At 38.3% G+C, this 66,514-nt stretch overlaps 2 protein-coding genes across 2 annotated transcripts in view; both read left to right on the top strand.

The window, feature by feature from the left end:
- The first annotated feature begins 5,931 nt into the window (after positions 1-5,931).
- Positions 5,932-39,908, top strand: Vps39 (vacuolar protein sorting 39). The gene is made up of 19 exons (XM_076196508.1): positions 5,932-6,091; positions 9,077-9,250; positions 9,484-9,584; positions 9,778-9,981; positions 14,121-14,298; positions 15,607-15,736; positions 18,184-18,307; positions 18,707-18,836; positions 20,454-20,596; positions 21,420-21,560; positions 21,667-21,895; positions 23,323-23,504; positions 26,373-26,504; positions 28,664-28,766; positions 29,213-29,358; positions 31,151-31,315; positions 31,438-31,572; positions 34,050-34,144; positions 34,534-39,908. The coding sequence occupies exons 1-19, from the start codon at positions 6,019-6,021 to the stop codon at positions 34,598-34,600; spliced, it is 2,652 nt and encodes an 883-aa protein (XP_076052623.1). The 5' UTR covers positions 5,932-6,018; the 3' UTR covers positions 34,601-39,908.
- Positions 39,909-61,613: 21,705 nt separating this feature from the next.
- The window catches only part of LOC143032022 (uncharacterized), a 78,189-nt gene continuing 73,288 nt past the window's right edge, over positions 61,614-66,514 (top strand). The window contains exon 1 of the mRNA XM_076196495.1: positions 61,614-62,032. Coding sequence (XP_076052610.1) covers positions 61,818-62,032 — 215 coding nt within the window. The 5' untranslated portion in view covers positions 61,614-61,817. The remainder of the gene's footprint in view (positions 62,033-66,514) is intronic.

Genomic DNA, 66,514 nt, shown 5'->3' with positions numbered 1-66,514 from the left:
TCATTATTATCATCATTATTATCATCATTATCATCATCATTATCATCATCATTATCATCATCATCATCATCATCATCATCATCATCATCATCATCATCATCATCATCATCATCATCATCATCATCATCATCATCATCATCATCATCATCATCATCATCATCATCATCATCATCATCATTATCATCATCATTATCATTATCATCATCATTATCATTATCATTATTATTATCAATATTATTATTATTATTATTATTATTATTATTATTATTATTATTATCATTATCAATAGTATTATTATTATTATCATTATTATTATTGTGTATACATTGTGACGAATGTGGATAGGAGGTAAGGGAACACGGGCTGAGGGAAATACTTTTATTCCTGACTAGTTTCGCCTGAGTGGCTTCTTCAGAGGAACATAGTTTGAAGTAGTTAGTTAGTAGTTTATTATTTAACATTAGTACATGAATATATACACAATCACATACACGTATGTATATATACTCGTGCATACATATACTTATAACTATATACATATACATATAAAAATGCGCGGGCCACAAGCCCGCCGCTGGGGCTTACGCCCCGATATTTTGCTACCATGTTTCAGCGAGGGGGCGGAATGTCTCGCATGATGGTTAGCAATTTGCTAGGTGTGTTAAGAGCCCGCCTGACCAAATGGGCGGCCAAAGCTTCCTCATCCTGTGGGCCCTCGATGGGTTGCTGTCTTAGTTGAGCTGTGGCGGGGCAGTGAACCAGGTAGTGTATCAGCGGTCGACGGCTCTGGAGGCCGCAGTGTTCGCACTCCTGACCACTGAACTCGGGCCGTAGCTGCTCCAGCGTGCCGTACCCGAGCCGGAGCCTGTGCAACCGAACTTGGTCGGCTCTAGTTAGCGGACGGCCGCATTGTAGCGGCTGGTAATTTGTGGTGGCAGCGTACCATGCTGCCTGCCGCGAGGTTCTCTCCATGGTGCGATGGTGGTGATGAGCGGAGTGCCAGGTGCTCCGCTTAGCCTGCGTCTTGATCTGCTGCAGGCTGGGGAGGACGTAGCAGGATACTGCGGGCATGGTGCTAGCTGCTCGGGCTGCTGCATCCGCCAACTCGTTCCCTCGGAGCCCCACGTGACTGGGTACCCAGTTCATCCGTAGGTGCCGGCCTTCACCGGCAAGTCTCTGCGCGCTGAGGTGAATGGATGTTACCAGCTGGATGTTGTCGGTGGGGCTGGCTTGCTGGAGTGTCTGGAGGGAAGATTTGGAGTCTGTGTGTATAATTACCGCACCTTCACGATGGTGAAGGGCGTGCTCCAGGGCTTGCTGTATGGCAACTAACTCCGTCTGCAGGGTAGAACAGTGGTCGGGGGTCCTCCATGACAGCGTCTCCCCGCCGGTGACTGCCGCCGCTCCGGTCGTGCCTCGAACAGGGTCCACAGATCCGTCTGTGTAGTACACGGCTCCCCCTGGGATGCTGGCCTGTGTCACAGATGCCAGCGCGTGTAACCGCAGCTCGTGTTGTGTGCACTGTGCCTTCCTTGCTGGCGGGTTGTTGATGATGATTTCGACGGGTGGGGGCTGCCATGGGGCCGGTACAAAGTAGTTTGCTACGGCCAGATCCGGACTCAACATGGCTATTTGACCGTCGTAGAACAGTGCAATGGAGGCGTCAGCTATCCTCCCAAGCCATGTCTTTGTGCGGAAGAGGTCCCGTCGCTGCGGTAGGGTCCTTTTGATTTTTGTTCGTGCTATGGTCTCCCTGTCTTGTCGGAGGATCTTAGCCACCCGGCAAGTCGCAATATGTTGAACCCTGGAGGCCAGAGGTACCAGTCGAGTCTCACTTTGCATTATGGACATACTGGTCCAGCGAGGTGCCCCGAGCATGGTCCTCATGGCCTGGTTCTGGATGCACTCGATCCTCCTTTGTTGGGTGGGTGACAGGGAAACCAGCACGACAGCGCTGTAGTCAATCAACGAGCGGACGGCCTGTATGTAGTACAGGCGCAGCACGGCATGTGAGGCTCCAGAGTGTGTCCTTGTCATCGCCCTCATGACATTGATTCTCGTCCTCGTCCTCTCCCTTAGGTAGGTGACCTGGGTGTTGAAGGATAAGCCTTGGTCAACCCATACTCCCAGGTACTGGTACGAGCTGGTCCAAGCCAGCTGGATACCCTGAATGTGGAGGTGGGTGTCCGGGGTGGTGGCCTTAAGCATCAAGGCCTTGGACTTCTCAGCTGAGATCTTGAGGCCCAGTTCTTCACACTTGTTAGAGATAAGATCAAGGCCCTCTTGTGCTCTGGTGATCCTATTGCCTCGGGTTTTGCCCGAGACGACAAGAACCAGGTCGTCGGCATAGCTGAGAAGCGCCGTGCCACCCCGGAAGGGTAGGCTCACCAACTGTTCCATTAGGAGGTTGAAGAGGACGGGGCTGAGAACCCCACCCTGCGGAGTGCCGTTCTCTAGGTCCCGGTAGGCTGAAAGGTGGCCTTGGAACCTGACCCGGGCGCGTCGGTGTAGCAGGTAGTCCTCTATCCAGGAGAGGAGTCGTCCCTGGACACCCCGCTGTACCAGCGCATCTAGGATGGCGTGAGCACTGGCTAGCTCGAACGCTTTTTCCAGGTCGAGGAAAACGGCCACGGCAGGGCGGTTGTCTATGTGACTCAGGAGAGTCATGATGCTGTCGGCCGTCCCTACGCCCTTGGAGAATCCGAAGATGTGTGGGTGGAGGGGGCCCAGACGCCACATGAGTCGGGTGAGTACCATGCGCTCCGCTGTCTTGGCCGTGCAGCTCAGCAAGGAGATGGGACGTGGCTTGGAGGGCTCCCTGGGCTTAGGGATGGGCTGGATGTCCGCTCGTTTCCAGGTGGTTGGGAGACGTCCTACCAGCCACGAATGGTTCATCAGGGCCAGTAGTGCTGCCTCCCCGGCAGGCCCCGCGTGAGCTAGCATAGACAAAATCTTATCGTCCTCCAACATTCGTCTTGCAACTTCCACAGGTACGAAAATAAAGGACCTTTTAATCAAGAAAAAAGACCCAACCACAAATACAAACAGCGTAGTTTACGAAATCCCGTGTGGTGGATGTGACAGAAAATACATCGGTGAAACCGGCAGAGGCTTAGACACCAGATTGAAAGAACACCGAGCAGACGTAAGGCACCACAGGTTTAGTAGTGCATTAGTTAACCATGTCGATGAAAGAGGCCATCTACCAAAATGGGACCAGGCAAGAATTCTCATGGATAACATTACACGGCAGGAAAGAAAGGCGATGGAGTCCGTTTTTATCAACATCCATGATAACATCAATAAGAGAACTGGGGATTTAATATGGGCTAAAGCAGCAGCACACTTTATCATAATGAATAATAAACACAGAGCCCCTGATCCAGACGGACGTTTCAGCCATGCGAACTACGTGAGGTTACTTGGTCCACCCGCTGTGACAATCCGCCACACCGACAGATGAGGTCGAGTGGGGGACCAACCTGACACTTTGCCACGTTCCTTCTTTTGCCATATATATTGACCAGCTTGACTTCAAACTATGTTCCTCTGAAGAAGCCACTCAGGCGAAACTAGTCAGGAATAAAATTATTTCCCTCAGCCCGTGTTCCCTTACCTCCTATCCACATTGTTATTATTATTATTATTATTATTATTATTATAATTATTATTATTATTATAATTATTATTATTACTATTATGATTATTATTATTATCATTATTATTATTATTATTATGATTATTATGATTATTATGATTATTATGATTATTATGATTATTATGATTATTATGATTGATTATTATGATTATTATGATTATTATGATTATTATGATTATTATGATTATTATGATTATTATGATTATTATGATTATCATGATTATTATGATTATTATGATTATTATGATTATTATGACTATTATGGTTATTATGATTATTATGGTTATTATGGTTATTATGATTATTATGATTGATTATTATGATTGATTATTATGATTGATTATTATGATTATTATGATTATTATGATTATTATGATTATTATGATTATTATGATTATTATGATTATTATGATTATTATGATTGATTATTATGATTATTATGATTATTATGATTATTATGATTGATTATTATGATTATTATGATTATTATGATTGATTATTATGATTGATTATTATGATTGATTATTATGATTGATTATTATGATTGATTATTATGATTGATTATTATGATTGATTATTATGATTGATTATTATGATTATTATTATTATTATCACTGTTGCTATTATTGTTACTATACTATTATTGTTACTATTATTGTTACTATTATTATTACTATTATTATTACTATTACTATTATTATTACTATTATTATTACTATTATTATTACTATTATTATTACTATTATTATTACTATTATTATTACTATTACTATTACTATTACTATTATTATTACTATTATTATTACTATTATTATTACTATTATTATTACTATTATTATTACTATTATTATTACTATTATTATTACTATTATTATTACTATTATTATTACTATTATTATTACTATTATTATTACTATTATTATTACTATTATTATTACTATTATTATTACTATTATTATTACTATTATTATTACTATTATTATTACTATTATTATTACTATTATTATTACTATTATTATTACTATTATTATTACTATTATTATTACTATTATTATTACTATTATTATTACTATTATTATTACTATTATTATTACTATTATTATTACTATTATTATTACTATTATTATTACTATTATTATTACTATTATTATTACTATTATTATTACTATTATTATTACTAGTATTATTACTATTATTATTACTATTATTATTACTTATTATTACTATTATTATTACTATTATTATTACTATTATTATTACTATTATTATTACTATTATTATTACTATTATTATTACTATTACTATTACTATTACTACTACCATTACTACTACTATTACTACTACTATTACTACTACTATTACTACTACTATTACTACTACTATTACTACTACTATTACTACTACTACTACTATTACTACTACTACTATTACTACTACTACTACTATTACTACTACTATTATTACATTACTACTTTTACTACTATTATTACTACTACTACTACTGCTGTTACTACTGTTATTATTACTATTATATTACTATTAATTATTACTTTTATTTTATCATTATTTTATTATTATTTCATTATTATTATCATTATTATTATTAATTTATTAATAATGATAATGATAATGATAATAATGATGATAATGATAATAATGATAATAATAATGATAATGATGATAATGATGATGATAATGATAATAATGATAATGATAATAATGCTAATAATGATAGTAATGATGATAATGATGATAATAATAATGATACTAATAATGATAATAATAATAATGGTGATAATGATAATAATAATCATAATAATTATGATAATAATTATGATAATTTTGATAATAATAATGATTGATAATAATAATAATAATAATAATAATAATAATAATGATAATAATAATAATGATAATAATGATAATAATGATAATAATGATAATGATAATTAATAATAACAATTACAATAATAGTAATAATGCTACTACTACTATTGTTACTATCATTGTTTTTATTCATATTAGTTTTAAGTATAAGATCTTATATATGACATAAAAGCCCTATACCTAACTTAATGTGAGTCATTTTCAGTCAGTTTTGGATTAATAAATAAGTATGAGGAATTCCAATTATTTTGAAAATATCTATGTGTTTCACAAAACGAAATTCTTTGGAAAAGATCAGTTTGTTAGTTAATTCGAATGAGGTATCTATGACGTCACAATATGTCACGTGACCGTGCCTCACCGTCTCATCAGCTGTGGATGTAAACAAATCAAGGAAGGAGGTGGGGCGCTGAAAGCCCAAGAGTCGTAACTATTTTTAATGATTATGCGTGTGATTCCAAGTTCCAGGGAGCATGCATGATGCGTACGAAGCCATCCCTATCCTGGAAAAGTTACCCCTACAGATAGAAGCCATCACAGCCTACGGTAAGTTAAGTTAAATAGGTAGGAAAGGAAGGACTGCCCCACATTTGGTTTTATCGTTGGAAATGTTTCGCCCATACAGTTTTGGAGATCAACTAAGAAAAATATTAATACATTGAAAGTTCCTTTTTGTATTACTGAATTTCACTTATGCTTGATATAATTCGATTCATTTATCCATCTGCAAAGTAATATATGGCCATACTCTCCTTCCACAACAGTTGCAGTTTATAGACAATAGTATGAACTTTAATTTGTGTATTCTTAATGAGATTCTGTGTTTGTACTCACATTTCAAACATCATGAACAAAAACTAAAGTTCAATTTAAGAAGAAAGAAATTGAACAACTGTAATTGTGATTATTATGTAACAGGAAGTGCAGCCATACATGAAGGAGTGAATATTAAAATTTTGTATATATGTAACTTGAAGAGAAAGTTTATTAAGTACATTATTTGTTCACTGGTTGGCTAAAGAAGGAAGAAAGAAGAAATGGAGTCTGTGAATTGGTACTTTCCACCTTTACATTCCTAGGTGTCGGTAGTGGATGATGTTGAGAAGTGATTCATTCATGGATATTTATTTGAAAATGTTGGTAAATTTGTACCTTCTCTCATGCAAGGCATGCAATTACTGTAGATTATTAAGAGACTGTAAGTTAGTTAAACTGCATAAGTAGGGAAGTTATACGCCCGTAAGGTTACATTTTCAGTAAGGTCTTGTTAATCAAGCAAGTTTGACCTACTTATATTCAGATCTCCATCAAGAGCCTCTACTCCACCTTTCATACCAAATTCTTTGTGTTATGCAGTGAACATTAGGACTATCATTATTGTTCTCAGTCATACTATAGTGAGAAAGAATTTCGTGCAAAAAAAAAAAAATTGTAAAAGCAAAAAGAGAAAATAAGTGAAAATCTGTATATGTGTATTAGGAAAGACAAAACAAATATTCTTCAGAGAAATGAGAACCTAAAGGAGAAATCTATACAAACTTATATTAAGGCCACGTGTCCTCTGTAAAAAAAAATTACGAGTAATCAATTTACTGATCAAATGTGCTATATTTTTAGGTGTTGATTTGATAGTAAAGAACTTTCAAGTTATTGCAATATTAGCATTATCTGGATATTTCAATTTTAGAAATTTGTGGTGTATAGTGTATTAATATCAGAATGACTGAAAATGATGGATACTGCTTTTCATATAAGTGTTTTATAAGAAATTAATTATTCATTATATGTAAAGATGGCTAAGAATTGAATTGGAACACAATGAGACCTCTCATTAATGGATGTTAATTAGCTGTGTTTGCGCTGTTTTCGGTGTTTTGGAGTGGTTTTTGGGTGGCATAGTGATTGCACGCACTAAACAACAGCACCAAAGACAGCAAAAACACTGCAAACACAGCTAATTAACGTCCGTTAATGAGAGGTCTCACTGTACTCAGATTTACATAAGTTATCAGTTTTGGGACACATACATGGAATACAGCCATTTTAGAGATATGGTAAGGTGACTTAGTATGCCAATATATGTTTATATATTATCCTGATTTATTTCATATATAATGCTTTGATATATTAATCTATTGCCAAGAATCTTCCCAAAGCTCCATGGTCTTGAGGTAATCCTAGCCATGGTTTTCGTCAACATTGGTCAATAGTGATCAACCCTTCCATGGATCTTACTTGGAAATAACCATTGGAACCATTGGACTATTGCATGTGTTGTATTGATATAGTTCTGTTTCGTTGTCACCAGCTGGTAGGAGGAGGAGGAGGGGAGTAATCATCAGTTGTCTGTTTTCGTAGTATGAAAAGTGAAGAAAATGTAACTAAGAATTGATGAGTTAAAGAACAAGCTTGAGTCTGGTCCAAAGACTAAGTGTCAACCCCTCAAAGCCACACTTACAGATGGAGGTAATGTTGATGAGATTTAAAAATGAACAATGGGGAGATTATTTTCTTTGGCATCAATTTGACAACACTGCCATCAACAAACTTCCATCATTTATCCTACAGTCATGTATTTATTATTAGATAATGATGATACTAGCAGCAGGAGGATGGGAACAGTTACCAGTTGTCAGTTCCTTACCGTATATGTATAAAGGTGGAGGGAACAGTTGAGGTTGATAGAAAGAGATCTTTGACTCAGTACATAGATCTATTGTCAGCCTCTCAGGGCTGCATCTTAAGATGGACCTAAGGGTGTTGATGAGTTTTGAAGATAGACGTCAGCGAGATGATTCTCTCTTATGCCTCTCGTTGTTTCTATTCACTATCAACATTATGAAATATTTTGTCAGAATATTTGAAGAAAAAAAATCTAATACTTTTTTCAACAAGAATGGTTGCCTAATGAATTTAGCAGTTAACTAAAGTGTAGATTTATGTGCAGCCAGTGATGGGTACCAGCTGGTGGTACTCCAGTGTGATAGATGGCCCAGAAAATCATCTTCCTGACACCCATTTTCAAAACCCACCAATACTGCCGTTTTGAGGTGCAGCCCTGAGGAGGTAACACTTGGTCGCTAGATCGACTTCAAGATCTCTCTTCAACTTAACTGTATTTCCTTCACATAAGTAGAGCTGAGAACTAGCAACTGCTCCCCTCCTACTATTAATAGCAGTGATATAAAAACAGTCCCACACAAGTGCAGCAAACACAACAGTCCAAAGTTTCTTCCCAGAGATATCTATGGAAGGGCCTCAGCAGGGGTGGACAATTTGGTCGCCACGTGCCCAGGACACCCAGATTTCGTCTGCGGGCAAGCATGAGTTGTTGCTCCAAAGGATCCCGCCCACTGGGCAACTACCATAAAACTTGAATTGTCCACCCCTGCTCAGGATCATCGCCAACCACTGTGGGTTTCCAGTTAGTGAGACTCCAGACAACAGTTGTTGTTATAACTATTATTGCTTTTACTCTTATTATTATTATTATTATTATATTCAGGTACTGACTGATATTTTGTTGTTCAGATGGCAACCTGGTTGTTGGAACAAAGCAAGGACATCTGCTTATGTACAGTGTAACTCGGGGCACCACACAAAGATGGCAGGTCACGCTTCTAAGGTCAAACAAAAACTTTTCAAGGAAACCTGTCACAAAGGTGGCAGTAGTACCAGAACACCAGATTCTTATTTCACTCTCAGGTTTGTAAATAGTTTCTTATGTTTAGTCAATGTTTTAGTGTGTACATAAACAGTATTTCAGTACTGTTCAATAAAAAGGGCAGATGTACTATATACTGGAGATTATATAATACAGTGGAGATTTATTTACTTACTTCATCCTATGATTTTTTCAAAGTTTACATAAATGACCTTTTTACTGACAAAATTTATCACCAGTAATATTATATTGACTAAACCATTTCAATTCACAGATAACATAGTTAGTGTGCATGATCTGACTGTGTTTAACTTCCCACTCCTAAGAACCATGACTAAAACCAAAGGAGCTAATGTCTTTGAGCTTGATGTCAAGGTAATTAGTAAGAGTTTTTAGGTATTTGAATTCCCAACAAGAATTTCTTATTCCTTGATTATATATTACTGATATTGTTAATATATCAGCAAAGAAACTATTTGCTATATATAGAAAAAGGATTCCTTGAATGTAAATCATAATGATTAAAGTCTAGTTTCCTCATAAAATGTATTTGTCCTCTCTTATCTAGCATCACATATCACGCACTGGAGAGACTGTGGTGATAGTACGACTTGTGGTGTCAGTGCGTAGAAAATTGCAGCTCTACTACTGGAAGTCAAGGCAGTTCCAGGAGCTACGTGAAGAACTCACCCTTCCGGATACACCAAGGGCTTTATCATGGTGCAAGGAAGCTATAGCTGTTGCATTTAAGCATGAATATTGGTTGGTGAAGGTAATGCAAATGATAGACTTTAATTTTAAGTTTTAAGTTCCTTCATTTAGACTATGTTTATTTGTTTTCACAATATACTCTTTGGAGTATTTTGTGACACATTGTTTCTATACATACCTTTAGAATATTATAGAAATTTTAATGGAATCAGCAATAGGTACAAGCTAGTGGTGGTTGTACAAGGTGGATATCAGAGATAATTATCCTTCTACCAGCCATCATCAAAACTCATCAACACCCTCACTTCCATCTAGTGCGGCCAAAGGTGCTGACATCTGGTCTTCAGTTTGGGCCTAAATCTCGTTTCATCACCTTTGACTGTAGTTCCTCCACCTTTTCATTTAAGGAGAGCTGACAACTAGCAACTGTTCTCTTTCTACTTCCATAAGCCAATGACTTAGAAACAGTCACATACTAATATAACACAAACCACAGTCTGAAATTACTTCCCAGATAGATATAGGACAGGGCCTGAGAACCATTGCTAGTTACTGTGAGCCAAAGGGTTTTCAGTCAGTAAAACCTGAGGCAACAAATATCATTAGGTCTTCAATATACTTTTTGGGATATTTAATGATACCTCGCTTCTGTATATAATTGATTCAGCTTAATATCACAAAGTCTCCCTCTCAGAGAGGGTGAGGATGGTGCCTTAGAAGCAGGGAATTTTAACATATGCAGCATCAGCCCAATGTATAGCTCTAATACGTGTTGGTGTCAGCTGATTTTAGATTTTTCATTATTTGCATAATTTGTCTGAAGATAACATAAGATTAAGGTATAGCATGAAAAAAGTACTCACAGTTGAATATATCTTGCATCCATGACCACTGTCAGCATGAGATCAGGGAGATGTATAGGCCTATGGTAAGTGAATTGACTGGTTAAGGTGGTAAATTTAGCATATTCTTTCCCTCTCATTCATGTTTTCCATGCATATTATGAAAGATATAGGCCATAACTATAATTATTATGCACATATATACCATCTTACTGGATTTATATACCTCGTGAATGTCATGTAACTGAAAAAGTAGTTGATGGGAGAAACAGAGTTAAAATCACCAAATTTTTACCCAAAATGTGAAAACAATGTGTTGCCAGTTCTCCCCCCCAGCACACTGCAGTGTTACAATGTTAGGAAAGGGTGTGGAGGAGAACTTTAAAATCAATTCAAGACAGCAAAACTGTAATGTACAGCGGGACATTTACAACTCCTCAAAATTCTATATAACTGGATCCACAAAGGCTCCAACCACAGTACATGCAGCTCATCCAAGCCAATTTGTTAGAAAGTAGCTGTTATGGCAACTATTGTGGTATTAGATTAATGTTGTTGGTGATCAAGCTAGTTGAATGTTGCGGTGTTAAATTAATGCCATTGATGCTGTATGGGTTAATGGAATATAAGTACGCCCTTACGATGAACTCACTTGCTGCCAGACAGCTTCAGTCCACTTTCACTGCAATCTTGCATCCAAGTAGTAATACTCTAAACCACTCGCTTAGTAAGCATCCCACTTATATATACCTTTGACATACTGTAGAAATTTGCTTGAACTGAACAAATGATGGACACCTGCAAATGGTGCTTCTTAGAGATGCACGTCAGAGAGAATCATTGCCGAGTTGCCAATCTTCCATATCTGATAATAGCTTTGCTTCCATCTGGAGGTGCTGTCCCAAGGGGATGACACTCAGTCCCCTGACTTGTTTTATATATATAAACAATTACTACAGTGAACCCCCACATACCTGTGACTCACCATTCTTACATATACCAAAGGCTTTTCACCCCTTACACGGGGAGGTTAGCCAAAAAGAAAAAGGCATAGAAACCACTCCCACCCATTCCATTTCCTATATATCCCTCCCTCTTATCTTGGCACCTCCTGGATGACGGGTCATCCTTGCATCTTGTCCACTGCCCTGGGTCAGAAGCAGTGTCGCAAGACACCACATCCACAGCAAGGAGAAAAAGGGGAGAAATCCCTTTGGGCTGCGTCAAATTTTTCTCACACATACTACCTCACTCCCCATCCCCCCGCCCATTCCACCTCATGCATTGAGGAAGGACGGGAGAGGACAGAAGACAGGGGTCTGATTTATAAATATATATATTAATTAAAAATGAGCAAAAAAGCAATATACAGTGCATAAACTAATATTAAGTTTGATATACACAAGATTTATTCAGTCTTTCATTATTAGTGAGTACAGTTCTATTTTACTATTATTTTATTAAAATGTATCATCACATTTAAAAAGTAACTTTGAAAATGGAGTATTAACATTTATTTACACCATAAAATCATGAAAACAAGATTTTACTATTTAAAAGGACATTCTAAGTCATTTAATTGGGTGTATCCACTATCCACAATTTTTCGCTATTAGTGAGGGGTCTTGGACTCTGACCCTCGTGAATACCAGGGGATCACTGTATATTGCTTGTACATTTTTGCTGAACAACTAACAATTGGCAACTGGTCCCTTCCTGCTATCCATTGACATAGAAACAGGGGATCACTGTATATTGCTTGTACATTTTTACTGAACAACTAACAATTGGCAACTGGTCCCTTCTTGCTATCCATTGACATAGAAACAGTACCTCACTAATATTACACAGACATCAGTCCATTTTTTCTTTCCAAGGAGATTTATGGGAAGGTCTAAGTGTTTGTCAGCCACTGTGGTACAGAATGTTTCCAGTCGGGAACACTTAAGGTGATCATTTTTAATAATTTGTTTGAATCCTTCCTCTTAGCTCTCATTTCCTCGGTTCAGGTTTCATCATCAGGAGCTATTTGCCCCTGAATTTTCTTCCTTTTTCCATTTATTATGGAATGTTGTGTCTTTACATACACACATATACATACCAGGGGCTTTTTCGCCCTTTACAATGGAGGTAGCCAAAATCAAAATGCATGATTCCACTCCCACCCATTTCATCCCCACCCACTACACTCCCATTCACCACCCCTCTCTCTCTCCCTCTTTTTTTGGCTCCCTCTGGATGACAGGTCATCCCTGCATCTCACCCATTGTCCTGGGTCAGAAACAGTGCAGCAAAATACAGTGCATCCATAGCAAGGCCTCTTCATTTAATTGGTGATCCCCTATCTACATCCCCTCCTGCAAAAAAAAAGAAAAGAAAAAAAACATAGAGAAATCCCTTTGGGCTGCATCAAAATATCATTCACACATAACCGCTCCCTAACCCCCCATCCCCCACCCACTCCCTTCCATGCATCAAAACATCATCTATACACAACAATTCTCCACTCAACCCTGTCTTCTGTCTTCTCCCTTCCTCAACAGACATCCCCCTTTTACACCATCCATCCATCTCATCCTTGGTCACCCCATCCATCAATCTCATCCTTGGTCACCCCATCCATCAATCTCATCCTTGGTCACCCCATCCATCAATCTCATCCTTGGTCACCCCATCCATCAATCTCATCCTTGGTCACCCCATCCATCAATCTCATCCTTGGTCACCCCCTCCTGTTCATTTCATCCACCTCTGCCTTTCACACTTTTTTCACTAATCTGTCCTTACTCATTCTTTCCATATGGCCTGACCATCCCAATACTCTTTCATCAACCCTATCTCCCAACTCTTTTTCTGCCTCCACTTTCCTCCCTCCTCACCTTATTTCTTACTATTGGTTCATCACCCACTCTAGCAATGACATCTCCCAATACCATTACATTGACATTTCTCCCAAATTCCTCTGAGTCATCGTTTAAATCTATCCAAAAAGCCTCCCTTTCCTCTACACTCTTCACTCTACCAGGTCCATATGCACTTACAAAGACCCACTTCTCCCTTCCCAGTTTCACCTTCATCCACATTAACCACGAAGAAACATCCTTCCACTCCACCACAGGTATGATAATTAGGTTACATGATTACAATGATTAACTACATAATGGACATCTTAAGGAAATGGAAAGAAGGTAAATGTGGACATTGAGTAGTCTTAATGTGAATTGATTGAAATTTGCAATTGCAGTAATTATGATCATTATAAGGGTAAGAATAACTACTTTATTTCAGAGAAGGGTAACCTGCTTTTTTTTTTAAGTGTTATGGAAAATTCTCAATGTGTTTTTTTTACCTTCTGTAGTTAACTGGAGAGCAGAAGGAACTCTTTTCAACTGGAAGGAATCAAGAGCCACAGATAACACGACTAGAAGATGGACATCTTGCCTTAGCTCGTGATGAGAAGACCATTTTTCTTGATGATGATGGCATTGCAACCTGTAGTTATACATTAAACTGGCCTGAACAGCCTTATATGATGGGTAATTGAATTAGATTTTTTAAAGTTTTTATATTTCTATTATACATACCAAAGGCCCTTTCCCTGTTATAGGGAAGGGGCCCAAGTTAAAGCACACATTTACTACATACACATTGAAGTTCATTTAATGTCCCTTCCATCTCAACACCTTATAGTAGGAAAATCATCCATGTCCCCCACCACACTGCTTGGGATGAAGACAGTGCAGCGAACAGTGCATCCACAGCAAGATGCAACAGCTAAAGCTGGTTTACCATCACCATTTCATTGTATACCAACACTAAGGATTACAAAGGCAGATCATGCCGACAGGAGACCTTTTGGTCCATATCTAGGTCGGATGCCAAAAAAAATCATAATAATAAATAAATAGATAAAGACTATAATAATGTAAATATCCTCATCCTTTCAAAAATTTTACAGAGCAGATGAGATAAATATTGCTTCAGACTGCATCATCTTTTGACTAGGGATGCAGTGTCAGCTTTCTAGGCTCTGGATCTCAGGAGGGTCTAACAAGAGCCTGCAATCCCAGACATGTTTCTGTATACAGAGGGGTCATTGCATGTGACATCATGATAAAGTATTTCGTGTTTACGCTCACTAAAGTATTTCATGTTCCCACTCAGTAATTGTCATAAGATAAATATAACTATCAAGCAAGTAAAAAAAAAAAGAGCAAAGTTGCCAGAGCAGCACACCAGCGACCTCCAGCAGCACTGTAACCCTGCTTTTGACCCATTTAGTCTTCCTGCATCTGAAGCACTGCTCCAGTGAGCTCTAGGTGAACTGTGCCCTTGCTTTTAACCCATTCAATCTTCCTACATTCACTGCTCTTTTTGCACTCTCTACCATGCTCCACAGACATTCCTCATTCATCCAAAGTCTCCCTATACCCCATCCATCCACCTCATTCTTGGTCCTTTTCTCTGCATCCACTTCCACAGTCTCCTTTGTAATTTTTTCACCATGACTCGCTACTATTATCAGAAAGTAGTAACTTATTACCTCAAATGTCTTGGACAGAAATTTCATATTGGTAAACATGTAGGACATGCTATTTTTGTTTGAGAAATCATGCTGTGAAGCACTGCATTTAAACCACACAGTATAGTGGAGCCAGGTGACACTTCATTCCCAAGGTTTTAAGGTAAAGGAATAGTTTGAGTGAGATTTTTGATGAGTGAGTGTGTGCTTTAACAATTATTATCTTAATGGAGAAAGATCAGCCTTTGTATATAAATTTTAGTTGTATGTATCAGTTGTATGAATGAATGTGTAATAATTCATTTGTTTCATGTTTTTGCAGTGTATGACAGGCCCTACCTCCTTGCTGTGCTGCCCAAAAGTGTAGAAATACAAACACAGGAACCCAGACTTTCAGTCCAAAGTCTGCAGTTAGACAAGCCAAGATTACTTGCTCTGTCTAAGAATAGCAAGTAAGGCTCATTCCTGCTGTTTTTCTTTCTGTCGATCCTTCATTTCTGTTTCATATAAATATTGCTTCAAGTTTCATTGCCTGGAAATGTGTAACCCCACAGCAGATGGCAACAGTCCCCACACAATGCTCTCTTGTCTACCCTGTCATAAGCCTTCTCAAAATTCATGAAGGCTCAGAAAACATCCTATCCTTTTGACGAAAACCTCTAGAAAATCTGCCTTTCCACAAAGATATGATCCATGCACCCTTTACCTTTCCTAAACCCAAATCTGTTCCTCTCCTAATCCTCTCAATTAACATACATACATACATATACCAAGGCTTTTTCCCCATTCCAAGGGAGGTAGGCAGAAAGGGAAAGGCATAAAAACACTCCCACCCATTTCATCCCTAAATACACTCCACACCCCTCCCACCCTCCTTCTCATCTGAGCACCTCCTGGATGACGGGTCATCCCTGCACCCTGCCCACCGCCCTGGGTCAGAAGCAGTGTCGCAAGACACAGTACATCCACAGTTATCTCCTTTTCTTTTGTAAAGCAGAACTATAGGTGCACTCCTTTAGCTCCTCAGGGCACTCCTCTCCTGTAGGCACACATTAAGAAACCTCACCAGCCAATCCTTTATAACTGTTCCTCCCTTTGTCTGACACAGCATGACACCCATCCAACATAGGTGTTTCACCAGCTCTCATCATTTTCAATGTTCCTTGTACCTCATCTTTTCTTCCTATATAAATGTCACTTTCCTATCCTGTCACAGTCATCTTCCGAGCTCCTCCCACTGCCAAGAAGCTAACAGAAATGTGGGAGGTAGTGAAGGATAGAGAAGAATTTGGACTAGAAGAGGAATGAATTTACTTTAAAGAGGAAGTGACAAGATGTGCAAAGATGGTATGTGGAATGAGAAGGCTGGGAGGGAATAGAAAGAAGGGTATTGAGTGATGGGATGATGAGGTGAAGATGGTAGTGGAAGAGAAGAAGCAAGTATAAGTGGATCGGTTGCAAAGTAGGACTGGGAAGCATATGAGAGGTACAAGAAAAAGAGAAGCAAAACATAAGATAAAGAAGGCAAAGAGAAGAGCAGATGTAACATGGTGTAGGAATATGAAAGAACATTTTGAAAAGATAAAAAGGAAGTTAAGAGGGTGAGAAATGAGTCAGGAAATAGGAAAAGGTAAATGATGGGTAAAGTTGTTGTTGTTCCTTAGACTGACTAGCTGAGCAGTACCATCTCCCTGAGGAACACCATGGCTAGAAGAGGGTCTTATTGTATACTGTGTTGTTGACATGTATGATTATTCACAATACATTCTTCCATAATGTGTTGTATTGTGTGGGGTGCAGTGTTGCATCCTGGACAGTTGTCCGCAATGCTGTCATCCAGTCCTCTGGTAACTTATAAGGGCTGGATGATGGCCGTACCACAGTTTGGCCAGGTGGATCCTTTCTTTTCAGGGGAGAGAGGATTCAGACGGATAGATGTCAGGGGGTCTAGCATCCAGTAATGTATTGTCTTTCAGTTTGTTGATGGAACAGTGAGCAATATGATAATGGATGTGCTTCCAGAGGTTGGTGTCTGGTGGGTGTGGAGGAAGAGAAGAAAGTATTTGTATGTGATATAGGGGCTTGGGTGTTGTTCTGATGTTTCTTGGTGTGTGTGGATGTTCTGCCATGTAGAGTAGTGGGTAGGCTGTGTTTGTGATGGCTGTGGGAAGTGTTTGTATGCCTCTCATGTCAATACATTGTATACTGTAGTAGTAGTTTCTTTGTTCTGCCCAAATGTTGTTCCTGCAATTAATTTAAGCACATTAAGTTTCATACCCACCCATTCCACTTCCAGGATGTAGCACTTCACTCATACTATTCAACACATCATGGAAGACTGCATTATACACAAACAACACAACATACACTCCATAAAGGATTTGTGGAAAAACCCTGTTTCGGCCGTTGCATTATACACAAACAACACAACATACACTCCATAAAGGATTTGTGGAAAAACCCTGTTTCGGCCGTGGCATTCTTTGGGGAGAAGGGACTGCTCGGACAGACAGTTTCAGGAACAGCAACAACAACTTAGTTACATTTTATAACTCACATGGGAATTCTGGTGACAATACCTCCCCATCACAGGGGATAAAAGTAGATAGCTGGAATTTTATTGTTCAATCAGGAGTGGTTATAAACAATTTTGCATTTATGATCCCTATACATTTTGAATAAACATGGCAACATCACAAAACCATCATATAACTCCACATTCACCTCAGAGCATTCATTCCCTCCATTCCCAACCCTCACACATGCCCTTTTACTCATGTGAAACTTTTTATCTACTTCAACAAGCTCCTCTATTCCATATATTTGTGATATCCCATAAAGCTTCTCCGTCAACCCTGTCATGTGCCTTTCCCACATATTTTTTCCTCTTTTATTGCAGAGGACCTAGTCAAGTGTTTGTTGCTTCCACTTCCCATGTTTGGTGTCTACATGCCAATCCTGTTAGTCAGCAGATTCCCCAGTTGCTCATTCAAAAAGAATTTGAACTTGCTCTGAAGCTGGTGGTATGTGATTATTACACTTACTATAGTTATGTAAGGGATGAAAAATTATTGCTCATTTCATATAGTGAAAAACTTGTTTGCTAGATTTCATATTTTGAATGAATCCGTATTGTGGTGGGTTTGTTTTAATATTGTAAAATCTGAGACCCACATTTCATATAGTGAAAAACTTGTTTATTAGATTTCATATTTTAAATGAATCAGTATTGTGGTGGGTTTGTTTTGATATTGTAAAATCTGAAACACACATTGCTTTGTATTTTAACTTATTAGAAATAGAGCCCATTAATTGATAAGTGTTTTTTGTGGCATCACTGATGCTCTTACTTCCTTATGTTCCATTATGTGATAATTTTCTTTTAGTTTTTTCAAAACCGTCAAAGTACCTTTTTTATTCAGGACCTGTGGGATGAAGCTCCAGATGCCAAACAGCAGATGAATCAGCATATTCAACGTCTTCTTGCCTTTCATCATTTTTCATGTCAGCGCTTCCAGGAAGCTATGAACCTTTTCTTTGAGCTCAATACAGGTAGAAACTAATATTTTCTTTTAACTCGGTACAGGTTGAAACTGGCCTTGTCTTTGAGTTCAGTACAAATATGCATGTAGAATTTAACTATCTTTATACCAAAAGGGAGATAACCAGCCAAGGCATGCACCTACCCCCTATCCATCCCATTCCTATCCACCTTTTCTCAGTTTTCTTTTTTTTTTTTTTTTTTTTTTTTTTTTTTATTCTTATTCTTCAAATTCTTCTTCAAATTCTTCAAATTCTTCTTCTTCTTCTTCAAATTCTTCAAATACTTCTTCAAATTTTTCAAATTCTTCAAGTTCTTTTTCTTCACTCTTCATGGATGAATTTCCTTGCTCACTTCCCAGGGCTCACAGCTAACTAGCAACAGCCCCTATATAGTCCTTGTGCTCTAAGGAGTCCATTCACGATGGAGGCAGAAGCGGAAATTCGCCCGAGTACAACATTGTCAGTTTGACCACCAATTATCAGATTGTCACTTACGTGTCTCCCAGTGATACCTCAGTGTGGTAGAATGGGAAAAAACTGCTGCCATGTGTCTTAGAATCAAATAAGGCCATTGTTATAGTCCTAAAACATTATACTCATTGTACTGTATAACTTTCTTTACTGTATACAGAATTAAATGAATAAAAAAAATAGCACATAGATGGGAAATAAGAGGGGGATTTTGAATTTTAATAGCTTCTTTATTTTTGTATGTACAGTTATGGAATTTTAACACAATATGAAGGAGATTATGGAAATTTATTTGCACAAAGTTACAAAAAAGATGAAAAATCATTCATGTATGAAAAATTACGTCTTTTAAATGACATCCATTTTCAGTTTTGAGGGTTTCCTGGTTCAGTCCCCTGATTTCCCTCGTGATGTTCTTACAAGGGATTACAAGGTTGGAGCATGCCAACAGGAGACCTTTTGGTTCATATCTAGGTCGGATGCGAGAAGAAAAAAAAACTAATAATAATAAATTAATAAATAAAAACTATAATGATATAAATAACAAATAAAATACATAAATAAATGCATAGGTATACTTGAATAAACAAACAGGTAAATAGTAAATAATAATAAATTGACATATAACTAATAATAAATGAGAATCAAACAGACAAATGATAACAAAACAAAAACTAATAATATAAAATAAATGATAATCATTACAGCATCGTCAGTTGTTCCAGGGTTTGAGGTTTTCTTACATACTCCTTCTCTTTGAGATAACCCCACAAGAAGAAGTCAGGGCTGGTTAAGTCTGAGGAACGTGATGGCCAGTTGACATCGCCATAGCGAGAGATAATCCTATCTCTAGAACATTACCTCAGCAACAGCAACTGCATTGTCTCTCTTGTGTTATGAGCAGTTGCCTCATCTTGCTGGAACCACGAATCTGGCCTGTTTTGAATCTCCAGGTGCAGGAACTTCTCAGTCATGTTCCTCAGACTTGACTAGCCCTGACTTCCTGCAGGGGTATCTCAAAGTGAAAGGTGCATGTCAACAAACATCAAACCCTGTGTGTGTGTATAGTTTATTATTCAGGTACATAATTGTTATGGTCTTTCACTGCTGTTATCAAATTGTTAACCTAGGTTCATGTCATTTTATTCTCCCCAGAGCTGCTTTATGTCATCGGTCTCTACCCAGACTTGGTGCCTGAAGAATACCGGAGCCGCCTTCAGTATCCGAGTACCCCTCCTGTCCTCTTGGGGACTGATCTTGAAAATGCCTTGCAAGCACTCATTCACTATCTGCTTCAGGTACATGTTATGTTTCACTTACTATTTAACAATGTCTTTACATTCATGTTTAGCACAACTCCAGCTAGTGATTTCATTTTAGAAATAGCCACTTTCTCTGCAAGTATAGTTTTTACCTTACACTACCCTAAGCCCAGTTTATGTACAGTTGCCTACAAAGTGAGATTGGTGGACATGGGGCAGGAAGCTTCTTCATCCCCTTTACTCCTATTACACTCATCCCTTCATATCTTCTTTAGTTATACCCTCTGTTCCCCACCAAATCCTCTCAGTTAACACCCTCCTACACACATTACAAACTACACTTTACAGACTGATCCCTTTAAACCTACTGCATTCTTATTTGGCACTTTTCCCCTTTAATAATGGCACTATGCATTTGCTTCTCCAATCCATGAGAACATTTCCTACCCATAAACACACGTTAAATAATCTCAGCACTCAGTCCACTATACTGGGTAATTACTAGTCCCTTCACCAGACATTCCTCATGACAACTATCTAACACAGGTGCATTACTATCTTTCATCTCTTTTAGTGTCATCCTCGGTCGCCCCCTCCTGTTCACTCCATACACCTCAGCCTTCCACATTTCTTTTACTAACCTGTCTTAACTCATTTTTCCATGTGTCTAAACCATCCCAATACACATTCATCAGCCCTATCTTCCATCTCCTTTTTCACCCCTGCTCTCCTCCTCACCTCCTCATTTCTCACTCTATCCAACCTTGTAACTCCTACCATACTTCTCAGACATTTCATCTCAGATACATTCTTTGCACTTGTTTATAAATGCCTTATGTTAATCTATGTTTTATTCCAGGTGCGGCATCAATTAGTTGGAGGTAGTGGAGGAGTCTCTAAAACAGGAGGACTGAGAAGTACTGAAGGATCTGTAAATATTAAGTCTCGTCATCAGATGCTGCAGATTATTGACACAACACTGCTAAAGTGTTACCTACAAGTAAGTGTACATCTTCCATACAACCTCCATGGAGAATATGATGAATTTTGTAGTACACATTCTATAATGTTTTTACTAACCCAATCACCCAAATTTTATTTCATAGACAAATGATGCTCTGATAGTACCATTACTCCGAATGCCCGATAGTCGTGTCAGTATTGAGGAGGGGGAAAGAGTCTTGCGCAAGGCCAATAAATATCAAGAGCTTGTTTTGTTGCTGCAAACCAAAGGATTACACCAAAAGGCATTAGAATTGCTCTTGCGTCATTCCAAAAGACCTGACTCACCCCTCAAAGGTCACCAGAGGATAATTTCATATCTCCAGCATCTTGGTAAGGTTTATGATGTATTGGTAAATCATTTAGCCTTTAATCAATTTGTTACCCCTGGTCTCTTATGCAGAAGACCTTTGGCCTTTAGATAACTAACAACAGCCTCTGGGCAGGACCATAAATTACTCAGGGAAGATATATTGTGTTATAGTTTAAAGAATGTTAGTGTGAGGAATTGTGGTATGAGGTATTTACATAGTTGTATGATACGGGAAGGGGAGCTATGCTCGTGGTGACCCGTTTTTGTGTCTCGCAAGATCAAGTTTGTTCTTAGATTCTTGTATTGTGTTTGCACACATTATTTTTTCATCCCATTTGTTCCATATATCTATCACTCTGTGTAGGAAGCTATTATTTATCAGGTCTCTTCTGTAGTTATCCTTTTTGAGTTTCATTGCATGTCCTCTTGTTTTTCCTCTGTGTAAAGGTTGTATCTAGGGCAGTTTGAGTATGTTGGAGGGGTTATTTTGTATTACATTCAGTGGGCTGTGCTTATGTGATAGAGCGTAAGGAATGGGAGGGTTTGAGGGCTTTTGGATAGGATCTTGTGTTTTTGGAGAAGGGTTGTGTGTGGATGATGCTGTGATGCATGAAGGGGAGTGGGTGGGGGATGGGGGGGTGAGGAAGCATATGTGGAAAATAAATTGATCCAGCCCAAAGGGATTTTTCCCCATCTTCTCCATCTCTGCATGAGGGGATTGAGAGGTGGGGGTCGTCAATTTAATGAAGCGACCTTGCTGTGGATGTGTTGTGTCTTGCAACACTGCTTCTGACCCAGGGCAGTGAGTGAGATGCAGGAATGACCCATCATCCAGGAGGAGCCAAGATAAGTGGGAGGGATGGGAGTGGAGTATGTGAGAATGGAATGGGTGGCTTTTATACCTTTGTTTTTTGGCTACCTTCCTTGTAAGGGAGAAAAAGCCTTTGGTTTTGTATGTATGTATGTATGCTGCTCCATAGGAAGGATTTTGTTTTCTGAGTATAAATGTTTTATTGAGATCAACCTGTGGCTGGACAGATGGCTGACAGACATTTGGTCGAGCAGTTATATAACTGACTGACATTTGACCAAGTGAATGTTTGACTGTGTGAACATATGGATAAATGGACATTTGGCTAAATGATTTTTTTTTTTTTTTTTTTTTTTTTTTTTTTTTTTTTTCGTCATCCATGAGGTGCTAAGATAAAGAGGGTGGAGGGGAGTGTAATATATAGAAAATGGAATGGGTGGGAGTGGTTTCCATGCCTTTTTCTTTTTGGCTACCCCCCATGTAGGGGGAAAAAGCCTTTGGTATATGTATGTATGTAGAAAAAAATAAATAAGATAATTATTTGTCTAAATTTTGCTATAATAACCTGTTCAGATTTATTCATCATAAAACAGGGTGCCCAAAACAACTATATATGTCTCCCCTTCTTTTTTGTAGGACCAAACCAAATAGATCTTATCTTTGAGTACAGTGGACACGTTATTAAAATTCACTCAGAAGATGCACTTTCAATCTTCACCGGCGATGAAGCATCTCCAGGCGAAGTGGAACATCTTCCAAGACCCAAAGTGCTCAGTTTCTTAAGAAAAAATGACAAATCACTAGTTGTACCGTACCTTGTAAGTATATCATAGTTGCATAAGCATATATGTACAAAAGGTGATCTTCAATTTCTGTGTTATGTGTGATTTGCTTAGCATATATGCTGGGATGTTGTGCCAATTTTAACCCCTTCCATACGGTGCCGCACACGTAGGCGTCATGAGGAGCAAGTGGATTCGCGACGCTGCCATATCGGCGTCTTGATTATATTTATTGTAGTCGCCCCTGTGTTTTTTACATTCTCCCAAATGCGCCCTGAATCCCATTCTCTGTGGTTTTCAAAATTCGCGGGTGAAAGAGAGAACGATCGATATAAGCGGCGACTATATTTTATGATGCGAATATTATTACGTGACGTCATACGGCTGGCATTGGCTGCTGCCCGCGAGATTTAAGTCCCGTACTGAAGTGGTTAAAAGTACCAGAGCTCTGAAAATTTGAAGTGTTAGGAAAAAAACACCACCAACCAGCGCCCACAAGCGACCCCCTCATCCTCTCCCATTTTCCCTACTCCACCGGCCACTGCCCACTTGCAGAGGTGTCAGAGTGGAATACTGGTAAGCTCTAGCAGCACTGCACCCCTGCATATACACTCAGTCTTTGCCATTCATGAGGGATAAATAACAAAAACCATCGGGAATGTTTAAAATTTGTGAATGATTGCTTCTTCTCCTTCAGAAGCCTCAATACATACCAACTTGTACCACTTCAACCATTTTAGTACAAGACAAATTCTTGCACGTAGCATTGGCTGTCATGTGTACAATGCATCACACTACTCGCATTGTAAAATATACCACCATATATATACATATATATATATATATATATATTTTTTTTTTTGTGATGGATTGTTCAGTATTAATAAATTTCTTGAAGGTATTTTCTTTATACCTTAGAAAGGTCTTAATCTCTTTTGGAAAAGTAGATATGACTTTCTAAGGTATAAAGAAAATACATACATACATATACCAAGGCTTTTTCCCCCTTACAAGGGAGGTAGCCAAAAAGGGAAAGGCATAAAATCATTTCCACCCATTCCATCCCCGAATACACTCCACACCCCTCCACCCTCCCTCTTATCTGAGCACCTCCTGGATGACGGGTCATCCCTGCACCTTGTCCACTGCCCTGGGTCAGAAGCAGTGTCGCAAGACACAGCACATCCACAGCAAGGCCGCTTCATTAAATCGGCAACCCCCTCCCTCTCCGTCCCCCCATTGCATAAAAGGAGAGGACAGGGAGAAATCCCTTTGGGCTGCGTCAAATTTTGCTCACACATACTACCTCACCCCCACGCCCCTGCCCATTCCACCTCATGCAATCACAACATCATCCATATACAACCATTCTCCATTCACCCCGTCTTCTGTCCTCTCCCGTCCTTCCTCAATAGACATTCCCCTCTTCCCCAAAGCCCCCTTCACCCCATCCATCCACCTCATCCTAGGATGTCCCCTCATGTTCACTCCCTCCACATCTGCCTTCCATACCTCTTTTACTAGTCTTTCTTCACTCATTCTTTCCATGTGTCCAAACCATCCTAATATTCTTTCATCAACCCTATCTCCCAGCTCCTTTTCCACCCCTGTTCTCCTCCTCACCTCCTCATTTCTCACTCTATCTAGCCTAGTAACCCCCATCATACTTCTCAGACACCTCATCTCAAACATATTCAAACTCCTTCTCTCTTCTTCTCTTATGTTCCATGTTTCTGCCCCATACAGTGCTGTTGGCACAATCACTCCTTCATACAGTCTCCTCTTAGCATCCATTCCCAAATGTCTATTCCTCATTACACTCTTTAATCTACCAAGGCATTTACTCGCTTCTCTCAATCTACATTCTACCTCCACCTTCACTCCACCTTTTCCTGCCACATTTGCACCCAAGTATCTAAAACTATCCACTTCCTCCAGTCGCTCTCCCTTAATGCTCACTTCCAGTCTACTGCCACTTTCACCCCTTGTACATCTCATCACCTTACTTTTACCCACATTTATCTTTAGCTTTCTTCCATCACATACTCTCCCAAACTCTGCCACCAACTTCCTCAATCCCTCCTCCGATCCTGCCACAAGCGCAGTGTCGTCCGCAAACAATAGCTGGCTCACCTCCCACTTTTCTCCATTTTCTTTAACCATCTCCAATCCCTGACCCACTACCCTTGCATTTACCTCTCGCACCACCCCATTCATGTATAAGTTGAACAGCCAGGGCGACATAACACATCCTTGACGAAGTCCCACCTTTACCTCGAACCACTCACTCTCTCCATTTCCAATCCTGACACAATCTCTACTACTCTCATAAAAACTCTTGACAGCTCCCAGAAGCTTTCCTCCTATCCCGTATATCTGCATAACCTCCCACAGTGCCTTTCTGTCTACCCTATCATAAGCCTTTTCCAGATCCATAAAAGCCCAAAAAACATCCTTCCCCTTTCCTATAGCTTTCTCACATATCTGTCTTACCACAAAGATCTGATCTACACAACCTCTACCTGTCCTAAATCCACACTGTTCCTCACCAATTACTCCTTCTGTTCCTCTCCTAATCCTCTCAATCAAGATCCTCCCATAAGCCTTCCCAACTACACTTACCAAGCTAATCCCTCTGAAACTACTACATTCACACTTGTCCCCTTTTCCCTTGTAAAGAGGAACTATACAGGCACTCCTCCAGTCCTCCGGCACTCTACCCTCTCTCCAGCTAACATTAAATAACCTCACCAACCAGTCCACCATCACTGTACCTCCAAGAAATTTATTAATACTGAACCATCCATCACATTCAACGAAACTTGCATAAGAGAGAACCTCCTGCCCATATATACTCTAGATATATATATGTATATTAATCATCTTATGAATACTTTTTTATAGGAATACGTGATCCATGAATGGAAGGACACAAATGCTCTGCTTCACAACGAACTCATCTACCAGTACAAAGAACAAGTCATGGAGGATTTCAGATCAGTCAAGAAGTCAGAAGACCCTACAACAGTGGAAACGGTAGGATAGTTATATACATAGTATGTTCAGAGATAAATGTTTCAAAACTGAAACATCAAGAGACAAAATATTTATGCTGTCTTTTTGCATATAAGTTTTTTTGTATATGATGTTATTTAACATACCTAACCAGGTTTTTCATACCAAAACCAGTAGCCATGAGGTAGCTAGCCACAATCCTCAGGTTCTTCTAGAGAGCTCTCAGAGAAGAAATATTATATTTTTGTATGTACCCTGTGTATCTGTGGCAGTGGAGAATGATATGTTCTTTATTTTCGGTGTAATGTATCTAGGGCTTGTGGTATGTAATATCACAGAAGATTCATATTAATGTTGCTTTAATGTTAGATACTGATCCAGTCATATTTAAGCAAAGGTAACTTTGCTCTCTCTCTCTCTCTCTCTCTCTCTCTCTCTCTCTCTCTCTCTCTCTCTCTCTCTCTCTCTCTCTCTCTCTCTCTCTCTCTCTCTCTCTCTCTCTCACTATCTCCTCTCTCTCCCCTCTCTCTCCCCTCTCTCTCTCTCTCTCTCTCTCTCTCTCTCTCTCTCTCTCTCTCTCTCTCTCTCTCTCTCTCTCTCTCTCTCTCTCTCTCTCTCTCTCTCTCTCTCTCTCCTCTCTCTCTCTCTCTCTCTCTCTCTCTCTCTCTCTCTCTCTCTCTCTCTCTCTCTCTCCTCTCTCTCTTCTCTCTCTCTCTCTCTCTCTCTCTCTCTCTCTCTCTCTCTCTCTCTCTCTCTCTCTCTCTCTCTCTCTCTCTCTCTCTCTCTCTCTCTCTCTCTCTCTCTCTCTTCTCTCTCTCTCTCTCTCTCTCTCTCTCTCTCTCTCTCTCTCTCTCTCTCTCTCTCTCTCTCTCTCTCTCTCTCTCTTCTCTCTATCTCTCTCTCTCTCTCTCTCTCTCTCTCTCTCTCTCCTCTCTCTCTCTCTCTCTCTCTCTCTCTCTCTCTCTCTCTCTCTCTCTCTCTCTCTCTCTCTCTCTCTCTCACCCTCCCTCCTTGCATATTTAGATAATTGAGAAAATTAAATTGTAGAATCATGTAATTATGTTATCTCTTCTTTTCCATATTCTACTGCATTTCTATAAGACTGGGGTTTAACAAGTACCTCCTAATGGGAGTCCTCTGTAACAGATTTCAAGGAGAATCATCTCCTTGGCACCCATCTTCAAAATCTATCAACATCCCCATCTCCATCTGGAGATGTAGCCACAATGGGCCAACAGCTGGTCTCCGGAGTAGGCCCCAGATCTTGATTGATCAGTCAACTACAACTGCATAAAGAGAGAAGACTGCCAGTGACTGTGCCTATCTTAGTATAAGGCAATGACATAGAAACAATCCCACACTAGTAAAATACAGATAACAGTCCAATATCTTGGAGGAATCTGTGACTGCCTATCTTATTAGTATAAGCCAATGACATAGAAACAATACCACACTAATATAATACAGATAACAGTCCAATATCTTAGAGGAATCTGTGACTGTGTCTATCTTATTAGTATAATCCATTGACATAGAAACAATTCCACACTAATGTAAGACAGATAATAGTCCAATATCTTAGAGGAATCTGTGACTGTGCCTATCTTATTAGTATAAGCCAATGACATAGAAACAATACCACACTAATATAATACAGATAACATTCCGATATCTTAGAGGAATCTGTGACTGTGTCTATCTTATTAGTATAAGCCAATGACAGAAACAATACCACACTAATATAATACAGATAACATTCCGATATCTTAGAGGAATCTGTGACTGTGTCTATCTTATTAGTATAAACCATTGACATAGAAACAATTCCACACTAATATAATACAGATAACAGTCCGATATCTTAGAGGAATCTGTGACTGTGTCTATCTTATTAGTATAAGCCAATGACAGAAACAATCCCACACTAATATAATACAGATAACAGTCCGATATCTTAGAGGAATCTGTGACTGTGTCTATCTTATTAGTATAAGCCATCAACATAGAAACAACCCCACACTAATATATTATAAATAACAGTCCAGTATCCCAGAGGAATCTGTGGAAGGGGCTAAGGACTGTTGCCAATCCACTGTTGAGTTGCAGGTTTCTAGTCAGTAAAATTTGAGACAACATCAACAGTTACTATCCATATCAATTCTAATTTTTGTCCTCTACAGCTGAAGATGAAAGCAGAAACCATGAGAAAGAAGTTACTAGACTTTCTGCATTCTTCCAAGCACTATGCTGCTGCTACTATATTGGTTCATTTTCCATATGATGGTAATTATTTTCCTTGAATTACTACCATGGTGGGTTTTGATGGGTGAAGGATTAGTGTAGGGTAGATGTGCTCTTTGATTCAGCCACCCCTTGATAAGGGGAGAAATCCCTTTAGTATGCATGTATGTACACTTGCTGACTTTTACCTTCTTATTAGTTTGTTTTTTAGCTCGTGTTTGAGAAGCGAAGAAAGAAACTCACAGTTAGTAAGTCTTTCATATACGTGCATACACTAGAAGGCCCTTTCTCCCTTATAAGGGGTAGTGGCCCACCCAAGGCAAACACCCACCCTTTACCGATCCCACACCTGTTCATACCCATTTGTTGTTCCTTTCATCTTAGCTCCTTGTTATTAAGATGTAGAAAGTTATTGTGATGATTGTTTGATATATATTTCATTTCTAAGTGACAATAGAGACAATATTTTATATTTGTGTTATTTTCAGATCTCTATGAAGAAAGAACAATTTTGCTTGGCCGTTTAGGTCAGCATCAGCAAGCTTTGGGAATCTATGTACATACCTTAAAGGACACCCATCGTGCACTGGAGTATTGCAAGGAATATTATTCACCAGACAAACAAGGAAAAGATGTACGAGATTATTGTTGGTTCAGTCTTACATGAGGAATTATTAAGCGGGTTATGTATATGTATTTACCTGGGAATGGATGCTAAGAAAAGATTGTATGAAGGAGTGATTGTGCCAACAGCACTGTATGGGGCAGAAACACGGAACATGAGAAAGGAAGAGAGAAGGAATTTGAATGTGTTTGAGATGAGGTGTCTGAGAAGTATGATAGGGGTTACTAGGCTGGTTAGAGTCATAGTAAAATCAGATTTCACGGATATAGTTTCTCAGCCAATTCGAATCCTGGATCCTAGAAAAGGCGTCAAGTTATGGACTGTTTTGGACACACAGTATGTAAGAATGGTAGTGTGCAGGATTTATGCTATGCAGTCCCTGGTTCAAAGCTGGCTCACAGCCATCTCATGATTTGCATCACGTTGATGTCATGAGTTGTTTATTCCATTTTATATATGTATATTCAACTGGCAACCTATGCCAGGGAGCATATTGCTTTATTCACACACACATTTATAAGTGTGTGTGTGTGTGTGTATATATATATATATATATATATATGTGTATATATATATATATATATTCATATATATATACCATATACCAAGGCTTTTTTTCCCCTTACCAGGGGGGTAGCCAAAACGGACAAGGCATAAAAACACTCCCACCTATCCCATCCCCGAAAACACTCCACACACCCCCACCCTCCCTCCCATCTTAGCACCTCCTAGATGACAATGGGTCATCCCTGCATCTTGTCCACTGCCCTGGGCCAGAAACAGTGCCGCAGGACGCAGCACATTCATAGCAAGGCCGCTTCATGAAATTGGCAATGCCCCCCCTCTCCATCCCCCCATATAAAGGAGAGGACGGGGAGAAATCCCTTCGGGCTGCGTCAAAATTTTTGCTCACACACACTACCTCACCCCCATTCCCCCGTCCAATCCACCTCATGCATCACAACATTTTCCATATACAACCATTCTCCATTCACCCCTGTCTTCTGTCCTCTCCCGTCCTTCCTCAACAGACATTCCCCTCTTCCCCAAAGCCCCCTTCACCCCATCCATCCATCTCATCCTAGGACGTCCCCTCATGTTCACTCCCTCCACATCTGCCTTCCATACCTCCTTTACTAGTCTTTCTTCACTCATTCTTTCCATGTGTCCAAACCATCCTAATACTCTTTCATCCACCCTATCTCCCAGCTCCCTTTCCACCCCTGTTCTCCTCCTCACTTCCTCATTTCTCACTCTATCTAGCCTAGTAACCCCCATCATACTTCTCAGACACTTCATCTCAAACACATTCAAGTTCCTTCTCTCTTCCTCTCTCTTGTTCCTTGTTTCTGCTCCATACAGTGCTGTTGGCACAATCACTCCTTCATACAGTCTCCTCTTAGCATCCATTCCCAGATTCCTATTCCTCATTACACTTTTTAAACCACCAAGGCATTTACTCGCTTCTCTCAATCTACATTCTACCTCCACCTTCACTCCACCTTTTCCTGCCACATTTGCACCCAAATATCTAAAACTATCCACTTCCTCCAGTTGCTCTCCCTTAATTCTCACTTCCAGATTACTGCCACTTTCACCCCTTGTACATCTCATCACCTTACTTTTACCCACATTTATCTTCAGCTTTCTTCTATCACACACTCTCCCAAACTCTGTCACCAGCTTCCTCAATCCCTCCTCCGATCCTGCCACAAGCGCAGTGTCGTCCGCAAACAATGCAAATATCATTATGAATACCATGTTCTTTATCTAATGTTTTTATTTTACTTTTTTCTTGTAGGTATATCTAGTACTACTGAAACTCCTAGTTTCTCCAAGGGATGCTTCTGTCCCAGGCATAACTAATGTAGCTCATGACAACTTGGATTGTGCCCCAAATACTGAAGATATTGAAGAAGTCCTTAGTTTACTACAAAATTACTCAAAATATATAGACATTGGGCAGGTATGCACATAAGCTTCTTTTTTTTTTTTTATGGTGTTTCAGATAAATTAATGGAATCCTCAGCTTCAGAGCTAGAGGAGTTAGGACTGTGATAAGTAATGTTTGTGATTTTTGTGTTTCAGGCTTTAGCAGTTCTTCCAGATGAAGTGTGTGTAAGGCTTCTGAGACCCTTTCTGCATTCTGCATTTCAGCATGCTACCACACAAAAGCGTAATTTGCAGATAGCTAGAGGACTTACTCAGTCACTAAAGTTACAGGTTAGGATCTGTTAATTCCAGCCATCACTTCATATGATATATGTAATCTGGTTTCTGCTTTAGTATCTCATACCGCTATTTCTTAACCTCTTCAATATGAGAGAAATTCTCGTGTGCAGCATGCCTGAGGTACGATGATTGATGCATGACAATAATTGTATTATAAAACATAAAGTCACTGCTGTATTACTTATTCTCTTTCACTGAGTAATAAGAAACACAGAAAACATGATCAAGCCAGTTCACAGAATTTGGGGGTCACTCAGTTATAACTACAATATAAATATAATCAAGATGCTGACACTGGCATCCTTGTATACCCACTCGTGCCTCGTGACGCCTACATAGGTGTCATTATATGGAAGAGGTTAAGGGAAATAACACATTCAGACGAGAATTAGAAGTATGACATGAGTCAATTTGAGCACAAAAATATAGAATTGCTACTTTTTGTTTTTTCACAATTTTGGATTAAAATCAAACCACCAGAAAACCCAACATATTACAGATGAACCTCTTTGATAATGGCTGTTTCTTCAAAATTTATTTAGTGAAAAATATGCAGCCTCACAGTGGCCTGCACTGGTTCTTTGACCCACCCATAGGTTTCTCTGGGAATAAACTTTGTCTTGTATTGGTGTGGGGCTTTTTCTGTCACCAGCTGAAAGAAGTAGTGTGGTGAGTTGGTGCCTAGGGTGGGCTTTTGTCTCTCTGACACCACATGTACCTATTGTGGGCTTTTATTCCTGTGACACCGTGTGGGCCTTCTCTGTACACCTCGTGCCTTTGTGTACGCCACGTAGTGCCAGCCCGCCAGCCACGTGGGCCTTGTCCCTCAGTTTCCCATGCTTGGCACTGCACCTGCCAGGCAGACGCGTGCCCAAGCCAGGTTAACTCCGCCTTACACTACCCAGACTGGATCACATGATTGTTGCCCTGGGAGATGATTGGCTAGGTGGCCAGGCAGACACATGGCCTTCCCTGTCTGGATCCAAGTTGTCTCAGGTTTTTTATATTGTTTTTTCCAGGTGCTTTATCCATCTATTGATAACTTTTTCACATATTCACTCTTTCCAAATGGTGTCTTGTATTCAATTTTATCCGCAATTTCAGGTTCTGTTGTAAATATTAAATCTAGTTTTGACAGTTCTTCATTTCTTCTATATCTGGCATTTTCTTTCACTCATTGTGTCATTGTAAGTCCTATAGTCATGTCAAGTAATACATTTCCCCATAGATCCTCTCCACCTTTCACTGTCATCTCTCTCAAACAGATTTCCTTGCAGTTGAAATCTCCCATAAGTACCAGGTTACCTCCATCCTTTAGCATCTTGTTTGATGAATGCCTTGTATCTTCTAACATTATTGAATGCTCACCCTCTTTCCAAGAGCCTATTTTTGGGGGCACATAAATCACCACAAACTTTCTACTTTTCATGTTGCTGTCTTCAACTTTTATAATGATAATTTCCACACTGTTTTTACCCTCTGGAACCTTCATCACCTTCAAGTTTTTCTTGGCCAAAAGCATGATTCCTCCACCCTGTTTCTCATTTCTATTTTTAATCCAATAATTATATAACCCGTGTCCAACACTAGTGGTAATAAACCCCCTTAATTTCATCTCCACAATTCCCATTATATCTGTTGTTTTTTTTACTTTCTGACAGGTAATCATTTAGTTCACTAAATACTAAGATTAATCTGTCTGTATTAGTATAAGCCACTTTTAATTTTTTTCTTCTCCATCTCGTTTTCTGTTCCTTTTGTTTCGCTTACCTTGGTGTACTATTTTCTCAGCCTCATGTCTAAGACTCTCCAGTAGAACTCCTTGCTTTCGGTCTCCATTCTCTTCACGTGTTTTTTCTTTTCTTTTTTTCTTTCTTTAGCTTCATCTCATAGCGTCTTCTCTCTCTCTTTCTTCAACATTCATTTCTCTTTTTACTCATATATTGTTTTGATATTCTCTCTTTGCTAACTTACCTGATTTTGCTAGTATGTCTTGCGATCATTTGTGGTCTTAGTTTTATCTTCAGAGGTGGATTTCTTTCTTTAGAATATTGTCCCATTATATATACTTCTATTTCTTTTTCTATTTCTTGGTCATCATCTTGTACTTCTTTTAGGATTGTTTTTGCCATTTATTTTTCTGCCTTTTCTCTCAATTATCTAACCAAACCATGTTTTTCTTTTAATCCATATAATATGAAGAGGTGATTGTGCTGACAACACTGTATGGGGTGGAGACTTGGAATTTGAGAGAGGCAGAGAGAAGTTTAAATGTGTGATGAAATGTCTGAGAAGTATGGTAGGGGTTACAAGGTTTGATAGAATGAGAAGCAAGAAGGTGAGGAGGAGAGCAGGGATGGAAAAGGAGATGGCAGTATTTTGTTAAGACATCTCACTTTCCTCTGCCTAATCTCCCAATCTTAGATACTTCATGTCCTATGTAAACCTCATCATTGCACTTTTTTCAGACAACAGAGAAACTTGTGGCCAGCCAAAGTCAAAAAGTTTTACTGTCAGAGTTTACAATATGTGCAGTCTGTCATAAAAGATTCACTAAGCACAGGTGAGAAAATAGTTGTGTACATTTGTATTACATTAATCCTGTAGCAATATTTTGCTTTTCATGTGAACTTATATTGGACTTTGATCACAAAGGAAGCTCAAAGATGTGAACTTTTAATTTTATTAAAGAAGCAAGTCTTTTGTGATGAAATGTCAGGAAATTAAGATCTCATATCCTTAAGTTTCGTTTGCCATGATAATTCAATTTTTCCAAATGAATAGTATTTTTTTTTTCTTTCTTTTTTTTTTTTTTTAGTAAAGAATGAGTTAGGTCCTCACTGGAAAATCGTCTGAGGCTTCATAAAACTGAATAATTTTTTACAATATGATTTGAAATAATTTTGACATCTTTTTCTTAGCTGATTTGAAATGTTTTTCTTTCATTTATAGTGCCTTTGTGTGGTATCCCAATGGAGATATTGTACACTTCTCGTGCCAGGACCGAAGAGGACACTAGCAGATAGATATAGATATTAAGATTTTTCATGAACTAAATCTGTAATGTTGTACATAAGAAAAGGTTGTACAGAATCACCATGCAAAAGTAATTCTTGGTTTCCTCTGTCAACTTGTAATTGTGATAATGAATGTCCCTTGACAACACAACTGGTCTAATTGCATTTATGCAAATTATCATTGTATAATGCATAATCTTGTTTTGTGGCAGTGTATGTGTCACTGTAATTTACATTTACATCATATATACAGTAAATCCTTAAATTATCAGACCAATTGGAGGTAAAGTTAATCTGATTTATCAATAATTTTATGTATCTGAAATTCAAATTTCCATCTATGACCCAGTTATGTTCCACACCCATAATCACTAGAATGTGGTATTGTTAACTAAACCATGGTATTTCATTTTATTGAATATTTATAACAGTGCAATATAGTGCAGGTGCTGTTGTTCTAAGTGGCATGGCTCTGGGAAGCACACAGGAAAACCCTGCATGAATCGGAAGTTTATTGATCATATAAATGAAAATTCAGGGCACATAAGAAATACCGCTTATCTGATATTCACTTTAAAGATACCAGATTTATCAAGGGTTTGCTGTAAATACATATACCAAAAGGCCTTTTCCCCCATTATAAGGGAGTGGCCAAGTAAGGCATACACTCACCCTATATCCATGCCACACCCACCCAAAAAGTTTTTGTTGTTCCTACCATTTTAGCACCTCATAGATTAAGGGTCATTCTTGTCTCTCCATCACACTGCTTAGGTCAGATTCATTGCAGCAAGACAGCACTTTCACAATTGGGCCCAACAGCCTGAACTGGTTTACCCCTACTTCTCCATGCTATATATATGTCAACCTTCCCACCCAATATACCTGAGAAAAGATGGAGCACATGAGAAGAACATCCCTTTCTTCATCTATTTATAATCATTCTCCATTCATTCCTAGTTTTTTGTACTCTCCTGTCCTTGCTTGACAGACATTCCTCTTACATCCAATGCCCCCTTCACTCCATCCACCCACCCTGTTATTGGTCTTCCCCTCAGGTTTAACATTGTTAACTTCATTTTTTCACATTGTTTTTGCTAGTGCCTTTTCAATCATTCTTTCCATATGCTCAAACTATCTCGGTATTGTTTGATCAACCCTGCCTGACAACTCTCCATCTCCATCTCTCCATTACCTCCACATTTCTTACCCTATCCATCCTCATAACCTTGACCATACTTCTTAAATATTTCACCTCAAAGACATCTAGGGTCTTATTGTCTGCCTGCTTCAAATTCGAACTCTGTTGCGTGCAGTACCATGGGCACAACCACTCCCTTGCACAATCTTCTCTTTGTGTTCATCCCCAGATACCCATTTTTCATGACACCCACCCACCCCTGCCAACATTTTCTAGATTCCCATACTCTGTAATTCACTTCCACTCCTTCATTCACTGCTACATGTAACCCCAAATACTTAAAAGCTCTCCACTTCCTTCATCCTTTCATCCTTTAAAATCACCTCCAACCCACCACTACCATCACTCCTCATACATCCCATCACCTCTCTTCACATTCCCTCCCAAACTCTGCCACCAACTGCTACAGTCTGTCCTCTAAGTCAGCTACAAGTGCAGTGTTATCTGCAAACAACGAATCGCTCACCTCCCACTTCTGTCAGCTCTCATTTACTAACTCCAAACCCCTACCTAGCACCCTTACATTTACTTTATCACCACTCCATCCATATAAGAACATAAGAATGAAGGAGACTGCAAGAGACCTTGAGGCCTACACTAGGCAGTTCCATGTCCATTACCACCTGTTATCCCCTTCCATAAAGTTGTCTAACCGTTTCTTAAAACAACTGATAGTTTCAGCACTCACTACATGGTTACTAAGTCTGTTCCATTCATTGGCCACCCTATTAGTAAACCAATTTTTGCCTATTTCCTTCTTGAATCTAAATTAGCCGGTTTAAATCCATTACTGCAAGTCCATATGCACACTGAACAACCACAGCAACATTACACAACCATGGTGCAGCTACACCTTCACCTCAAACCACTCATTTTCTCCATTCCTAAGCTTCACTTAAGCTACTACACACATACATATACCAAAGGCTTTTTCCCCCATACAAGGGAGGTAGCCAAAAAACAAAGGCATAAAATCCATTCCCACCCATTCCATCCCCACTCCCATTTACCCTCCTCCCTCCCTCTCATCTTGGCTCTTAAGTAGTAGAGCTTATTTTTCCATAAGCTCTAAATTTTGACTGTCCTCAACAGGCTTCCTCTTATCCTGTTTATGTATAATACACTCCATAATGCCTTATGTTATAGGGGGAGGGGGGGGCAACAGTGAAACATAAGTAGGACGATTAAAGTAATTATTATTCAGTTTGTTAATCTACATCAAGGGGGCATGTGCGAAGCCGTTGGCTAAGACCATTACTCTGGCATGTAAGAGCACCTGAAAGGCATGCCTAGCCCGTGGGGCTTGCAATGTTGCTAGGTGTTAATAAGGTAATTTACAAATGTACCTAGCAGCCCAGTGCTCTGGACATAACTACAGATGCTCCTCAACTTACGTTTTAGTTACATTCCGAACGGCCGAACGTAACATGAAAATGAACGTAAGTTGTTACTGTACGTTCCAGTAATGTATGACCGTTAATACTGTACTATACTTCCATAAATTCTACTACCGTATCTTATAAAACACCCCTAAATCATTAATTATAAGCATAACATTGTAAAATAATAACATTAATTTCAAATAAATTAAATTTAAGCAACATAAAGTGAGATGGTGGAGGAGAAGGAGGAGGGGGAGAAGGAGGAGGAGGAGGCAAGGCACGTTCAGTCTGTTGTTTGTGCCATGTAAACAATGGATGCAGCGTCACGTGTAAATATCGTTTGAACGTCTCGTACTACAGAGAGCGCGCTAAACTCAAAAATTCACTCACAAAAATTTGTTGTTTTACAAAAATAATTGTTTACAGTCAGTTCAAACGTAAAATCGAAAAAACATAAAACGAATGAACGTAAGTAGAGGAGCGTCTGTATATGCATGTGGCATCTGCATGCAATGGTGCCTGCACTAAGTACTATACAATGTGTCATCATGCTGGGTGTGTGTTTTAGCGTGATGGTGTGGGTCTGTGTGGCATTTGTTGGGTATGAGTAATGCTTTTACATAGCAGACTGTATGAAAGGACACTACTGTACTCTTGCATGGGTGTTGCATTGTGCTACATAGTGAAGCCCAAAAGACATCTTTACCCTTAGCCAGTAACTTCGCTTTGATGCGTCTTCCTTTCCTAAACCCACACTGTTCATCTCCAATTACTCCCTCTTTTCCCCTAATCCTCTTGTTACACCCTTCCATACACCTTACCAACTACACATAAAAGATTCATCCTTCTAGAATTACTATATTCATATTTGTCCCTTTTTCCTTGTATAGTGAAACTGTACATGCACTCCTTTAATCAACTGATAGTCTTCCTTGCCTTAGGCATACATTCAACAATTTCACTAACCATTCCACTATAACTACTTCCTTCATCAGGTGCCTTACCAGCTTTCATCTCTTTTATGGCTCTGTATTTTTTTTTTTTTTTTTTTTTTTTTTTTGTATCATATGTCCGTCTGCACCCTTTCCCCCTCTCTCTACCTCACCTGCCCCTCACTCTTCTTGCTCTGCATGTGGTTACAAAACGTATTTTTATTCTTTTAATTAAAAGTTTTCCATCAAACATCTACCCCATCTTACACATATTCTCTTTTTGGCCTGCCTCTTCTTATATTAGTTTCTACACTCTTTATTGTGTAATTTTTATATGCTTCCCAAATTCTTCTTTGCAACCATTCCTCATATGCTTGCTTCTTTTGCAACACCACCACCCTTATTTCTTCATCCTACCATTCACTGCCTCTCGTATTCCCTCCCATCTTCTTCATCCCACATAAAGAGGGTCAAGAGTTTAATGTACTCTTATAAGGTAGAGAAGGCCTTTGGTACCTATACACTTTCAGCTTCTTTTAGGTTGGAGAATTCAGCTGAAGTTGACATACTAAATTAAGTTTGTCATTGGAATAAGAATTTTTTTTTTTTTTTTTTCCATCTGTTCCAAAGCACCAGAATTATAATTTGGAATGACTGAATCTGTTCCATTTGTTACAGAAGTATACTGCAAGCCAGTAACTGTTTGCTTAAAATGAAGAAAAGATATTTGTATATTTTATCAGTATGGATAGCTTTTGTGATACATTATTTTTAATAACTGTAAAGAATGCTTTGTATAAGTAGCTATAAAACTGAAAAATTATACACTTTTTGTGCCAAGGAAAAGTTATAGTAAATTCCTAGACAAGTATATGCTTTCTTATTCTGAACTTATATTTTCATTTTTCATTTTCAACTTCTGTACTTCTCTTTACAAGGTGAAAGAGTTAGGAGCTACAGAATTTCAATGTTAAACAAGGCAGGATGATGTCAGTTATGAAAGTACTTTAGTTTTTATACAGTACTACAGTTATTTACTTTACTTTTTAAATAAAATATATGAGAGAGGGAAGTGGGTAGATGGGAGTGGAGTATGTGGGGATGGAATTGGTGGGAGTGGTTTCTATGCCTTTGTTTTTTGGCTACCTCCCTTGTAAGGGGGGAAAAGCCTTTGGTATATGTATGTTTGTACTACAGCTATTTAATATAAGATATATAAATGGAACTAATGATGGGTAGCTACATATGATGCTCCAACAGGATAAATGTCAAGAAACAATCATCTTTCTCATGCCCATACCCAAAGCATACTAACACCCTTACATGCACATCAAAGTGTAAATCCACAAAGCGGCACTCAAGTTTTCAGAATGGACCCAAAATTTCTTTGTCAGCTTTCTCAATTTCTCGATCTTTTCCTCATGTGAAGAGCTGAATGCAACTGTTCCTCTCTTCCTATTAACCAATGATATAGAAGCAGCCCTACACTCAAACATGATAGACAGCAGTCCAAAATTTCTTCATGGAGAAATATTTAGGAAAGCCAGGAACCAATGCCAGCTACTGGTGGAGCTAGAAGGTAGCGAAGGTAAATGAAATCTCATTGCCCCCACCCTGATCTGAATCAGAGATTTTATTACATAAGAAAAAATAAATAGATAAAAAAAATATAGTCTAAGAATGACTGGTATACATTTGCTCTAATTCTTATGAATTTTGAATTTTATTTCACTAGATCCTAAAGGTTTCTGCAAGCCTTTGTCTGACATCAGTGAAGTGATGTACTGTCATGTGGCACGGTCATAATGTGATACTGATATGCATACGAAATAGAGTATTTTGTCATAAATAACCACTAAGGAAGTGGAATCATAAAGAAGAGTAGTAAAACAGGGATGGAAGTCAGAAATTATCAGTATTCTTTTTTCTATCCTTGAGGACAAAATCACACTAAGGAAGTGGAATCATAGAGTAAAGAAGAGACAAGAAGGGTAGTAAAACGGATAGATTTTTTTTTTTTTTTTTGAGTGGAGATTCATCTTCATCATAAAAGAATGCTGCATGACTAGTCTGTAAGGCTGCAACTAAAGTCCCTAAAATTTTGACCACTTAAAAATTCTGTCTATATATATACCGAAAGGCTTCTCCCCCGTTTTAATGGAGATAGTCTGCTGATGCATGCACCCACCTCCAATTTAAAAATAGTTTAGATAAAATGAGATATGAAGACGGGACATTACGAGCATAGCTCCCCTTCCCGTAAAATACAACTAGGTAAATACACATCCTACTCCTATCCATCAGTACCTCATGTAGAGTCTAAAATAAAGATGGCCACCCCACACTAGATCTGTGTCCAACTTCCACCATACCAGTTAAAATTTCCTGGCAGTGCTGTTGGTGCCAGCTGCCATAAGGCTGCAGTTCTTAGGTCAGCAAACCTTAAGGCAAGTATGGATGGATTGATTGAAGAGCAAAGAAGAATGAAAGATTTCTATATTGATATTTTCTCAACCTATACACCATTCCCCATAAATTGAGGTAGTTAGGCATGTATGAGAAAAATCATCTCCCTTCTTGTACACTACTGTCAAGGACTAATGCAAGTAATGGTCCTGCAAGATAGACATTAAAGAAAATAATTTCTGCTCTCTGCCTCCCACAGACATTCTCACCTCTGTCCAGATTTATACCTAAAGGCCCTGACACTAATATTTGGTCTTAGGACATAGCCCAAGCTCTCCCCATCAACTTTGACTCTACAGTGAGACCTCTCATTAACGGACATTAATTAGCTGTGTTTTCGCTGTGTTTTTGGTGTTTTTGGCGCTGTTGTTTAGCGTGTACAATCACTATGCCACCCAAAAACCACTCCAAATCAACAGATTATTCACATCAACAGACACCATTATCCCCCTTTTAGTCCGTTAATGAGAGGTAGTACTGTATTTCCTTCACCTTTGCACAGAAGGAGATCTAACAAGCAGCAAGTACTCCCCTCCTGCTAATACTATAAGCTGGTAATGAAGAAATGGTCTCATACTATTACAACACAAACAATAGTCCAACATTTTTACCCAGAGATCTATGGTAGGGCCTGGGAACTGTTGCCAATCTCTATGCTGCTACAGATCGCTAGTCAGTGAAACTCAAGACAATTGCTATAGTTATTGTTATTGAATACTTTTCATTCTCCTGTATGGGGTATTGATTCAGAGATATATTGTGCAATCAACGTTTTAGGGACTTTAATGACATCCCTGTGGACCAAAATAGAAAATTAATCTCTACTTGGAAAAAAGTGTTGATCACTTTTGTTATCCCTCCTATTTACTGTAGTATCTGCCTTAAGTCTCTCCTTTAACTTTTTTAATGACCCCAACTATTTGGCATAGTACAGTAGATAGGAGGGATAACAAAGGTACATACATATATGTATGTATGTACCTTTGTTATCCCTCCTATCTACTGTACTATCTGCCTTAAGTCTCTCCTTTAACTTTTTTAACGACTCCACCTCTTTGGCATGATATTGTACCTAAGGATAGATATGTTTATCATCAATGAAGTAATAATACTTTCACTCTTGCTCAGGGCCCCGACAAGGGGAGGGGCAGGGGAGGGCAATGCACCGGGGCAGCATGTGTGTTTTTTTTTTTTAAGGTAAAGCAAATTCCCCCTAATGTACTTTTAATGCATGGCTTATTTATCTTGAGTTGTGTGTATGAATGATGTGTGCATAAACATTGTTTTGTGGATGAATGTTACATGTCAATTGTGCTAGTGACCATCAGATGTGGAAGGTGGTGGTATGTGGGGGGCAGCACTTTTCGACTCACCCTGGGGTGGCACTTACCCATGTTGGGGCCCTACTCTTGCTATTACAAATATAACCATGAGAAATTTGCACCACATTACTTTCTCAGTAGCACCGCTAGTGCATCCCTGGTGCAATCTACTCATGGAACATTTTTATTTATATACTCTTCTCCAACCCATTCATATTTTCAGTTGTTGAACATCCTGAACACAAGCCTTTTATAGTTTCATTTATCACATCTCCACCTTTTTCATAGTCTGTCCCTTCCTCTTTTGGCATTTGGCTCAAGATCCTTTGTGGATATCTACTCTCACCTCTTCTCATAACATGACTAAAACACAACAGGCTGGCCAGTTTTGCTCTTTCTCCTATTCCCACTCCTCCTACTCCTCCTCCTCCTTTTTTTTTTTCTTTTGGGTGGGTGGGGCATTCAGGCATCTTATTTCCATTGCCTTCATATTACCTGTCTTACATTCATCACCCAGGCCTCAATCCCACACATAATAGTTGCCATAACTTGTAAGGATTTATTTAGCATGAACATGAATTAAATAGAACTGATCTACTGGGTCTTTATTAAAATTTACACTATCAGATACCTGTGCCTGGAATAGCTAAGAATATAGTTATATACAACCTGGCTTAATGAAGGTTGCACATGATGTTCAACAATCAGCTCCATCTTGGCTGATGAGGATGTCATAATGAATTTTGACTTGAGTTCATCTCAACAAAACTGAGGGACCCCTGTAGATGTCACATCACAGGGAGGGTTGCGTTCCTCCTGGCTGAAGCTGTCATGAAAGTGATTGAGAGAAACAATGCACATTGTCCCATCTCATATTCTCTAACCTTTTTATCATGTCTAGCCTCAAATTCATGTACAGCTCCAACTTACTCCATATCCTTGATTTCAAATTATCATATTTAGATTTGAACTCGTTTATTGTTTGAACTTGGGCTATATCACCTTCCAAACTATTCCAAGTATTTATGCATCTATATGGAAAACTATTTCTTCACATCCTTCAGACATAGGGTCTTTCTTAATTTGATACCATGACCTCTCAAGCCCTTCCATCTTTAATCAGGAGATCTCTTCTGTCAATGCAATCTATCCCCTTTAGTGACCTGAATACTGTAATCATATCACCTCTTTCTCTTCAATCTTTCAAAGTTGGCAGACCCACTGCTATTAGTCTTTCCTTATATGGTTTATCTGCCAGACTGGGGACCAGTTTGGTTGCCTCCTTTTGTATTCTCTCAATCTTGCGTATATCCTTCACTATGTGTGGGGACCATACTACTGAAACATATTCCAGTTTTGGACAGATCAGAGTTTCAATGAGTTTTTTCATCATTTCTTCATCCATATGGTGAAATGCCACTTTGATCTTCTGCATCAGTCCATATGTCTCATCCACAATCCTGTTGATATGTCTGTCAGGTGACAGGTCGTCTTTTATCAACACTCCCAAATCTTTATCCTCTTTTGCTTTTGTAATGGGTTTTCTTCCCAAGGAATAATTTAATGATGCTCTTTTGCCACTAATGTCCATTTCCAGTACTTTGCATTTCTTGAGAATCCCAAGACCTTCATGTTGGCAGTAGAGCTGGTTGGGGATGCCATGACTCAGGTAAAGTAGATGGGAGGGTATTGTTCCTGATGTATAGTATGTGTGTGTATGGTCGGGGTGCTTGACTGTTGAGCCACGTGAGTACAGTAACTTTATGGTGTGATGATGATGATGGGCTGTGATCTTGTGGTGCAGTGTAGCTTGTGGGGAGATTCCACGTAACTATTAGGTGATATATTTCTTTCACTGCTTCTTCTGACATAATTTAATATCAATATACAACTCTCAAGGGCACTGCCATCTTCTTCCTCTATCATTTTTTATAATATCCATACTCATATCATACCATCCCACCACTTTCTTATATTTCATCTTTTCCGCAGCATCCTAAATTTTTTTTTATTGGTTTCTCCTTTTACTCTTCATTCCACTTCTCCCCAATACTGACATTGCAACTTTCCTATTCATACTCAAGTAATGTCCTAAATGATACTTGATCTCTAATGCTCTCTTTCCTATTGTTTTATTTTATAGTCATATGATAATATATCATTAAGATTTCATATGGGATTATGTACAGTAAATTGTTTCTCAAATTTGACCAAACGTTTGATATATTCGAAGGTCTATTATATCATACTTTCTGCACATATTGAACTTTGGGGTCAGTTTATGACAATAATATATACAGTAAACCCTTGATATATCAAGCTAATTGGGGGAAGGTTTGGTCATTATGGGTGAAAGGTGTCTGGCCAGCTTTCCATACTGAACCTTGGACTACATATATCAATCTTGTTTGTTATACCAGACAAATGGTCAGTAGGTCTCACTAGGGCCAGTATAGCAAAAATTCAGTTTAACAAGGTTCGGTATAGCGAGGGTTTACTATACTCCACATTCAAAATGGATTTTTTTGGTATTTATTTTTTGTGCATGGTAGGATTTCTCTTATTTTCTTGTGGAATGAGATTTGTATAGGCTTCAAGTTGCATTAAATGTGGTTTCCATCATGCTGGGTGAAATTCTTAATAGACCCAGCAAAAGGCATCTACTCATGGTGGTCTTAATGAACAGACATCAGGTATTATTACCTCCAGTGCCTCTCTCCAAAACCTCTAAGCACGCCACCTGAAAGCAGTCCATAACACTCAGCACTCCAACTAGATCCAAGATCTCTCTTTCTCTCTTATATTAGCTTCTCTTTGTCTACTACCTTTTCATATGAGAACTGATAACTGGTGACTACATCCCACCCTACTTCAACAAATTAGTGGCGTAAAAAGTCTCACACACAACAGAAACAGTACTCTAATTTTTCTTCCCTTAGAGATCTATTGGAGGCCCCAAGGACTGTTGCTAGCTGGTATGGGATTGCAAGTTTCTAGTCATAGACATTCAGAGCAGTGATTCATTGGTAGGACTTTGTTTACAAAACAAATACTTAATTTACAAATGTACAAGGAGGTAGACATTTTGTGAGTAATACAATTCTTAAAAAAAAAAAAAATCATGGATTGTACTCAGTATTTTTTAGAAATACCTTAAAAAAAAACAATACAACATAAGATTTTGTAAACGGAATAATTATTTCAAAATTTGCTCATGAAATATTTGGACTGTGGCACTACTTATGTTTGCACACAAATTAAGAAAAAGCATGTAAAACGTTTCACCAATACAAGTTAAAGAACAACTGGATCTCACCTCCAAACTTTTTATTTCTTTTGGTAATGATAAGTGTTATCTCGAGTGTCACTGACTGGAGACCAGAAGCCCTGAACAGCTGGCAATGGTTCCTGGGCCTTCCCATAGATTTCTGGGAAGGAACATTGAAATGTTGTCTGCATTGTATTAGTATGGAACTGTTTCTGTCACCAGTTTGTAGTAGTAGTAGTAGCAATAAAGCAGTTGCCAGTTTTCAGCTTGCCTTATGTGAAGAGATTAAGGAAATTTAGTTGAAGTTGAGCCTAGTCCAGAGACTAAAGATCAGGAGCTGCACCTTCAGGTAAAGTTGAGAACGCAGACAGGTTTTTGAAGATGTATGTCAGGGAGATGATTCTCAGATGCTCATGTCACAGGACCACCACTTGCAGGTACCCATTGTTGATCTGTTGCTTGTAGTATGATCAATGAAAGAAAATGCCAAAGTGTACAAATTTTGATTAGATATTTCTTTTTCAAGAACCCTGTTCATATATAACATTTAATTTTTTGATATGTATTCCTATATTGATTTAATCAAATTTGTTTCTTTTATGAGATTAATTGATATTACTTATTTCACATATGGATGCAAGAATGCATGATTGTGGTGTGTAGATCTTTCATACTTGTATATTCATCATCACATTGCATATTTACTTCTTTTAATAACTGTATTGTAGCAGGTTACATCACCTGATAAAACGGATCTTGCACATAATAAACATTTATTGTATGAAATGTAAATCATAACCTGTGGCATCTATTGTAGTCGTTGTACTGAACTATGAATGAACTTGTTTACAGCATATATCCACCCACCAAGTTAGAATTTGAATAGACTAGTAGGTGTTCCTCATTGTAACTGTATCTGAATTTGATATACTGGGTAGTTATACAGTTCATATAAGTTTGCTTATTCATACATAATGAAATTATTCACAGTAAATAGTGTGTGTTAAATACATAGATTTGCTGTATTTATGACATTTATGCACTTTAACTTTCAGTACATTCAAATTTCAATAAGTGGCTTTATCAGACACTAATTTTTTGTTTCATTGGGATAGAAGTTATCTATTTAAGATTACATATTTACATTGTTTCAGAGTTAATGTATATAAAGATGAATTTTATATAATGCACTGTAAAAATAATACATCATCATCATTGTACTGTAATGAAAAATATGAACATTTGTATTTTTACAGCAATTATAAAACTATATTACTATATGGTACTGCATGATATTCTAATAATGCTGGTACACTAACCTTCCCAATATATACATACCTTCCTTATAAGGGGAAAGAAGCCTATTGGTATATAGATAGACAGGGATCAGTGAAGATTTATTGAAATATGTTCATCTTCAGCTTCAATGCAAATTAATGTTACCTTGATGCATACATAGATATTTGAGTTTTAGCTCTGTCATTATTGATAACCAGATAAAATTATTCTTCACAGGTCACAAAATGAAAATCCTTTTGTATAATAAAATTTGAAATATAAGTGAAGTTTTTATATGCATTCTATTTTATTAAGGAAAAGGCTGTGATATATCGCTTGTTTGCGAAAACGTCGTCATAACTCAAAAAACTGAATTTTTGAGTTATCTATACAGACATATTCATCTTCAAACACGGATTTTTTTATAACAGTGTCATATCTGTAGCTCAAAAATTGACCGCTAGGGAGTGCTAAATGTCCCAACGACATAACCTTACATGTTCCAACTTGTTCCAACAAATATTTTAGACTTAGTAAAGATTATGATTGTTTCAATTTCTATAAACTTTAGAGGCGTATTTGATGCTCCAAAAAATGTTCCACCTATGGTGTTTGAGGGCTTTTTATGATATTGAGAGCATTTTGAAACTTTAAAATGCCTCTCCTGAAAAATTCAATATTTTGAGTTATGACGACGTTTTCGCAAACAAGCGATATATATGTGTGTGTATATATATATATATATATATATATATATATATATATATATATAATTTTTTTTTTTTTTCCCCCAAGGTAACTAAATGAGAAATGTGAGAAACAGAAGCAATTGTTCCTGTGTTTTGTGTATCTGGAGGTGTATGATAGAGCCAATAGGAAGAGAGTATGGGAGACCATGAGAATATATTGAGTGATGGAAAGAGATTTAGATGCAATGAATAGTTATTATTATGAATGAGAAACTTGTGCAGGGGTTATGCTTAATTCCTACATAATCTAGTAACACATATTGCTAGATGCTCAACATACTTCCTAGTTGGTGAGTTTTCAGTCCTCAGGTCATCAAGCCTCTAGCTGTGAGTCTTTGACTGTCCTTATAGCTTCATGCTTTGACTGTCTTTATGGTTTCCTGATAGTGATCCCTTCCACACCATTAACTCAAAAGATCTCAAGTCCAACTTATGATTCATGGAGCTATGAAGTGAGATCTTGTACTGCCAGCAGGTACCTTAATACCAGTGGCTACATTCCTCCCCGTTACTGGACCAACATGGTCAAAAGATATTTGAATGTGAGGATGGTGGCAGAGATGCCAATGGTTTAAGTCAGAATGATGGTTGTTGGTAGGACCAGTTAATTTTCCCACCTCTTCTGTTAGAGCTCCTTCCAGGAAGCATATTGTCATGACTGGCCTGCACAATAATCCAATTTGTGTTGTGACTTGTATCTCATATACAAGTCCATCATGGAAAGCTGATACCTTCTGAAGGTAATTGAACATCTACTAAGAGCACTATTTCCCCCTCTGTAAGGTTACTTACCCTGTCTGGAGTATTGGCTGCATGTTATTGTTGGTTTAAAAGCTGCTCAGTAGCATGCAGCTGATACTTTAGAGTCTATATGGGGCACCCCTACACACCAAAGCCACACATCATTTTGTCTGTGACAGAGGAAATCTATTCATAGAGAAATGATACTTTATTATACTGCAACTGTCCTGTAATGCTGTCCCCCTACTCTTAATACTGTACTATACCACTTCTCTGAATATTAATTTCCTTTTTTCATCGAACCCTGTGGTAGTGGAGAAGAATACTGCCACTGAATGTTCCCACTTGAGTTGTAAAAGGTGACAGAAATGGGATGGGAATAGGACTAGGTATCCTACTCTCTGTAATCCTAAAGGGGACATTCCTAAAAAAACAAAGGCATAAGAGGGTATTGGAGGAGTTTTCCAACCAGTACCCTAAGGTTTGGGTCTTTTAATGTGCATGGATGTGGAATAGATGCGAGTAAAAGGGATGAGATAGGTAGTATGTTTGCGAAAAGAAAGATGGATGTATTGGCATTGAGGGAAACTAAGTTGAAAGGGAAGGGCAAGTTTGAGTTTGGGAGGGTGTTAGGAGTGAAGAGGATGAGGGAGAGAAGGGGTGGCTATACTAGTAAGTGAAGAGATAAGTAAATGTGTGGTGGAGTGGAAGGAGGTTTCTTCAAGGTTTATGTGGATGAAGATGAAACTGGGAAGGGAGATGTGGGTTTTTTTAAATGCATATGGGCCTGGTAGTGAGAGGAGCGAAGAGGAAAGGGAGCCTTTTTGGATAGATTTAAATGAGTGCACAAAGGGTTTACGGAGAAATGTCAATGCACTGGTATTGGGAGATCATAATGCTAGGGTAGGAAATGAACCAATAGATAGAGTGGTTGGGAAGTGTGGAGTGCCAAGAAAAAATTGTAGTGAAGAGATGATGGTGGAGATGTGTCTAGAGAGTTGATGATAGCAAATACAGTGTTTAGGAAGAAAGTCAAGCATAAGTGCACATGGAAGAGGATGGTGGATGGAAGGGTGGTAGATAAGGCTTTAATGGACTATATAGTGGTAACCAGGAGAAGAGTAGGAAGAGTTTTGGATGTACATGTTCTAAGGGGAGAGAGTGGGGGAATATCAGATAATTTTTTGGTGGAAGGTAAGTTGAGAGTGGAGGATAGATGGAGAAAGAGGAAAAGGACAGAAGGTAGGGAGGTGTTTAGAGTAAATTGCTTAAATGAGGAAGAAAAGGAGTACAAGAAGCTGAGAGGGAGTGAAGGATAGAATAGAACTAGGAGTGGAGGAGGAATAGGGATGGTTCAGGGAAGGAGTCACAAAGTGTGCAAAAATGGTGTGTGAAACAAGGATAGGAGGAAATAGAAGGAAGGGTAGTGAGTGGTGGGATGAGGAAGCAAAGAAGGTTGTAGAAGAGAAGAAACAAGCATTCACAGATTGGTTACAAAATAGGATGAATCATATGAGAGGTAAAAAGAAAAGAGTAAAACATAAGATAAAGGAGGCAAAGAGGAGAGCAGATGTGAAATGGGGTAAGACTATGACAGAAAATTTTGAAAGTAATAAAAAGATGTTTTGGAAGGAAATTTAGAGAGGAAGAGGAGGTGAATCAAATAGAGAAGAAAAGTTAAAAGGTGCAGATGAAGAGATGATAATGGAAGAGATGGTAGTAAGAGGAAGATGGGCAGATATTTTAGGGAGTTGCTAAATGTAGAGGAGGATAGGGAGGGAAAGGTAGTTTCAGTGGGAAGCACTAAGAAACTGACAGTGATGAATGAGGAAGACAAAGGAGAAATAAGAAAAGATGAGGTGAAAGCAGTTATCAAAATGATGAGAGCAGGTAAGGCACCTGGATTGGGTGGGTGTCATGCAGTGTCTAAAAAAGGGAGATACAGTGATGGTGGACTGGCTGGTGAGGTTGTTTAATGTTTGTCTAAAAGAGGGTAGAGTGCCAGAGGAGTGTGTGTATAGTTCCATTTTACAAGGGAAAAGGGGACAAGTGTGAGTGAAGTAGTTTCAGGGGGATCAGTTTGTTGAATGTTGTTGGGAAGGTTTATGGGAGGATTTTGATTGAGAGGATTAGGAGATGAACAGAGGGAGTAATTGGTTAGGAACCGTGTGGGTCTAGGACAGGTAGTGGTTGCGTGAATCAGAGTTTTGTGGTAGGGTAGACATGAGAAAGCTTTAGGAAAAACTAAGGATGTTTCTTGGGCCTTTATGGATTTGAAAAAAGCTTATGATAGGGTAGACAGGAAGAAAATGTGGGAAGTATTGCAGATATGTGGGATAGGAGGAAAGCTGGAGTACTATGGACGCATTCCGATATGCATGGTTCCATTTTCCGCCATAAGTTTCGTCACAACCTTTCGGCCTCTAGGTGTATACAATCATAACAGACTCGCAAAGTACCCTACAAGCAATTTTCACCAAGTTACACCACCTACTGAAAAGAAAAATAACCGTGGCTCATCCAAATCCCCACCCACTTCAAATCTATATTCTTCTGCTGGGTACCATCTCATGTTGCCATTCCTATCAACGAACGAGCTGGCAAAGAGAGAAAAGTTGTGTAGAAGCAGTGAAAATGAGCTCCTCGATAAGCATGGAGTTAGTAGTTACGAAATAAGATCAAGTAAGGACCAATAAGATTTGTGAATGGACTGGGATACGAATGAGACTGGACGAAAGAGTAGAGCAGGATGTGGAACCCGGGGTTTTTCAAGATTTTTTTTTTTAACGAGATCTATATATAATCATAATTGCCAAAGAAAAAATAATAATAAACAGAAATGTCCTTCCAATAATACTGGTACCACAAAAGAAACACAAAATGGTTTACTTCCTTCCGTATAATCTAAAGGTAATTGGTAGCGTAATGGCCAAGAACGAATAACACCTTCGGAGGGTTGCGTGAGCACTTTACCTCAGCTAATCCGCTGACCCTTGCATTCACCGAAAGCGGGAGATATGTACTTATATACAACTCAATGCAATAAAATAGCAAGCCACTTCACAATTGAAAAAACACAGGTGTGCAAGCTACAATTATCACTCAACACACGAACATCAGTCTACACGCAGTGGTTCTTAACCCCTGGGTCGCGACCCAAATTTGGGTCGCCAAGCCATTTTATTGGGTCGCTAAGGGTTTGCAGAAAATAATTATTTTCCCACTACAAATTTATTATAATTATATACTGTGATAATTAAAATACATGATGCCTAGTTTTAGGATTCTAAGCAGACCATGATTAGATAAAATATAAATAAAACCCGCTTTTAAAAGCATAACCATATTACTTATAAAGACAATTCGTATATCTATGTAGGCTTGGGTCGCGATGCTTGATTTGTGCAAAATTTTGGGTCGCTGCCAAAAATGGTTAAGAACCACTGGTGTCACTCTACAGACTCTACACCAAACAATCAGAGGGCAGCTCGAGTCCACATCGTTTATTATTTGTTTTTGTTTTTCTAATCTAAACTACTCCCCATGTGCATGCATGTGTGTGGTGAGTAATGAGTTTAACTTTCCGCACGGGGCATTGTATACTCGGCAGTAGCTGTCGAAATGAAAAACCATGTCTTTATATTATCTCATTTGAGTCATTTGTAGGTATAATATTCAAGTGCTGACATGTCGAGATGAAAAACTCGTATCTATGACGCCTCACGTCGTCTACTCAGTGCCCACGAACTTTGACCGTCTCCGATTATAATTCGCGACTGTGACGTTTTCATCTACTTTATCCTTCGCCCAGTTATGACGATTTTGAATTAGTTTGAGCATTTAGGAGGGGTGGAGAACCCGATGTGTAAGGTTTCTGAACATGGTGAATGCGGAATTTTTGTATTTAATTAAAGATAGGTCACGGTACGACGGTTCAGACGCGTTTTAGCTATGAGATAGTAGACTGGGTAGGTGCCGTGCATTGCAGAGGGGAGAAAGGTCGGTTAAACGACTGCAGCGAGAAACAAAGGAGGGAAGGAGAAGAATTGCGTAAATTCAAAAGGTGGTATCCCTGTGTGTATGTATATACTTTAATTATTAAAGGACATTTTAGACATTAATTTGAACAAATAATGAGTGTGAAAAAGGTGGGCACAACAAGGACACCCTGGGATAGTTTGTTACAGGATTGAATAAGGGTAGATATAATTGAATAATTCATGAGACAGTGGCACTAGAGTGAGGTCAGGAAAAAGATTTTTTTTTTTTTTTTAGGATTAATGATTCGGATGTCAAACTAGCGAGATTGTGCAATGGCATTAGAGTAAGGAACATAAGAATGAAGGAGACTGCAAGAGACCATAAGGCCTACACTAGGCAGCTCCGTATCCATCACCACCTGTCATCCCCATCCATAAAGTTGTCTAATCGTTTCTTAAAACAACTGATAGTTTCAGCGCTTACCACATGGTTACTAAGTCTATTCCATTCGTCGACCACCCTATTAGTAAACCAATTCTTGCCTATTTCCTTCTTAAATCTAAATTTGTCCAGTTTAGATCCATTACTGCGAGTCCTGCCCTGTTGTTTTAATATGATAACCTTGTATAGACTAAGGTATATAGACCTGCTCCATAAGAGGACAGGACTCTGGACGTGCTGGCAATATTGATAGGAAAGAGACAAGGGGAACTTGTAACAAAGTAATTACGAAAGAGATGTAGAGTGATGGGAGCCAAAGAGACGAAATTATTCCTTTTTTATGTTTGCCACTATACTTTTTAAGTAACAGTTATAAGTTCAAGATTTTTAATTGTGTTCATATTTGATTTATTTTCCATACTTTATACATTATCAAAGTGACAGATTTGTGAAAAATCTTAACAAAATCTGTAACAGTTTATAAGACATCATCCTACACAGTATGTGCTTAGTATGCTGCAAATTCCTTTAATAAAATTTCAAAGCTATACATTTTAGGGGTTAGAATTCATGTATTTTCGATTGCTATAACCTCCTAGGAATACTGTTTATTGTATACGTAACTCTCCTTTAATGTATATGTAATAACTAAGTAAAGAGGAATTACTACATGAGATGTACCGTTGGATAACTTTAACAATTGAAGTACGCTTCTTTAGCCTGCATCCTGTAACCTAGATTCTTTCTGTTACCACTTGAAGAGCAGAGAATCATGCCTCATCCACTGTACATGCTGTTTGAAATATACAAGTACACACACACCCCATACCGACATTTGTGGACTTAATCAACAACTAGAATTAACATTGTTGTACTACATACCTATTACTTAGCCTGCTGTTTTTTTGTTTTTTGTTTTTTTCATTTTTTGAATGCTTGTAACAACGTCTTCTCACTGTCATAGTTTTATATTGTTATAATCTTGTAGGATGTATATTTTCAGCAGAAATGCTGCTATACCCAATAAACCGTAAATAATAATAGTGATAATAATAATAATAACAATAACAATTATTATTATTATTATTATTATTATTATTATCATTATTATTATTATCATTATTATTATTATTATTATCATTATTATTATTATTATTGTTTTGTTGTTGTTGTTGTTTTTATTATTATTATTATTATTATTATTATTATTTTATTATTATTTATTATTTATTATTATTATTATACTTTTTCTTTTAGGAATGTCCCCTGTGAGGCTACAAGAAGGATGCCTAATCCCAATCCCCGTCCCTTTCTTCTCGCCTCTTACGATCCAAGTGGGAATACTTGGTGGCAGTATTCTTTTCCCCCACCACAGGGAATTCCCCCACCACAGAAAAAGAATACTCAGAGAAATTGTACAGGACAGCAACAAGGGGTTGGGGGACAGCATAACGGAGGGACAGTCGTAGTATAAAAGTGTCATCATTTCTCTATGAACAGTTTTCCTCTATCATAGACAAAATGATGTGTAGCTCTGGTCCGTAGGGGCGCCCCATATAGACCCTAAAGTATCAACTGCATGCTACTTTGCCACAATAACAAGCAGACAATACCCCGTATGGGAAGAAAGCTATAGGAAAGGGGAAGGATTTTTTTTGGGTTTTTATGGATCTGGAAAAGGCTTAAGTTAGGGTAGACAGAAAGGCACTGTGGGAGGTTATGCAGATATACGGGATAGGAGGAAAGCTTCTGGGAGCTGTCAAGAGTTTTTATGAGAGTAGTAGAGCTTGTGTCAGGATTAGAAATGGAGAGAGTGAGTGGTTCGAGGTAAAGGTGGGACTTCGTCAAGGATGCTTTATGTCGCCCTGGCTGTTCAACTTATACATGGATGGGGTGGTGCGAGAGGTGAATGCAAGGGTAGTGGGTCAGGGATTGGAGATGGTTAAAGAAAATGGAGAAAAGTGGGAGATGAGCCAGCTGTTGTTTGCGGACGACACTGCGCTTGTGGCAGGATCGGAGGAGGGATTGAGGAAGTTGGTGGCAGAGTTTGGGAGAGTATGTGATAGAAGAAAGCTAAAGATAAATGTGGGTAAAAGTAAGGTGATGAGATGTACAAGGGGTGAAAGTGGCAGTAGACTGGAAGTGAGCATTAAGGGAGAGCGACTGGAGGAAGTGGATAGTTTTAGATACTTGGATGCAAATGTGGCAGGAAAAGGTGGAGTGAAGGTGGAGGTAGAATGTAGATTGAGAGAAGCGAGTAAATGCCTTGGTGGATTAAAGAGTGTAATGAGGAATATACATTTGGGAATGGATGCTAAGAGGAGACTGTATGAAAGAGTGATTGTGCCAACAGCACTGTATGGGGCAGAAACATGGAACATAAGAGAGGAAGAGAGAAGGAGTTTGAATGTGTTTGATATGAGGTGCCTGAGAAGAATGATGGGGGTTACTAGGCTAGATAGAGTGGGAAATGAGGAGGTGAGGAGGAGAACAGGGGTGGAAAGGGAGTTGGGAGATAGGGTTGATGAAAGAATAGTAAAATGGTTTGGACACATGGAAAGAATGAGTGAAGAAAGACTAGTAAAGGAGGTATGGAAGGCAGATGTGGAGGGAGTGAACATGACGGGACGTCCTAGGATGAGGTGGATGGATGGGGTGAAGGGGGCTTTGGGGAAGAGGGGAATGTCTGTTGAGGAAGGACGGGAGAGGACAGAAGACAGGGGTGAATGGAGAATGGTTGTATATGGAGGATGTTGTGATGCATGAGGTGGAATGGGCCGGGGGATGGGGGGTGAGGTAGTATGTGTGAGCAAAATTTGACGCAGTCCGAAGGGATTTCTCCCCGTCTTCTCCTTTTATGCAATGGGGGGATTTAATGAAGCGGCCTTGCTGTGGATGTGCTGTGTCTTGCGACACTGCTTCTGACCCAGGGCAGTGGACAAGGTGCAGGGATGATCCGTCATCCAGGAGGTGATAAGATAAGAGGGAGGGTGGAGGGGTGTGGAGTGTATTCAGGGATGGAATAGGTGGGAATGATTTTATGCCTTTTCCTTTTTGGCTACCTCCCTTGTAAGGGGGAAAAGCCTTGGTATATGTATGTATGTATGTATCGTTATTATTATTATTATCATCATCATTATTATTATTATTATTATAATTATTATCATTATTATTATTATTATTATTATTATTATTACTATTATTATTATTATTATTATTATTATTATTATCATTATTAATATCATTATTATTATCATTATTATTATTGTTATTATTATTATTATTAATTACTACTACTACTACTACTACTACTATTACTACTACTAATACTACTACTACTACTACTACTACTACTACTACTACTTCTACTACTACTACTACTACTACTACTACTACTACTACTACTACTACTACTACTACACACACATACACACACACACACACACAAACATACGAGTCTAAGTATGTTAGAAAGTTATAGAAGAGGAGACGGTACCTAACGAGCGTTGCATACTATGTTAGGTAAATACCACACACACACACACACACACACACACACACACACACACACACACACACACACACACACACACACACACACACACACACGATACACACATTGAGCTAAGTCTTTTTGTGTGAAATACACGTTTTGTCACTTGCAAGTGACCTGAGGCTTACTGAGTTCCCCAATGTTACTTCCTCCTCTGTATATAACCCCTTGTCTATGTACCCTATAATTGTAACTGCTGAAGAGGACCACAGTCAGTGGTCGAAATATACGGTTTACTCTGTATCTCAGCTTATCTTTCTCCGAGAGTGGGTTTAAGTTTTATTTTATTCGTGTGTTACGACACCTACGTTACTTGATTTGATATATATATATATATATATATATATATATATATATATATATATATATATGTATATGTGTATATATATATGTTTATATATATATATATATATATATATATATATATATATATATATATATATGCTGGTACATTGTGACAAGTTGATCAAGGTGGAAAAAGAAGTCACGGGTCTAATTCTGAGTTTCTGAACTTATTTCTGACCGGTTTCGCTCTATGCTTCTTCAGAGGAATGAAGAAGCATAGAGCTAAACTGGTCAGGAATAACCACAGAAACTCGGAACTAGGCCTGTGACTTCTTTTTCGACCTTCATCATATATATATTTATATATATACATATATATGTATATATATAAATATATATATATATATATATATATATCACACACACATATATATATATATATATATATATATATATATATATATATATATATATATATCACAGCTAACACCACACTCGGACGAAAGAAAGAGTTGTGTAAGCGAAACTACATATTTTGTTTATTCAACTTTCGTCCGACAGTGGTGTTATTTGTGATTTACAAATGTGTTACTACATTTCTCACCAGTGATATATATATATATATATATATATATAAATATATATATATGTATATACATATATGTATGTATGTATGTATGTATGTATGTATGTATGTGTATAAGTACCAAAGCCCCTTTTTCCCTCATATAGGACGTGGCCGGACCAAAGATTCTACTGTAGGAAAGGGCATTATTAGCCACATGGGGTAAAACTGGTTATTGCCTTTGTTACATACCTATGTTTGTCAACAAAATAAAGGGAAGAATTATATAAAACACATAGTAATTGGTGGTTTTACTTCCCTGTCTATCTGTCATAATTGGGTCTGTAACAAAGACAATGGCCAGTTTTACCCCATGTGGCTACTTTTGCCTATTCCACGGTGTACATAACCACTCCACACAATAATATCCCAATTTACATCTTTAGCATCTCAGTACTTGCGGGTAAATCATGGGTACTGGGGAAATGCGTAGGACTAGTACGAGTGAGGAAAGAAAAAACCAGATAGTCTTGTTAATTGTTGATACTTATTTGCTAAAAAAAAATGCGTGTGAAATGTGACCTAGCACTAAAATGTTGCACTGTGGTAGGCCTATCAGTTCTGAGAGACAGGGTGAAGTAAACACAGAAAACAGTTGAAGATTAATTCACTGACTTTTCGTTCTTACCAGGAATTCAACAGAATACGTATGGATTGAAATTACAACAGATTACCCTGTTCCTCCACGGCCCCCTGTTTCCTCTCACCCGCCCTTTCCGTTTTCTAAAGTATCGAGTAGCTCACTGTTTTGGTTAATTCAACAAACCCATATCGATGGTTGCTGCACTGATGTGAAAACATGTAAATTTCTTCAATTATTTTTCTCCCTCCTTTACTGAGCCTTTTTATAGCACCTCTGTTTTGTCGTAATCCGGTAAGTTTCCAAATTTGTCCAAGTGGACCACTAACGATTTAGATGTCCTGTGGGCTCATGTCACTTTTGTGCTCGTTTGTCTGTTTTGTAATGCTTCGGCTAGTTTCCTCGTAGTACCCTAATTGACGACTGTTGCGATGTATTTCATATATTAGGCTGTTCTCATTTGATTTAGCCACGTTCATCTTCTTGTTCTTCACAACTTCTGTTCTGGTTCTTGTGCCATTTGCATTTTAATCTTAGCTTTTGTAAAAGCTTGTCATACTGTAACTCACCCGAGTACAGTTGGGGACGGACTGAAACTCGCTTTTGTCGATTTCTATTTCTTCCTCTTTGTTTCTATTGGATCTCCTTGTTATCTACCTTTTCCTTTAGCCTGTGTAACAATCTTTCAGGACAGCAGATCATGGTGAAGGTCTTGAAAAAGTGATCTATCTCGGGCGTCTGTATCTTAGCAAGGAAGTCCCCTGAGGCAACAATACTTGACTCCCGCACCAATCGCGGTTCCCATCCTCCTGTGTACTCTAACGCTCGCCCCAGGTCCCCTTTCTCCTCTTTGTTGACAGTGTAAACGTGGTGTCATACAAAGTTCCAACCTCTTTCATTAGCGACTTTAAATGCAACCACTTTGAGTGTAACTGCAACCACGCTGACTGGAACCATGGCACGCCGTGCACTTCACAAGTTGAAGTTCTTATGTCCGGGATTTTCCACATCCTTAGCCCACGGAATGCAGGGAAAACCCGAGCTGGTTTTAGTTCTTATGTCCAGGCTTTTCCACATCCTTAGCCCACGGAATGCAGGGAAAACCCGAGCTGGTTTTAGTTCTTATGTCCGGGCTTTTCCACATCCTTAGCCCACGGAATGCAGGGAAAACCCGAGCTGGTTTTCTCCAACACCCGTGTCCTCTTCCTCAACTCTACTGTATCACCCGGAAACCCCACCCTCTCTGACCACCTACCCTTGATCCTTCACATCTCCACCTCGCCTCTCTTTATCCCTACCGAACCTCGTCAGGCCGACTGAGAAGGCTTCAAAAATATTCTCACGACATACGTTAACATAAACATGCACAACGCTCACACACATTGCAAGGTTTCGTCAAGAACATTGGAAAACACACATTCATATAACATAGTACCGTAAGGTTGCTACGTTCACAGCTTTTATTCGCACACACTTAGAGTTGCACTTAAGATTCCACGCATCCCCAGAGACACGTGATGCTGTAGCACAAGACATTCACTGGTTGCAGGAAGTTTATTACATTCATTTACTACACGGTTGGCGAAGTTGTTTCTACCCACTTCCAAATTAAAACTACTTCCTGACAGTTTGAGGTCATTTCATGTCTGATTCGCACCTATTGTGGGAATTTCGTCACTGTTGATGTCATTTCCCTTTAGAGTATTAAAGACCTGCATCAAATCACCCCTGAATTTGCGAAAAATAGATTCACATGTTTTAGTCGATTTTCGTATGATTTATTTCTGATATTTGGAATCAGTTTTGTGGCTCGCTGTTGTACTTTTTCCCAATTTGTCAATGTCTTGTGAGATTTGGTGACCATGCGGATACAGCATATTCCAAATTTGGACTAACTAACGATTTATATAGCTTGTTAATGACAGATGAACTTTCAAAACCAAAAGATCGCGCAATCAGTCCCAGAATCTCATTTACTTTCTCTGAGGCGGAAATACACTGCTTAGATGATTTGAGATCATTACTGATGATTATGCCGAAATCCTTTTCACTACCCACATTTGAAAATGAATTTTCAGATAACTTGCAATCGTTCTTATTGTTATTTCTACCTATGTGCATAACCTTACATTTACTTATGTTAAATTTCATTGGCTACTTTTCAGACCATTGCTGTAGTTTATCTAAATCTTCTTGAATATTTAATTGGTTTAAGTGATCATTTTCCATTCCTCAGTTTTGTATCATCAATAAATTTGAGTTCCGTCTTTTTTTTTTCAATTATACTTAGTTTTAAACTTATTTTCGGTTTTAACTTGGGATATATCATCTTCTAGGCTATTGCAGGAATTAATATATCCACAAGAAAAGAATATTGGTATCTGGTCTTCTTCAGTTGTTCTCAAGACACTCATCCATTCCAAACTAAGATATCTTGCAAGTTCTGTCTCAACCTCTCCAATATAAGTCAAATTCTCGCGGGCAGCATCGGCTGCCTGACGTACGATGATGCATCACATTACTCGCATTATAAAATATAAAGTTACAGCTGTATTACTCGTCCTCTTTCACTCTGAATATTCATAACTACAGAAAATATGATCTGGCCAGTTCACAGAATATGGAGTCCATTTAGCTACAACCACAGAATAAATATAATCAAAACGCCAAAGCTGGTGTCTTCATACACCCACTCACGCATTATAACGCCTACGTTGGCGCCATCGTATGGAAGCGGTTAATGGCCTGAACACTACGATCAAATCTCCTCTTTCCATTCTTTTTCCCAGTAATGACGGGTCCCGTGCCTCTAATCCCTCACTGTCCGTTTTATTTGCATGACTGATCCCGACCAATTTGGTCGTTGTTCTTTGTATTCTTCCAACCTTGTTTACATTCTTAACTTTGTGCAGAAACCGCTGCTGCGCATCTTGATTTAAACTGGATCGGGAATTCTGTGTCTTTTCCACCATCTCGCCTATTGTTGGCGACGAAATACAATACAATGTTCTTCCTATTTTCAAGTTTCCATAGTGGAAAACCCTAGAAACAACAAGAGCGAATCATGATTCCTTCACTCAAACTCCCTCATAGCACCAAAGGTATTTACTAATAAAAAATAAAAAATCATGGTTCAGTTTAGGTAAGATAAAGGCTGGTGGTGGTGGAGATGGTGGCAGCGGTGGAAAGGAAATAACTACTGATTAAAACAGATATAGAGGAGTGGTGCACAAATTGTGGATGGAGGGACAGATGTGCCCGCAGGCAAATGAATGAACAAATATGTTTATATTTATATATACATACACACATGCCTGTACATACTGTATATATGTGTATATGTATATATATATGTATATATATATACATATATATGTATATATATATATATACATATATATATATATATATATATATTTATCATCATGACATCATATCAAAAACCCTTTGATTAGAGCCTTTTAAAGAGTATCTTCATACTCATTAATTTATTCATTTACTTATTTATTTGATACAGTGTATATTAGATGATACAGACCATGTCAAACTTACGAAAACACATGTTAATCCAACTTCACAAACCTGAAAAAAGAAAAGAAACAGAATTATAGATTGCAACAGAAAATAACGAAGTGTATTACACTAGATATATTCCTCAACTTGAATAAGAAGGACATGAAATAGATGTAGATACTTGACAAATCTAGGCTAGATATTGTTTACATTTTTGGTTAGGTGTCGTGGGGCGCATGTGGTGCGTGGACCTGCAGTTGTCCATCACTAAAAAAGAGATTCATGACTTCTCCCCTCCACCGTATTCCTTCCCTCTCCAGGTCCCCTCTTCCTTCTCCCATACACCCACCATACGTACTTTCATCTATGGACTATGGACTACACAAGGTCCATATAGTATACTATATGGACCTTAGGACTACCACAGGACAGACCACCCCCTTGCGCGGGATCGGTAGTTGTAGGAGGGGAAGAGATGTCTGTACGAAAATGAGAAGATAGTTGTGTATAATGAGGGCCTCTGCCACTAGGCGATTTTTAGGGATATTTATTTCGTGGGGTTGTGGCTTTGGAGGGGTGGGCAAGAGACTTGGGGTTGGAGGCTAGGATCAGTACGTGTAACCGTGTGAGGTTAGGTAGTGATATTTATTCTTCTTAACCTCATCTCCTTTCTCTTCCATCTCCTTCGTCCCCCCACCCTAACTCTCCCTCCATACCTCCCTTCCCTAGACTCCTCGTTCCTACCCTCATCCATCCACGCCCCGCCCTTCAGGATTTCGCGGTCCCTGATTGGTGCCCTGAGGCATTCTCCGGTTTGCCCCACTACCCCTCCTCCAGTCCGAGTTGTACTCGACGGGTGCCAAGCTCGACCTCAGAGCCCTGTTCTTCTTCAGTTGTTCACCATGGCTGTAACACAAAGGTCGTGTCCGTGGGTCCCCAGCCATCGGCATCACCTCCTCCACCTCCTCCTCTTCGTCTTCCTCTCGCCCAGCATCCTCTGCGAAAGAATTCCAGGGTTCTATGATCCCGCGGAGCTTCCGGAGCCATCGTCCGTCATCGGCGCCAGCGGGGAGAAGGTTCTTCTTCGGGAAAAGAGACAACGGAACTACGGAGTTACGTGAGTCTCTACCTTGGCCTGTTGTTTAAAAAAAAAAAAAAAAAAAAAAAAAAAAAAAAAAAAAAAAAAAAAAATCGTGTGAGTTACCTTGGCCTCTTTGTTAAAAAAGAAAAAGAAAATCGAGAAATTCATGTGAGCTGATAACAGGGTTAGGTTGTGTTGTGGAATTGGGTGATTTAAGAATGATGTCGCCGATGTTGCCCTCGTTTTCTAATGTTTTTTAGTCCTTTTGAGGTTAGGATAGGTTACTATAGGTTAGGATAGGTTAGGATAGGTTAGAATAGGTTAGGATAGGTTAGAATATGTTAGGATACGTTACAATAGGTTAGGATAGGTTAGGATAGGTTAGAATAGGTTAGGATAGGTTAGAATATGTTAGGATACGTTACAATAGGTTAGGATAGGATAGGTTAGGTTAGTTGGGTTACGTTTTTCAAGATGGAAGTCCAAAAAAGCCATCTTTTCACCTCAAATATTCAAAATCCGTCAACACTCTCAACACCATCTTGAGGTGCAACCCTGAGAGTCTGACATTCGGTCTCCAAAATGTGACAACGTTTTTCCCTTATCAGCTTCAACCGTATTCCATACCCCTTTCCACATAAGGATAAATGAACTGTTACAGCTGTTACATTCATCCTACTGCTATAAGCCAGTGATACAGAATAAATCTTACATTATACAACACAGGCACGTCCAACGTTTCTTCCCAAAGAGATCTATGGGAGGGATCGAAGACTGCCGCTAGTCGAAAAGAGAATGTGAATTTCCAGTTAGTGAAATTTGACGCAACACTTGTTGTCGTTGTTATTATCGTCATCATCAATATTATTATTATCATTATTATTATTGTTGTTATTATTATTATCATCATCATCATCATTATTATTATTATTACTATTATCATTATTATTATTATTATTATTATTATTATTATTATTATTATTACTATTATTATTATTATTATTCTATCATTATTACTAGTGTTATTATCATCATCATTTTTATTATCAACATTATTATCATTATTATTATTGTTTTCATTGTTATTATTATTATTATTGTTATCTTATTATTAATATTATCATTATTATTATTATTACTATTATTATTATTATTATTATTATTATTATTATTATTATTATTATTATTATTATTATTATTATTATTATTATTATTATTATTGTTGTTGTTGTTGTTGTTGTTGTTGTTGTTGTTGTTGTTGTTGTTGTTGTTTATTTATTTATGCATTTATGCATATATTCATTTAATCTATTATATATTTTTTCTAACACCACCACACTTATGACGTCACTGGTCGAGCATGACGTATTGCTACCATAACGACAGCAATATCCATCTTAAATGGGCTGCATGCCACCGCCTTTGTTTACTTAGAATGGCGCCGTGTGAGCTCTCCTCGGGAATCCTTTCATAGAGTAATCTCCAAAGGATCATAATCAGATCATGGCATGTGATAATGTCACGTGGGGTTAATGAATGCATAACCTTTTATGCAGTCAATACTTTAGGAGTTTTTGTGTCACCTCTGCAAACTGGATCCGCTCGGTAATCTGTAATGATTGGGAAAATATTATTCATTGGAAGGAATGCTGATTATATTAGAATTTTACCATCCCTCCTTAACGTCCTGTGTTGAGAGACAAGAAGATAGCTGAATGAGGACGGAATGAGGGAACTAAAAATCCCCTCATTTCGTTTCTCTCTCTTCTCTCTCTGTCTGTCTCTGTCTGTCTGTCTCTCTCTCTCTCTCTCAAAGGATTACAAAGGCAAAGCATACCGACAGGAGACCTTTTGATCCATATCTAGGTCGGATGCAAAAAAAAAAAAAAAAAAAAAAAAAAAAAAAAAAATAATATTAATATTAAATTAAAACTATAACAATGTAAATAACAATTAAAATACATAAATAAATGCATTGGTATAGTTGAATAACAAACAAACAGGTAAATAGTAAATGATAATAAATTGACATATAACTAATAATAAATGAAAATCAGACAGACAAATTATAACAAAACAAAAACAAATAATATAACATAAATTATAATAATTACAGCATCTTACTTAGGTATTTATCTAAATGATTCTTAAAGCTTCGAACTGAACTACATTGCACTACCTGTGCAGGAAGTTTATTCCATTCATTAACTACACGGGTGGCAAAGTTGTTTCTACCTACTTCCAAATTGAATCTATTTCCGGACAGTTTGAGACCATTGTTTCTTGTCTGATTCTCATTCAATGTGAAAATTTGGTCACTTTTGATGTTGTCAATTCCCTTTAAAATCTTAAAGACCTGTATCAAGTCACCTCTGAGTCTACGCTTTTTTAGGGAAAACAGATTCATGTGCTTAAGTCGATTTTCGTATGATTTATTTTTGATATTTGGAATCAGTTTTGTGGCTCGCCGTTGTACTTTTTCCAGTCTGTCTATGTCTTTAATGAGATTCGGTGACCATACGGAAACAGCATATTCCAAATGTGGACGAACTAACGATTTATATAGCTTGTTAATGAGTGATGGACTTTTGAAATCAAAAGATCGCGCAATCAATCCCAGAATCTTATTTGCTTTCTCAGAGGCTGAAATACACTGCTTGGATGATTTGAGGTCGTTACTGATAATTACGCCGAGATCTTTTTCACTATCCACTTTTGTTAACGAATTTCCAAATAACTTGTAATCGTACTTCCTGTTATTTTTACCTATGTGCATTACCTTGCATTTACTTGTGTTAAATTTCATTAGCCACTTTTCAGACCATTGCTGTAATTTATCTAAATCTTCTTGAATATTTAATTGGTTTGAGTGATCATTTGCCACTCCGCACAGTTTTGTATCATCAGCAAATTTGGAAACAGTAGATTTTAGTCCATGGTCTATATCATTTATATATACTATGAATAGTAGTGGCCCAAGAACGGAACCCTGAGGAACTCCACTTGCAACACTTTTCCATCCAGAAGTTTTTCCATTTAAAACAACTCTCTGTTTTCGACCTTTCAACCAATTACTAGTCCAACCTAATAGGCTACCACTTATTCCATGCAAAGCTAATTTAGTAAGTAGTCTTTCGTGTGGGACGGTATCAAAAGCTTTTGCAAAGTCTAGATATATTAAATCTATATTGTTTCTTTTGTCATAATTCGAGACAACTGTGTTGTAGAATTCGAGTAAGTTAGTCACGCAAGAACGTTTCCGTCTGAAACCATGTTGGCTATCATTTATCAAACGGTTACTTTCTAAATGATATTCGATAGCATTTCTGATGATAGTTTCCATTATTTTTCCTACGATCGAAGTCAAACTAATAGGCCTATAGTTATTTGGTTTCTTTTTGTCACCTTTTTTGAATATGGGGGTAACGTTAGCTAGCTTCCATTCTCTTGGGACATCTCCGGATATGATGGATTTCTTGAAAATAATTTCTAATGGAACAACAATCTCATTTTTCATTTCCTTTAAGATTCTTGGATGCCAACCGTCAGGCCCTGGTGTTTTATTAACTTTGAGTTTGTCTATACACCTTTTAATTGTTTCTTTTGTTATATTTACCGTAGTGAGTAAGTTTACCCCAGACTTTTCACAGGTTTCAGTTTGAAATTCACTTTGAGGTGTTTCGTTAACGAATACCGAGCTAAAATAATTGTTTAAGAGATTACACATTCCTTCATTTGAATATTCAAGTTGACCGTCAGCAGATAATAGTGGACCAATGTGATTCCTAACAACCTTTTTATCTCTAATGTAACTATAGAATTCTTTGGGATTCTCTTTGGATTTCTCAGCGATGTTCATTTCGTATTGTCGTTTTCTTTTTCTTATTGTCTTTTTTAAATCTCTCTGTATTGATACATAACTTTCATAGTCATTAGATGCACCCGAGCATTTATATTTCTTATAAGCCTGTCTCTTTTTAGCAATACTTTTTTCAGTTTCTTTGTCGAGCCACTTTGGGCGAGCCTGATTTGGGGGACGTCTGTCCTTAAAAGGAATGTAAGTTTGAATCATCTTAGTGAGCGTATTTTGAAATATTTCCCACATCTGATCTACTGGCCTTTCGTTTAATTTTTCCTCCCAGTCTGTAAACTGAAGCTCCTGACGTAGTTCTATGAACTGAGCTTTACTGAAATCGGGTATTTTAGAAGCACAAGTATCTATTCTAAAATTGTTTAGGAGTTTGAATCTGACTAAGTTGTGATCGCTATTTGCAACAGATTCACCGACTTCTACATCAGTTGCCATGCTTTCGCGGCTAGTGATCAATAAATCGAGTAAGTTTCCATATCTTGTGGGCTCTTTTACATGCTGAATTAAGTAATTGTCACCAAGAAAATCAATCAAGCGACTACCTATATGGCCATGTTCAAGGGTCATCCAATCAATGTCAGTAAAATTGAAATCACCCATTATCAATAAATCCCGGTTGCAGAAACTAGACAGTTCTTGAAATAACA

Source organism: Oratosquilla oratoria, chromosome 1 (genome assembly GCF_046742065.1).
Source record: "Oratosquilla oratoria isolate Oo_2021 chromosome 1, ASM4674206v1, whole genome shotgun sequence".
NCBI lineage: Eukaryota > Metazoa > Arthropoda > Malacostraca > Stomatopoda > Squillidae > Oratosquilla > Oratosquilla oratoria.
Note: the sequence above shows the minus strand (reverse complement) of the source record. Positions and strands in the feature narration are given on the sequence as shown.

What these genes read in the sequence shown, in the direction of transcription:
- Vps39 (XM_076196508.1), top strand. Translation starts at nt 6,019, where the DNA reads ATGCATGATGCGTACGAAGCCATCCCTATCCTGGAAAAGTTACCCCTA. An exon ending in TGAACAGCCTTATATGATGG is followed by an intron (nt 14,299 to 15,606) that starts GTAATTGAATTA and finishes ATGTTTTTGCAG; the next exon opens with TGTATGACAGGCCCTACCTC. An exon ending in CAGACAAACAAGGAAAAGAT is followed by an intron (nt 29,359 to 31,150) that starts GTACGAGATTAT and finishes TTTTTCTTGTAG; the next exon opens with GTATATCTAGTACTACTGAA.